Source organism: Diospyros lotus, chromosome 6 (genome assembly GCF_014633365.1).
Source record: "Diospyros lotus cultivar Yz01 chromosome 6, ASM1463336v1, whole genome shotgun sequence".
In the NCBI taxonomy this organism is placed as follows: Eukaryota; Viridiplantae; Streptophyta; class Magnoliopsida; order Ericales; family Ebenaceae; genus Diospyros; species Diospyros lotus.
This window is the reverse complement of record NC_068343.1, coordinates 15,693,276-15,765,364: the sequence shown is the minus strand read 5'-3', so window position 1 is coordinate 15,765,364 and position 72,089 is coordinate 15,693,276. Positions and strand designations below refer to the sequence as shown.

Here is a 72,089-nt window from a genome sequence, read left to right as displayed (position 1 = left end):
GTAGAACGAATTCCACTAAAAAATTCCAACTCCCCCCCCCCCCCCCCCCCCCCAAAGACAAGGGAAAAGCCAAATGTGTCTACGAGAGTTGCATTAAAAAAATTTATTTTTCCTTATCCACTATTCTCTACTTGTTTAGAATAACAAATTTAAATAATTTATATTCCCAATTATATTTTTTTTCTTTATCATTCATACAAAACGTAATATTTTATGTATTTTATAATTATTTCATGTATAAATAATTATGTATATTTTATGTTATTATTTATTTTTATTGATTGAATTAAAAGGTCAAAAATTAGATGTAAAGTTGTACAAAATCTTAATATTATATTTTTCAAAAATCAAAAATCATATTTAAAGTTAAATAAAATCATAATATCATATTTCGGATTTATGTAAGTAATATAAATAGATAATAAAATAAATAATATATAAGTAATATATAATATATTTATATATATGTTGGTTTAACAGAGATTAGAGAAAGAGAGAGAAGTTGGAATGATAGAGACAGACAACGGACTACAGAGAAAAGTGACAAAAGATCTAGAGAGAGAGAAAGATGAGATTGAGGCATCGGCAGTCGTGTTGATGGTGACGGATGTCGGAGGAGGAGACTGCGTCTATGACAACGGCGACGAGAAATAAGTAGAGAGAGACGGAGGAGAAAGAAAGATAAGGAAATGACGTTGTCGGTGGGGTTTTAATGGCTACGGACGATGACAATGACCAAAGAGAGATAAGAGATCAAAAAGGAGAGAAAGAGAAAAAAAAAAAAAATGAGGAACGACAGTAATGAAGTTTTCAAAGAGAGACTGAACGAGAGACCGAAAAGTTAAAAGGATGAAATTGTCATTTACACCAAAAGTTAAATATGTAATTTCCTTAAAGTTGTCCACTAATTTGTCCATCTAGTATTATCCCAGAGGCTATCTTTTTCTTCCCTTTCTTTTTGACTTTATTATAGCAGAGCAATTTCCCCCTCAAATTTTGCATAATCCATCCATGGCTACCGACGATAGGAAGCTTCACGTAGTGGTGTTTCCATGGCTGGCCTTTGGCCACATGATTCCCTTCCTAGAGCTCTCCAAGTCCATTGCCCGAAAGGGTCACAGAGTCTCCTTCGTTTCCACCACAAGGAACATCGATCGCCTCCCAAAGCTCCCTCCAACCTTGTCTCCTCTCATCGACCTCGTCAAGCTTACGCTACCCCGCGTCGACGGCCTGCCGGAGAACGCCGAGGCCACGACCGACCTCGGATTCGACGAGTCCCACTACCTGAAAGCCGCCTTCGACCTGCTCGAGCCTCAGTTCACTCGCTTCATTGAGTCCTCTCCGCCGGATTGGGTCATTCACGATTACGCCCATTTCTGGGTGCCCCCCGCGGCTCACAAATTCGGAAGCTCATGCGCCTTCTTCCTGATCATGTCTGGCTGGTTCCCGGCCCTCGCCGGACCGCCCTCGGCGATGCTCGATCCCGCCGGCCCGCCTCCGCCGCCGCCGGGGGGCCCCAACGCCCAACCTAAGTGGATCCCCTTCCCCACCGACGTGGCTCTTCGCCCTTTCCAAATGAAGCGGATGATGGCCCTCGCTGGATCGGCGAACGCGTCGGGGATCTCCGACCTGTACCGGCACGGGGCCTCCGTCGTCGGCTCCGACGTCTTCGCTCTTCGCTACTGCCGAGAGTTCGAAGGCCAGTGGCTGGCCGTCCTCGAAAACCTTAACCAGAAACCTGTGATTCCGGTGGGCTTAATGCCGGCGTCGGTGCCGGAAGATTCCCCATCGGAGTGGGTAACTATCAAAGAGTGGCTCGACAAGCGCCCCGCCGAGACTGTGGTCTACGTGGCTCTGGGGAGCGAGGTGTCGCTGACTCAAGAAGAACTCTCCGAGTTGGCTCACGGGTTGGAGCTCTCCGGCGTCCCCTTCTTCTGGGCACTGAAGAAGCCGAAATCGGTGAAATTACCGGATGGATTCGAAGATCGAATCGGAGATCGCGGCATCGTATGGAGCAACTGGGCACCCCAGGTTCGGATACTGGCACACTCATCTGTGGGTGGCTTCTTGACTCACTGTGGATGGAGCTCAACCATCGAAGGAATCCAATTCGGGCGGCCATTGATTATGCTTCCATTCCTGGTGGACCAAGGCCCCAACGCCATTCTACTTCGAGGGCGGAAGCTTGGATTGGAGGTGCCGAGAAATGAAACAGACGGGTCGTACAAGAGAAACGACGTCGCGGAGACGATCAGGCTGGTTATGAGCAGCGCGGACGGAAGGATTTACAGGGAGAAAGTGAGGGAGATGAGCGCCGTATTTGGAGATAGAGAACTTCACGATGGGTACATGAACAATTTCATTGGGTATCTGGAAGAACATAGAAAGAAGCAAGAGTAGAGCTCCAAGTAGTGCGTTTATCTCTCTTTATTTCTTGCAATAAGAAGAGATTGCCAGATTGGGAGCCTGATGGTGTATTGGTGGGAATTCTGGAATCTGGGTTTTGTTTGTGGTGTTAGTCTGAAGAATTTGGTGATCTCAAATCAATTAAGATGTTTTGGATTTGGATTTACCAAAGTATTATTACGTTAGTTTATGTAAAAGGAGTGTAGTGGCTGCTGGACTTGGATAATTCTATCTTGTATTCCGATAATAAAATATATGATTTGGATTGTTTTGTAGTGTGTAGGGATGGAGGAATATTAAATGCTTGTGGTATTAATTGTTGAGAGGCATTCTTGTCTGTTCATACCTAAATGATGATGCGGGTTAGGTTTGTCTGGTAATCTGTGACGGCCGGCCGACGGGAAAGTTGTGCGCAATAAGGAGAGAAGGACAGGGACAGAGAGCATGCTTGTCGCAGTGGAGTTGTCGTCCACAATGGGAGGTGATGATAATTGATAACGAGGAATGCTATTCATCTATAAGAGCATCTTTAAGGGGGGTTCTTTCTCACTGTATGTTTCAATGAGTGCCATTTTGTTCACCCCCTTTAAAACGTGGGTGAACGTAACCCGTCAGTGGGGTTAAAAAAATTAATTATGCAGAAAGCTTTATTGAAAAAAATTAAATTTTATTTTAATTTTTTTATCCTATCCTTTTTTAAAATCCCACCAATACCTTTTCACTCCCTCTCTCTCTCTTTCACTATTTCTCCCACTTTTTCTCTGAATCCCACCTCCGCCACTTGCACCGTCTGCCATCACCCCTATCACCACCTGTCGTCGCCCCCACTTGGTCGCCCACACCACTGCCGGTCTTGTTGCCTTCGCCCTTCCCCACCACTTCTCTCACCGTCGTCGCGCCCCCCCTCCCTCCCCCCGCCGGCGCTCGCCTTGCACAGCCATTGCTCCCCTTCCCCCCTACTGCCGCTCACCCCGCACCCATTGCCGTTGCAGGTTTGAGGGGTTTAACAAAGAACTTGCCAAGTGTGACGTTCTCGTCGAAGAAGCTGATAGGAATGGGGATTCAAGTTCAAGTACAACTTGGAGGACATGTTCAAAGGAGCCATTGACACATGCAGGGAGAAGAGATTACTTCCCTACTTCTTTGAAACCCCCGCCGATGACCATTCCTCCCAAAGCCTGCCATTGGCACCTAGATTTTGAATCATTCACCAAATAAAAAAGCTAGCCTAAGAAATTATCCTCTTTTTTTTCTCTCTTTTTTTGTTTTTGACGATTGGCTTTAAGTAATTGTCTTCTTAAATGGGCTCTTTTGTTCTCTTTTCAACAGAATAATTAAGTGGATGATGTGCTCCTGCTGTGATTAAAGGAAGAGTCCTGTTAATGTTTTCTGCATTCTATTCTTGAAAATACAAGTACCGGATCATCAACTTCTCAACTGAAATTGTTGAGAAAATGAATTCCATTTTGAGGGAAAATTCATGTTCTATCTGGGAAGGAGGGGGGAGCTAGCTCCAGATATAAAAAATGAGAAGTTATAATTGCTAGATTTACCCATAAAGGGAAGGAAATGGAACCAATTAACTTCAATTTGGAAATCTATGTTGCCCCTGTTGCAGAAATTATTAAGGTAATCAAGGAGCGACAATTGCAGTTGCAGTTGAATGCCCTATTGGAAAATCACCAAATTGGGTCCATAATCAATCACATGGAAAATCAAGGTTTTGTATTCCAGAGAAACTGCAATGCCATTCCCCTGTTCCTATCATTCTTACATCTACTGCTCTAGATAATGAATAATAATGGATGCATTGAGCATTTGTGGGAAAACATTCATATGAGTCAATCCTAAGTAATCTCCTATTCAAGATTGAATACATTATTCGGCCTCAAGAAGATCCGAATGTTGCAAATTTGTCATGACCAGTGACCAAATCCCACGGGACACAAACATGGTAATTCGGCTGTAAACGAAAACCATTCCCCTGTTGGTTTATATAATGCAACCTTAAGGAACAGTAGAAAAATCATCACTTCACCTAATACCATCTCATTTCCAGCCCCAAATTCTATCAATCTTTGTTCAGAATATTCCCACCTTCAAACTTTAGCTCTAGCCTTTAGCCATGGAAGTTTCTCCACCGCCAGCCACCGTATGCGTCACCGGAGCTTCCGGGTTCATCGGCTCGTGGCTCGTCATGAGGCTTCTTCAACGCGGCTACACTGTCCGCGCAACCGTTCGCGACCCAGGTACACAAACCAGTTTTTGTTCCAATCCATTAATGAGAAGAATTCAAGCAGGGTCAAAGGGAAGAAGAATTAGAATTAGAGAACAATTCTATGATGATTTTTCGTTTAATGTTAGGGAACATGAAGAAGGTGAAGCCGATGATAAGGACTGACACCTCTGCTGGTGAGGATCGACGATGGCAGGAGGTGGGCAACACGCCGGAAGTGGAGGGGACGCACATTGCAGGTGGAGGAGACATGGTGGAAAGAGAGAGAGATGGTGGAGAGAGAATGAAGTGCGATTTTGTTCACCCCTTTGACGGGGGTGAATATCACCCTCACACTTGTGTGAGGGTGAAAAAGCAACGGAACGACAATTATCCCACTGCATGTCGTTCCGTTGCTTTTCTCACCCTCACAAAAAGTGTGAGGGTGATGTTCACCCCCGTTAAAAGGGGTGAACAAAATCGCACTCGAGAGAATGGGCAGGAAAGGAAAGAGTGCAATTTTGTTCACCCCTTTAACAGGGGTGAACATCACCTTCACAATTTCTGTGAGGGTGAAAAAGCAACGAAAAGGTAATCAATATTTTAATGCCGTTCCGTTGCTTTTTTCACCCTCACAGTTTTGTGAGGGTGATGTTCAAAATCGCACTCGAAAGGAAAGGAGTTGGAAAGAAAGAGAGGGAGAGACACAATGGAGAGAGAAAAAGTGGGCGGGTATTTATAGGAAGGGAAATGTAAGTGGATTATTTTTTTAACTCCCTTACAGGGGTTACATTTACCCTCATTAAAAGAGATGAACAAAATCGCACTTTGTTTCAATAGCAAGTGTGAATATAGAGGTTTTATTTTAATATTTTTTATTTTAATAATTAATTTAAATTTTAATAATTAATTAAAATAAAAATATTTATTTTTATATATAATTAATAATTAATTAATTAAAATAAACACAATTATATATATAATTAATTATATATAAAGGAAGTTTCTACAAATCCATAAACTTCTTTCCCCTCGACGGCTCGTCTCCCCTGCCCTTGCGGCTTGTCTTCATTTGCAGCCTTGCCCTCGTCGGTCGCCACCTCGCCCCTTTTGCCCTCAACGACTCGCCCCTCTTTCCCCTTGACAGCTCTCAACTCTTCTCGCTCTGTTGCTCGTCGGCTCGCCTTTCCGGTCCTCCATCGCTCGCTACCTCTCTGTCTCTCTCTTGCTCCGTCGCACACCTCACTTGAAAACCCCAGCTTCAGGTAATCTATATTTATTTTATAGAAGTTGAAATAGAGCCGTTGGAAATGACAGTTGGAGATGACACCTCTTTTTTTTTTTTTTCCTTTCTCCAGAGGTTGAAAAAATGACACCCCAACAAGATGGTTGCCATTTTACAACTCGGGATGACACCTTCGTTGGAGATTCAAATTTTGAATTTGGGGTGCCATTTCGACAGTTATGAAGATGGCACTCCTCTTTAGAGATGCTCTAATATAGATGAACACGAGTGATATGACAATTCATGTAAATCGTATAGTTGTTTAGAGAAGATGAAAGAGCGCCCAACAAATCTTCTATTCTAAATAGATATATAATGTTAATTATATAATTTATATGAATTGTTACATCATCGTTGTGTTTATCTTTATTAGAGATGAATAACATTACTTGATGGTAATAACCTTAAACTTCCAACATTTAACATTTAGGTTAGCAAGGGTCGGGTTGCTTCTCCTTCACTTAGAGCAACTTTAAAGGGAGTTGCTATTTTAGGGTGCTAAATTACTTATTTCCAACTTTAAACAATATTATGGTATATTTGAATTATAAATTTGCTCCAATGATAGGTGCAAAAATAAGGGTATCATTTTAATATTTTTTATTAAAAAATATAATTAAACTTAACAATTATATTTTAACGAATATAGTTTTCATAATGATTGTAATTTAACGAATATATTTTTACAGTTAAAATTTCAAATTTCAAATTCAATTTCACAAATACTTTCATAACAATTAAACTTAATAATAGTTTTTCATGAATAATAGCAACATAATTGTTACGAGCATTTCTTGAACCGCCTTGGACTATTGATAGGACTACTTTGGACTGGGAGTGGTTCAATGATAAAGGTCAACCTCTTGGAGTACAACGAGCCCAAGAACAAAGATGATTCTGCGAGGTTGCATAATTGCTAAAGTGCAAGCTCCAATTACAATAACAAGCGAGCTCTCGACGATGGCTCTAGCTCACTGGTCAATCTGATTAGCTCGCAAAAAAAACCACGAAGCAAAATAACCGAATCTGATGTCTACCTGTTCTTATCCATGGAAAGTCAGACCCCACATGGTGCGGAACTTTTACTCCTTGTTTTAAGGAGATAAGAAAGGCACTTGGTCCCTCACGAGGTGGTTCCACCACATTTAACTTTGTGTAAATTGTCTATATCTCACACTATAAATAGGGGATCAAAAGCTATTGTACATGCATGATAAAAAAATACATACTATGACTCTGCTAAAATGATCAGAAAACAATCGTAAACTAGACACCATTCTAGCCATGTAAAAAACTCTTGCATATTGTCTGTTGATGTGTTATTGTTCTTTTCCCCTTGTATTCCTGATTACTGGATCAGTACGGGCCAACGAATCTCGATCAACCATTTCTGCACGTCGACAATAATAAATAATGACTAAAAAGTAGAACCATTTTTTTCATAATTTTTATCTTCGGGTTATTCCAATATGTTGCAGAAATTGGGTCCATGCTAGTAGTGTCACTTTCCATGATTTTCATTCATTATGTCTTTCTTCAACTTTTACTTGCCTTTTTTGAACTTCTAACTGCATTTCTTCAATTTCTAATTGTCTACGATGTTACTCCAATGCTATCTCATATTGAGAAAACATTTTTTCACGTCGCTCAACTTTTTATCGTTTCACTTCCATTCTTTAATTCTAGTGGTGATGATATATCTTCAGCTCCGATTTGCTTCTCTTCGTTTTTAAGTTATTTCTTCGAAGCCTTTTTGCCCAATATCTTATTGAGGTTGGGAATGGATAAGGGTTCAGTGTTATCCCCTAAATGCGAAGTTAAATAAGAAGATTAACATGATTTGATTTAACAAGACTACCAGTTGAATGGGTTTTTTCTCCCTTATTGCCAGTGAGATTATCAATCTATTTCCGCTCTATTTTCAATATATTCCAATAATGCTCATATTGAAATGGTCTTTCAATAATCTTAACAAACATTTTTTTGCTTCATCAATCCCCCAAAAATATAAAATCATTCAGTTAATAGTTTAAATATCAAATCATAGTAGTGTTTATCTAAAAAAATTCAATCATTACATTATTTTGCTCTGTGTGTCCACTTTGTAATAGTATTTCAATTTGACTATAAAAACTAACAAATGTGTCACATTTTGCATTTATATCAGTCTAACGGCTTTTAATAGAAGCTTGCGAACACTCTTCTTGATTGTCTCTATGAAGTTTTACGTATTTCAATATTCTATGCTAGAAAGCACCGCCTTATTGTTCATTCCCAGTAATTGTATATTTACTCGTGTTAAGCCATGCAGAAATAATTAATTTATCTTCTTTCTGAAAGAAATTTTTTGTCCTTTGTGATTTTCTTACTCTTGGAACGGTTTTGTTTTGTACTAGTGCCAATACTGCGGGATTAGTCTACATAGCATCGTCATATAAATCGGTGTCACTCATAAATAAATCAGTGAAAGAACTGTCAAATTGTGAAACTATCTAAAAATAAATAAATTATAATCAATTTAAATCGTGATCATAAAATAATCAATTAAAAAGTAAATAAAATCACCCTTAATTAAAAAATTAAAAATTAAATCAAATTAGAAAATTCAAATTAAATTACAAAAATTAATATATATATATATAGACAAAGCAAAGTACCAATTTAAATTCTAATAATTAACTAAAATAAAAATATTTATTTTAAATTAAAATCAATTATATATATATACCCCTGCCTTTTTTCCCTTCTATGCCTCATTTCCCTTTTTCTCTATCTGTGCCTCCTTCCCCTCGATGGCTCGCCCCTTCTTTCCCTCAGTTGGTCGTTGCTCGCCCTAGCCGACTCTTCTCTCGGTCGCTCGCCTCACTCTCACTTACTATCTCTCTCGACTCTCTCTCTCTATCACTCGCTAACGTCGCCCCCTCAGCCTCAGTCTCGCCCTCGTTGACTCGCCTTTCTGGCCTTCCGTCGCTCGCTGCCTCTCTGGCTTTCTCTCGCTCGCTTTGCCTAAAAACCTCTACTTCAAGTGTTCTATATATTTATAAAAGTTGAAATAGAGCCGTTGAATGTTTATGTTAAAAAAGTCTATCTCTCTTTTTCTTTTCTTTTTTTTTCTTTTGAGAATTTGAAAATTTAGTACCCAAGAAAATTATTGTCATTTTACAACCCAAGAAGAAAATTTTTCACCCGTTGGAGTAGAAAATTTTAATTTTAGGTACCATATTGACAAATTATGGGGTTGACACCCGGACGGCACTCCCCCTTTCGGACCGAGTTGTTCTTATTCTTCTTGTTGACCATTGATTGATATTGGAGCCGTTGTTTTCATTGGGGCTCGGTGCTCACTTGGGCTGTTGTTTTTCTTATCTTCAGGTCCCAGCGAGCGAGGAAAAAGTCCAAAAGTTATTGACGCGCTAGTTGGTGATATAGTTCTAATATCCTTTTTAGAATGCAAGTTGTTGAAGTTATCATTGTATTGTGTCCCATTATCTCCCATTATAATTTTAATAAAAAAATTTGATACTTCTTCTTCTCTTCTCCAGTCCAAGCAGTAGCACCACCCAACTGACCCAAACACGTAACACATCCATGGCTTCCAGCAAAACCAGATTTATTGAAATTAAAAATAATAACAAAAAACGATCAATCCAGCAAAATTGAAAATAAAAAACGAAAACCGATGGAGATGGGGATGGCAGCTGCTGCTACTCTGCCTTCTTCACCGCCTTCGCCTTGCTCTTTCTGTGATTTTCAAGAAACTCAAGAAATTCCTCCAAGTACCGATCGTGAAGGGCTTTGTCGCTGAATACGACGCTCTGCTCCTTTATTTTCTCCCTGTAGATCTTCCCGGTCACGACTGCCTTGATCGTCTCGGCCACGTCGTTTCTCGTGTACGACCCGTCTGTTTCGTCTCGCGGTATTTCCAGCCCAAGCTGCCGCCCGGCCAGCAGCAAGGCGTTGGGTCCTTGGTCCACCATGAAAGGCAGCATAATCAATGGCCGCCCGAATTGGATTCCTTCTATGGTCGAGCTCCATCCACAGTGAGTCAAGAAGCCGCCCACCGATGGGTGAGCTAATATCCGAACCTGAGGCGCCCAGCCGCTCCACACGATGCCACGATCTCCGATCCGTTCTTCGAATCCGTCCGGTAGCTGCACGGACTTGGACTTCTTCAGCGCCCAGAAGAAGGGCATGCCGGAGAGCTCCAACCCGTGAGCCAACTCAGTGAGTTCTTCCTGAGTCAACGACACCTCGCTTCCCAGAGCAACGTAGACTGCAGACTCGGGGCTTTGCTTCTCGAGCCAGTCTTTGATCGATACCCACTGTGGATTCGGCGGCTCCGTCGGGGAATCTTCCGGCACCACCGCCGGCATTATGCCGACGGGAATAGACGGTATCTCGTTGAGCTTTTCGAGGACGGGCAGCCACTGGCCCTCGAACTCTCTGCAGTACCGGAGCGCGAAGGCTTCGCTGCCGGTCACCGACGATCCGTGACGGTAGAAGTCGGTGACTCCGGACGCGTTGGCTGTCCCTGCGAGTTTCATCATCCGCCGGAGCTGGTACGGCCGGAAAGTCACGTCGGTAGGGAACGGGATGAAATCCGGCTGGCGCCCCTCCGGCGGCGGCGGCGGGGGCCCGGAAGGATCGAGCAACTTCTTGGGCGGTCCGGCGAGGGCCGTGAACCAGCCGGACATGATGGAGAAGAAGATACATAAGCTTCCGACCTTGCGAGCCGCCGGAGCCACCCACCAATGGGCGTAGTCGTGGATGATCCAATCGGGAGGAGACGACTCGATGAAACGAGTGAACTCGGGCTCCAGCTTGTCGAACGCCGCCTTGAGGAAGTGTACCTCATCGAATCCGACATCAGTGGTGGCCTCGGCGTTCGGCTGGAGTCCCTCAACGGGCGGCAGCGTGAGCTTGACGAGATCTATAAGGGATTCGAACTCCGGGGGCAGCTTGGGCAGTCGCTCGATGTTCCTAGTGGTGGAAACGAAGGAAACTTTGTGGCCCTTCTTGGCCATGAACTTGGCAAGCTCCATGAACGGAATCATGTGGCCGAAGGCCAGCCATGGGAACACCACTATGTGCATCTTTCGGTCGCCGCCGGCCATGGATCTTGTCGCTTAGAGTTGATTATTGTTGGGGTATGGGGGTGCGATTATTGCTCTCCTATATAAGGAAAAGGTGGATGGAGATATTGGATTGAAAATCGAACCACGTGAATCCACAAGCCATTAACAATATTGGGTTGCTTTACAGAGACGACGTCAATTCGATCTGTAGCTACACCCATGAAAATGGAGGGCAGTTTGTCGCCCTGTGGAAACCCCGAAACGTGGGCCTAAGCCCAATATTCGACTTCAGATTTCTGGTTTGGATTTCTCGACAGCCTCGCAGCCACCGTTCGCACGTGGGTGAACTCGTGGGTCTTCTAGAAAGTTTAAATTATCAAGATAATTTTTATGATAAATATAATTGTGGCGGTGAATTGTTGAAGATCAAACTTGTAAAAGACAGAAGAAACCGAAGCGGTGGAAGCGAAAGAGGTTAATTAACTATCAAAATGTTTCATTTACATTTTTTTGTAAAATTCTCCCTATAAATAGGCTTTCTATTTTAGACATATAGATCATCATCTAAAACAGAGCTTCCATATATACATCTTATTTCACACACACCCCCACACACAACATGGCTGAGTTTAGAAAAAGAAAAGAAAGAGGTTACATTCCAACAAAAGTAGAGTGATGTTGAAAGAAGGACCACCTAGGTTTCCTGTTGCTGGATCAATCGACGAACAAAAAGCATCGGAGATTGCTAGGTAGAGATTAACTGCTAGGCAAAGATTAACTGCTGGGCGTCAGATGTTGCTTGTTGGATATTGTAACACCCGAAATAAGTTGAGGATAAAAATGATATTTGATAAAGGGTATAATTGAAATTTTGGAAAAAAAAAAAGATTATAGAGCACATTAACACAGCTTTGGACGATTGAATTAGTCAGAGGGAGTACCTCGGACCCTAGATAATTAAGAAAAATGGTATAGTATCGACAAGTAAAATAAATTATGATTTTTGGTGATGAAGCAAATTGGACCGGGAACAATTTTCGGTACAGCAAAAAAAATGCAGCTGCCAATTAGGTCATAATACCGAATTGTTGCAAACGACGTCCAAAAGTCAACGGAGGGTATCAAGGACTAGTAATCGATGTATAGAATAACCCTTAAGTGGTTTCAGGTTGAATCGAGTGGATTTGAGGTCAAATAAATTAATCGGGCCTAAGTGTAATTTTCTAAAATTACCCGAGGGAGGTCAAAATGGTAATTTTTTAAAAGTTTCAAGGGAGAAATAAGAAGTACTAATCTTGAGGGTCTTAGTGAGGATGCTAGAAAGATCAAGGGCTTGAAGGCAAGGGCTAAAATGCAAAAGAAAATTTTAGGGGGCCAAGCTGTAATTTTTAGAAAATTTACACGCACATGGCAGATCTGGCCGAGATTTTGGCTGGAAAATCCAGCCATTTGGCAGCCTAGGATCGTCAGGGAGTGGCCTAGGGAGGTTTAGGAGGCGTGGGGAAGAAGTTTTGGCCGGAGATCGGCCACGTGGAGGGTCATTTTTGCCTATAAATACCGAGGGCTTTCGGTCGAGTTTGAAGCACAAATCGATCTCGATTTTGGATGATTTTCGAAGCTTGGATAGAGGGCTTTTGGTCTCTAGGAATCAAGGATCATTTTGGGATCATTTTGGGATCGTTTTGAGGCATTTTGGAGTGGGTTTGGTGGCCGATCGAGCTCGGCCGAAGGTTAGAGGAGGACCGCCTTCCGCCGCCTACAACTGGCCATTTGGGCCTTTTTCCAGTGGCCTTTCGGCCTTATTTTTGTGGCATCGTGATCGACTATTCGAGGGCTTTCGGACGGCACCGGTTTTGTGGCCATCGGAGCAACCGCCGGCGACCGGCTTGAGGTTGAAGACGGTGGCGCGTGATTGCCACGCACCAGCCCAAATTGTCCAGCCACTCGCTTGAGCGTGGGGGCGCGTGCCATGTAGGTAAATTCCATTTTTTTTCCAAATTTCTTGAATTATTTTATGAATTATTGTGTAAAAATATTTGAGAAAATAGTTGGGTAGATATTTATTTTGAATTATTAGAAAAGAAAAATAGGAGAAAATGAGGAGATATGAGAAAATTAAGGAGAAAATTATGTTTTGATAAATTATTGGGTGATTAGGGTACCTTGCGGCGTGAGGTGAAGCGACTCGTGTGAAGTACGAGGCAGGCACGCAAATTGAGGTGAACCGCGCTTGTCAATTGGAAATTTCGTCTAAATGTGAGTGGTTCTAGCCGAAAAGACTTTAAGTGACATGTGAATGGTTTACTGTGAGTGTTCATCCCTATGGCTTGGTTTATTGTGATGGATTGTCCAAACAGGTTATTTACACATGCATTAAATTTCGTACGGTAAATTGCATATATCGAAATGTTGATTTTAAGCTATGCATGTTATGATTTTCGACATTGGCTTGTTTTGTGTCGTCCATGTGGGACGTGGGTTGGTAACCTGTGACGTACCCCAGAGTGACAGTGGCTGCACTCCCACCCTGCAATTAAAACACAAAACAAAACACAATAAAAATTTTATATTTTTTTCTTTATTTAGGTGAGAGGTTTATATTCGTCAGTGTACGAGTGCAGTTGTAGTCCAAACTTAAATTTATATTTTCTGAATGAGTCCAGGTTATCCACTGAGAGATTTATTTATGGCAAAATAAAAAGAATGTCACACAAGCACACACGCATTTGGATAAATTGGTAACAAGGTTTTTTATGGTTTTTTAAACAACGGATACTAGGAAATAAATTAAGGCAGTAATTGAAATAAATACTTTAAGTGAGAATATAAAATTGGATAGTACTTGAGTTAAGACAATTTCAGTGCCAACCCATTGATTCCCAAATTTTAGCATAAAAGATTAGCAACATTAATTTAATTTCAGATATGAGGGTTTGTTATTAAATGCAATTAGAGATGATGATAGTTCTAGGTTAAAGCAATCCCCATACATGATATGCGGGATTCTAATTTAAGCAACCACCATAAATCCAATTGCAATTAATACACAAAATAACTAAATTAATCATCCGGGTTTGGGTATGATAGCGTTTCCAGTTCTAGTAACTCTCATACATGGCATGAAAGCTCTAAGTTAGGCTTACGCTCCAATCCAAACCTAGTGATTTCTCAATAATTAAGATACACTCATACTGAAATTTAAATTAATGTTACTTATTTAAAGCGCAGTTTTCTTTGGGAATCATTGGCGTTGGACACTGTCCTTGCCTTAACCCAAGATTAGATTTAGCTACTCATTTCCATTTAAAAGTTAATTGACATGAATTTAAACGACGTAATTTAAATAATAGAATTTAAATGACAAGAAATTTTAAAGGCATAAACTAACCGGCCATTTAGGCGGTGGATAATTAAATGACAAGAATTAAAATTGCAAAAATTTAAAGGCATAAACTAACCGTCCATTTAGGCGGTGAATAATTAAATGACAAGAATTAAAATTGCAGAAATTTAAAGGCACAAATTAACCGGCCATTTAGGCGGTGAATAATAAAGTAATAATAAATGACATAAGAATTTAAAAGAATAAAGGAAGGAAGTAAGATCACAAGAGAGAATACTAAAGAAAAGGGGAAAGAACAAGAACAATTCTCAAAGAGAGAATTATAAGAAAACAACTAAACTTTGATTCAAGAATAATAATCACACTTACAAATGCAATCAAGTGAGCTATTTATAGGCCACAAGATGCAATACAAACAATACAATTTCAATTATTCAATTAGACATAATTATATCTAATGGGCACTCACACACTTAAAGTTAAATGGATTTTAGCTATAATACACACCTAATATTAAATGGATTTTAGCTAAAATACATACCTAATAAAGCACTCATAAAGTTAAATGGATTTTAGCTATAATATCCACCTAATAGTTAAATGGATTTTAGCTAAAAAACACACCTAATAAAGTTCTCACATAAAAAATAAAAATATATTTCTATAAATTGGTTTTTTAATCTTCATTAGGATTAAAAATAATAATCCTTGGGCCTTCTCCAAATAATATCTTCCATGGATTGCTCAAATTGGGCCTTAATTCTTCATAGGCTTGAATTCTTCATGGGTTTGAATTCTTCATGGACTTTAATTTTTCATGGGCTTGATTTCTTCATGGGTTTGATTTCTTCATGGACTTGAATTCTTCATGGACTTGAATTATTCATGGACTTGAATTCTTCATGCCTAAAAATAATTTAATGTTATTAATAAATTATATATTATATATATGTATTACACATGGCACATATATATATTATATTATATTATATATATATATATATATTACATGCATGCATATAATGATGTATATGTATTATATATAATTTTATATTTTATTATTATTTACTTTAGAACTTCATTTCATTCATCTTTCAATTTAAAGTTGCATATAACCATAAAATATATATTAATATCTAATTTAAGCCATTTTTAAGATCAAAAGAAGGGTATAATTATAACAAAATTTTTACAAAATTAATCACTAATCAGACAGCACTCGGGATGCGTACCTAGGATTAATGCTAGGTGACCCACTTGGGACGGGGTTGAGACGGACTTCACCCTATGGGACCCAAGTGGCGGGGCTGCGAGTGGACACTACCCCAGGTTCCTTTGAGCAATAGCAGTAATACTGAGGTGACGTCGATTCCGAGGACAGTGCTGATGTGACACTCTTGGGGCTAGGGTTGCGTTGGGTTTTGGAATGCTTTTGAGTTGGAGCATAAAGCCTAACAATGATAATGGGGTGATTTCCGAGTTCATATGTCGAGGTTGTCCCTCTTAAGCAGGATTGTTTTGCCAATGGCCCGAAGTGGTCGTGTCGCCTTTAGAGAGATTGCATTTTTCCCGGTTAGGTTTAAGTGCTATGTGGGATTCTCTTAGGCTGGTGCATGTCAAGATTTATCGACTTTATATATGATTTTGCATATCTGCATGAAAATGTTTTTGAACTCTCACTTAGATGATTCAGCATCTAATTTGGACTATGTCCCTGGAATATTCAAACGTTCCAGGTGAAAGCAGTGGCGCCAAGGGAAAGAATGTCATCGAGATGTAGCTGCTATGTTTAGTTTTCATAGGTTTTGTCTATGATTACGATGTTCAGAGGTTATGTAATATTTTGATATTTTCATGTGAAACATCGATTTGGTTATTGTAAAGGAATTGTCGGTTATATATCATTGAGGTTTCGATCTTGCTTCCGCTGATGTGATTGTTAATATCTGTCTTAGTTTATTTATTATTAAATTTTGATATGCTAAGAAGGTACGATCAGGATTGATGGGAAGTGATTATGATGAAGGTATATGTATCAAGAGACTTATGTTGTGTGTTTAATGTTGAAAAAAAAAAAAAATCCCGAAATCTCGAGGTAATGCACGTTATGGGAAAACGGGGTGTTACAGATATAGTGATAGTGATTGGGGTTGAAGTCAAGATAATTGAAAAAACACTATAAGCTATGTATTCTACCATGAGAACAATGTTTTCACATGGTTCTTTAAAGGCAATATGTCTATTTGTGAAGTTGAGTACATTGTAGCCGCATCATATATGTGCCATGTAATATGGTTAAGAAGATTGCTTCAGGAGTTGCAATTGGAACATAATAATCCAACTAATATCTATGTTGAAAACAAGTTAACTATTGCTCTAGCCAAAAATCCAGTTCATCGTGAGAGGTCGAAGCATCTTGATATAGATTTTATTTTATTTGAGAGCAGATCAAGGCTAATAAGATTGGGCTAGTGAATGTGAGGACAATTGAACAAGTTGCCGATATATTTATCAAGTCTCTAAAGATTGTAGTTTTCAGGCATCTTCTTGACAACCTTGGAATAGTGGAAGGTACAAGTTTAAGGGGGGATAATGCTGAAGATTAAACCTATAAAAGACAAAAGAAATTGAAATGGTGGAAGTGGATGAGGCTAATTAACTATCAAAATGCTTTTTTTATGTTTTATTTGTAAAATTTTGTTGATAAATAGGCTATGTATTTTAGTTTGATAGATCATTGTCCAATAATATAGTTTCTGTTAGTGATGTGTCTTAATGTAAGATTTAAATGACGTCTAGCAGACGTGTAAATACAGTTGATATATCTTTATATATATTAATAAAAGCAAGTTTTTCATCATTCATTACTTTCCAGTTTGTTGGATGGATGAATATCTAGATTTCTTATTTGAAATTCTTATTCTTAAATTATTAAGAATATGTGACTAGATTATCTGATAACGAAATTTCTTAAATGTTCCTAGTCCTTAGATTATTTAGAGATGGGACTCTAATTAATCAATTATGGACTAGCACATAGTTTACTATCTTGATTAATATGAGATACTAACTGTTATGGGTGGCGAGTCACATACCACGTAACATAACATGCTTATAGTAAATTCGTGAATGGTTGTTGGAGAACAACGCACTGAATGTGACATCGATGACTGATCACTTAGCATGGTGGATAATGATTTTGCCATCAAGTTGCAATTATATAATTGATCATTTTACTTGAAGCAACAGTTGCCTTATGTATTGGTATGCGAGATTCACCGATGCACTTAACCATCAAATTGCGAGGTAGGGACAATCATTTATGTGATCTCATATTGCTAGTAAATGATGGAAGGTTCTCATGGATAGGATTCGTCACCCTCATTAAATAGAGGCGAATGTCCTATGTGGTTTACTATTAGTGTGACAATAAAGTCCTCGACCAAGGTAATATGATTAATCAAAACTTTATTGCCTCTTATATTGTTCTTAGCCATTGCTAGGCCCTACCCAAGACCTTCAACACATCTCGCGGAGATGGAAAGATTCTTGAGATAGGTTAAAGTTTTCAACCAGCATCAAAAAGGTTTTGACGTTATTTGATTACTATTAGGCAATTGTTGTAACACCCCGCATAGCTAGGTGTGTCACTATAAGGGAATTCTCGGGAATCTTTTTTTTTTTTTTAAATTCATCATGCACGGTGCATCAGGAATAATCTTCACATGCATTAATATGTCCGACACATACAATGATTCAAAGAACAATCTTCACGTGCTCACACAGACCGAACCCACAGTGATTCCAAGAACAAATTCACATGCTCACAAGATCCTGAAAACTCCAATCTTGTCCGTTTAACTAACAAGATCAATAGTCTTAAACTAAACGAGTCATAATATTACACAGCGAAAAGTAATAATATAACAATACCGTGGACTACCATAATCGTTCATACATATGTCAAAATAAGTATTACAATCCCAAAATGATACAATAGTTATCACGCTAAACATCGCCAGCCCTTAACTGGCCACATCTTCGCCTTCGCAGATGTCCTTGACTAGAACGTTGAATGTTCTAGGGGTATAATCTAGATTAGATGATGAAACATCTAAGTGATGGCATGATACATTTTACTGAATGCATGAATGATTACGAGCATGACATATACAAACAATGACAACACGCAACACGTCTAACTTGAGAAATCTCCCTGACATCCACAATCTCTTAGGGAAACTCCATTTCCCATCGTACGAATACATTCCACATCGTATGACTCGAATTAACCTTATCACAACATACTTAATCCCCGGGTGCCCATCTACGTCACCCGATCACCGGGATTAACCTTGCCCCATTCTCAAAAAGACCCAATCTCGTCCCCACAGACATAACAACGACATGAATTCAACACAACAATGATATGAAAATCACACGCCATGCACCGACTCTTTTATAAGCAAAACCAGTTGATACAATACACCACATGATCGATATGCATACGATGCCAATATCCTTAAGTAAAATGCCTACAAGAAACATCCCAAGTTCTGGAGGGTATATCCGCTTGCTGGAACTGGTCTAAACACGTGCAACCTAAGATCGGGAAGGTAGAACCGCTCCCCTGAACCCACTACACTCACACAAAACAACTTATGAGACAAATGGTAAGACTGGAATTGAACCACTCACCTTATTCGAAAAGTTGACTTGCGCCTCATAATGTATGCTAAGTCTCGATAGTCGTGAAATATTTTCTTCTAACGTTCAACTCGTCTCTTGTTCACTGTTGTGTCCATATAAATCAATATTTATATTTTTCCCATAATTTTCTCAAATTTTCTTATTTTTCTCTATTTTCCATAACCTTTATTTCCTTCGAAAATTTATAATAAATACCTAACACTAGTTTCTCCAAATATTTTTGCACAAATATTCCTAATATTTTTTCAAAAATTATAAAATTAATTTCAGAGTCAAACAATACATCACACGCCACACACATGCACTGGCTTGTGAAGCCCACGCGCATCATCTTTTCCGGCTCCAGCGGTCTGCAATGGTCTTCAATGGTCGTTTTTCCTCCCTCAATTGTAGTACTCCTCAAGTCGCATCCATGGGTACCTATAGGTGGCCGAAATACTCGCCGGAAGGCCCTCAAAAGTCTGGTTGCAGGTCACGGTTCTAACAGCCCCAATTTTTTAGCCCATTTATTAAAACCCCATGAAACCTGCACCATTATCTCCCAAATTCTCCAAAATTGCTTCCCACGACTCAAAGAACAAAAGTTATCTTATCTTATTGCTTGATTCAAGCTAAAACGCCTTGAATTTCTCCCGATTTATTTTGAAACCCTCGGCTTTGGTTGCGTTGTTTATAGGTGAAATCCCTTCGCAAACTGCCAAAACTCGAGCTTGCTTAACCCCTCCCCCCCAAGGCCTAGATCTAGCCATCAAGTGGCTCGAATAGCCCTAAATCCTCCACAAATCCCTTGAAACTTTCGGCCAAATCGCCGATCACATCCGCCATTAAATCCAGTCACATCTCAACCAATGACCTTCACCCAACGCCTCATCATGGTCTGGAAGCTATCCTCGAGCCTCCAAACTACTTTCCCGACGGCCAAAGGCTACTAGCCGGTGGCCACAGTGCAGTCGATCGGTTTCATACCTCAATTTCTATTTTTTGCACTTTCACCCCCAATTAAATTTTCAACTACATTTCGCCCATTTCCTTGATACCCCTAAACTTTCAATCAATTCCACTATGGCCTAAAAGTTCCAAACTCTTCATTTCCCCCCCAGAGTTTTTGGAAAAATCGTCGTTTCGACCTTCCTCGAGTAGTTTATGAGTCTTACACTTTGGCTCGGATGATTGATTTGACCCTAAGTCCTTTCGTTTCAACCCAAAATCACCTAAGGGTTGTTCTATATATAAAATCTAGGTCCTCAAAACACCCCGTTGACTTTTTGGAAGTCTCCTACGTCAATTCGATTTTTCTTCTGGATCCTCAGCTATGTCGAAAATTGTTCCCGAGCCAATTTCTTTTGACACCTAAAATCATGCCTTGAACCACTCGTCAATACTATATCATTTTTCTTAAACATTAGGGCCCGAGACACTTCCTGTGGTTGATTCGGTCACTCAAGACTATAATGGTGTACTTTATAGCCCTAATCTTTCAAAAATTCCACTTGCACCCTACGTAGAATTTCATTTATAACCTCAAAAATTTCCTGAGTATTACAATTGTTGTTGGCAAAAATGATACAATTAAATTTTATGATGTGGGATCAACTATTGTAGGCACTTAAGCTTGATGTCTAGTGAAATAAGGTTGCCATAAGAAAAGTTGTGGCAAGGATGTTCGCCTCAAGGATTTTCATTGCAAGGATGTTCGTCTCAAGGATTTTTGCCACAAGAATGTTCGCCTCAAGGATTTTCGCCACAAGGATATTCGCCTCAAGGATTTTCTCCATAAGGATATTTTCCTCAAGGATGTTTGCCGCAATGGTATTCGCCTCAAGGATATTCGTCGCAATGATCTTGCCTCAAGGATGTTCGCCGTAAGGATATTTGCCTTAAGGGTCTCCCTACAATGATATTGCCCTGTTGATACTCAAAAATGGATTAGAAGGCTCATGAGAATCCTCATCTGTGATGACCTTTCGATGCCTAAGTTAGTACTGCATTGAGATAATTGTTCACGAAAATAGTAAAAATGTAGTCAATGTGTTGACATTTTACCGAATTTCCAAGTCCCTTTCATTATCTTATAGCTGAGTATTTATAGGGCATGATTCTCAATAATGCTTGATGCTGACATGTGTCGTTTGTTGCATGGGAATATTGGTCTTGCTGGGAGGAGAATCTTGCTGCAAGGTCCATAGCGCTACAAAGACAATTGGTCTAGGTAAGTCTTTTGCCGCTAGGACCACCATGCGCGATGTGCTTGGGCCTTAAGCTCAAATTGCGACAGGCTCATTGCCGGAAGCCCTCCTGTCCCAAGCTATGTTGCCGCGAGGACTCTTGTCACAAGGCCTATTGTCGCGAGACCTCTTGCCATATTGTCCTTGCTGCGCGCTAGGTAGTCGCGAGCCACGATATTGCCAGGCCCCTCATCACAAGATCCTTGCCACAAGCCCTCTTGTTGTAAGCCGTTCGTTGTCGCGAGCCACTTTGCGGCCACAAGTCCTTTTGTTGTGAGGCCTTCTCTTTGTGTGGCTTAGAGCATACGGTCGGAAGCTTTAATCCCATTTTTGCTTTAAAAAAATTCTCATTTTTCTCCATCCCAATCCTTATGGTACAATAGTAGTAAACCTAGAAAGTCATACGCCGTACAATGTGGCATCCGAAAATCAGAACTGTGCACATATTGTATTCTTGAGATCATTAATAGTTAATTATGGGTTGAAATATTCCATTAATAGTTAATTATGAGTTAAAATATTTCATTAAGAGTTAATGATGAAGTTCATTAAATGTTAATGAACCAGTTGTAGCTATATTTGGGACCATGCAAGTTACAGGTTAAAACTGTTAACTACTTATGTAAACAATCGACTGGTTTTCCCTGTTGTTGGGAGAAATGGCTGACAGTTTAAGAAGATAGTCGACCATTTTTTCAAAGAGTTGGAAAATGGTCGATAGCTTGAGTGAAATGGTTGATCTTTTTTGTAGCATCTTCTCAGTTTAGTGGCTTACACATGTTATTCTTATGGTTGGTTAGAGAGGACACGTGGAGGTTTCTCTTGGACCCTAGAAATGAGGCAGCAATTGGGAAAGAAATGTGAGAGATAGAGGCTTGGCTTCTTCCTCTTTGCTACTATGTTTTTCTTTTCTGCTTTTGCTCTTCGTCTACTTCTTGTTGTAACTATTGAGCCGAAAATTTTGAATAATCTAGGAGAATCTAATGAGTGTAAGTGACTCAGCATCCTCTGGCTAGCACAAGACGAGAACTATGAGTTGATACCAAAAGACTTACTAAGTGTGGACATACTAGATTCTCTACGACTTGAGAATGATATGGTCTTAGTGTAGAAATAATTTCTACACTTACCTGACATCAAGCTTTCAGGTACGTATTTATTATATTATGTGTGATGTAATACCACGTTACTTAAATTTCCAAACTACATATGCTTTGTGTGGAATACTAGTTTTGTGTGGAATGCCGTTTCCACTGTATATCTTTAATATAGGAAATTTTTTTAAAAATTCACACTGTTAGTCATATGACTATTCTAACAATTTTATATATACATCTCAGGCAGGGGCGGAGCCAGAAATTTTAGAATGGGTGGACAAAAATTAAATAGTATAAAAAATTTAAAATAATATAATATTAAAAAAATATATCAATAAATTACACAATCGACCTATTTTCATATTTTAATAATGTCGCATAATAACATCATTATCTATTTTATTAAATATCTATTTTTCAATATATACAACTAAATTGTCATTCAATCATTAATTTTCAATTCAATTGCGCAGTCGAGTCTTAATAAGATTCATGACAGATTGTCGTTCAATTATTGATCTCCAATTTAATTGGATAATCGAGTCTTGACAAGTTTCATGATAGAAAATATAGTTTCTGTCATAGTTTTAAATATGTAATTGACAAATTTGTAACATAAAATAAAAAAAATTAATCCCTTTAATTAAAACGTAGTTAAACAAACGGTTAAGGGAGGTTACCATACACACAAAAAAAGTGGAATAGATTTTCATATATCCTATTTTTAATTTTCGGCCAATATTGAAAAATGCACTGGTAGTCACGACAAGCCATCGTGGTCAGTGATTTTCGACGATCGAAGGCAATCACTCGACACGACACCTTTATTTCCATCGACCAACATACCCAAAATTTAATAAAATCTAAACTTAAATTTTTGGTCAAACTCAACACGCGTAAATGCACTGGCAGTCGTTATCGGCCACCATGATCGATGTTTCTAGCAATTAGAGACAACCACCTGATACCCTTATCCCTATCGGTCAATATACACAAAATCCAATTTTTTAAAAAAAAATCAGGTGGGCATTCAAAAAAAATTAAAAAATTAAATTATTATATGTAATAGAATTTTTTTAAAAATTTAGGGTGGGCAATGGCTGTACGGAGCCACTTCTATTCTTTTAGACACACACCACACACAATGTAACACCCCACCTTTTCAAGGCGTGTTATATCTTAGGAAATTTGGGACAATAATTTTTTTTTTCTTTCAAACTAATTCTAAATCACATCATTCCTCAAATCCGTCCCAAAATTTTCAATCATTTTCTCGAAAGAAAATCATTATACACATCAAATGCGGAAGCAAGGATCGAACCTGATATCTTAACATTAATTATATCTTACATCATCATTCCTCAAAACATTCAGATTTCAAGTAGCAGAACTGAAATACATGGGCTATATAACGTACATTTCATTCCTTGTGCACTCTATTAAGTGTCATTTCATACTTCATTCGTCCTTGTATCTGTTACAATTTTCATCTAGAACGTTTGAATATTCCAGGGGCAAAGCTCAAGTTAGATGATGAATCATCTACGTAAGGGTATAAAAAACATATTTCGTGCATGAATGCAATGTCTTACTCATCATAAGAGTCAACTGCACTCTTCATGCTACTCACCATTTTTGCAGCCACCTCTTTCGAAGTCGAGGTGTATGGGTGCACCCTTGATAAAGCAGCGGTGCCAGTTCGTACTCCTTACGGCCACAATGCGTGTGATCAATGATATCAACGTGTACATATGCATTTCATAGCATGTCATGTATGCAGTCTACGTGATGGATACATATTAGAGCATGTCAATATGATGAAAACATTCCCAAGGATCGGGGTTTGAAACATAAATCACCTACAACCAACCATTTTTCATAAAACTAAATCGAGTTGAGAAGTACCACTTACTTTCTGAAGCTTATCGGCCTACCTTGATATTCGCACATTATCTCGATTTGCGTGCCAACCTCAAAATTTGCACAAGTCACTTCAATTTAAGCCTCAAAGCATCCTAATCACCATATTTGATTAAATAAGTATTAAAACCTATTTTTCATAATTTCTTGCATTTTCTTTATTTTTCTCTCTATTTTTCCTCAATAAATCCAAACTAAATATTTCTCAAATATTTCACTACGAAAATTCATAAAATAATATTCTTGAATTTCTGAAATTTTTTAAGAAATTTTACTTACCTTAACTTAGCTTCTCAGGCTTCCTCGGTTTGCGTGTCATATCCTCGAAATGCGTGCTCAGGACCGTTTTTCTTGCCCAAATCTCCGGGATATTACCGAAATATAATTTTTTATTTTTTGGGATTTTTCAAGATTTTTCTCTATTTTTTCTCCATTTCTTTTTTTTCTCCTTTTTCCTTTCTTTTCCTTTCTTCTCATTTTTCTTCTTCCTCCTCCTCATTCTTCTTCATCCCGCCTCCCCTGTTCTTGCAACTCCTTCTTTTTTATTTCTTCTTCTTCTTCATCTTCTTCCTCCTTCATTCCTTCCTCTGCTTCGCGACTGCCATGCCCGAGCACCAGTGCCGCCGCGCCCCGTCGCCACTTGGGCCTCCTTCCGCCGCCGCCGGCCTTGCCAACCACAGCTTTAGCCATCCTGACCTCTCCCGCGCCCTACCCAGCTCCACTGAGCTTACTGCCTGCGGCCATAGCCACACCTACTTTGCAACCAGCAACTCCGCTTCACGTTAGCCATGGCTGACCGGTGCTGCTGCTCGCCTCAGCCATCGTTGGATGCCGAACCGCACCACCGCGCACTCAGCAACCGCAGCCCGCACACCGTTGTAGCTTGCTGCTGCTGCCCTGCTTCGCTCGAGTTTGCGAGAGCTTCTTCACGAGCTGCCATGGCTGACTTCGGCCTAAGCTCTCTCTCTCAATCTCTTTATCTCTCTTGAGCTCTCTCTGCTTCTCTCTCGGCCAATTGCTTCCATTTCTTCATGTCTCTCAAACTCTTCCTCTCTATATATAGGCAATACTTTGCTTTCCTTATTGTCTAGCCATTTTCTATTGCGTGTAAACCTCTCTAAATCTTGCAGGGGATGGTTATGAAGTATGGAGTTGCAGAGGCATGGGACGAATTGTAAAGGTATAGCTTTGGGTTGCAGAGGTTTGGCAACCTGTAGAGGCGCCCACGCAGGCATAGATATAAATATATATATTATATATTATATATTACATTAATAAAAATTACGCATTAACCCCAATTTTCTCATAATATCACTTAAACAATTCCCTAATAACAATTGCATCATTAAGCACCAAATTAAGTAGCATTATAATACCGAAAATACAAAATTAATAACTTTAAAATTACTCGATAATGACGATTTCGCCTCAACGTCCTCACCGGGCTGTCGATTCATCCCGAAACTACTGAAGGGTTGCTCATTACGAAAAATTGGAGCCCCCTCAAGCTTCCGTTGATTTCCCGGAAGTCCCCTACGATGATTTGATTTTGCAGCCTAAATAGCAGCTGTATTTTAGTTGTACCAAAAATCGATTCTGATTCGATTTCTTTCGATACCATAAATCTTATCTCAGAACGCTTATCAAGACCATATCATTTTCCTTAGATAATTTCACTCCGAGACACTCCTTGCAGTCCATTCGGTACTTATAATTACTATTAAACTAATTTTTCAATATTCTAAACTTATCGAAATTACGTGACAACTTCATACAAACATAGGGTATTAAATACAAGGTGCTTGAATTTAGGAAGAGAAGGGGGTTTATCTTCCAACATGAATATCACGTTAATGTGCGTCAAGAAAAAGTATCTTATAACTAAACGAGGTAGAGAGAACACAATTGCGAGATTAATGCACACTACAACAAAAATGATTTGTTGAGGCATTTTTTTTAGGGTATTTTTTAGAAAGTGTCCTCTAAAATACCATTTTAAGACATAATCTAAAAAAGTGTCCCAATACAATAACTTTAATGAGGCACAACAATTAAGTGCCCTATAAAATATCATTTTAAGGCACAATTTAAAGAAGTGCCACAATAAAACAACTCTAATGAGGCACGATAATAAAATGCCTTAATAGACAAATATAAGTGTCTTAATAAATAAATCTAATAGGGTAGAATTTTTGAAATGCCCCTATTAAAATAATTTTAACAAGACACTCTAATAAAGTGCCCTAATAGACAAATCTTAAGTGACCCAATAGAATAATTCTAGTGAAACTTAGATATACTATAAAATAAACATAGGCACATATATTAATAAGATAATGTGTAGATTAGGTGGTCATGCGTGTGGAAGAAGAAGGAAAGGTTCAGGGTTCGAGCTGAGGGAGAAGTAAGTTAGAGTTAAAAGATGACCTTGTGGAGGATATGAAAAATAAATTTATAGTGATTTTTGAGGCATTTTTAAGTGTCGCAACAAACTTAAATTTATAGTCATTTTTGAGGCATTTGTAAGTGTCTCAATACGTTTTTGGGGCACAGTTACATGAGGCATTATTATCAATGCCCTAATAGTTAAAATGCCTTAATAAACTATCTATTATGGCATTTTTAAATGCCTCTTAATTCAAAATTTATTATAGTGACATGAACGTTGTAGTGCAACTGACTTCATGCAAGATGCAATCCCATCCCCAACCAAGTCACGCGTGCCTTGTTTGACATGTATATAAAGGTTATTGGTGCATTTTAAATAAATTTTAAAAATTATTTATGAAATTTTATTTAAAATCTTAACTAAAGATTACTATTGGGATTAATGGGCCAAAAAATGTCTCTTCTTTTAATTTTGACCACCCCCTCTTATCAATTAAACTCTAAACAATTTCTTGACACACCCACTGGTAATGGACTAATGGTCCTAAGCTTGCTCCAAGTATGATGTGTCATGCCCCAATACTTAAAACTATAGGAACACAGTGTAATGTCTCTGACACTCATAGTACTTAGTCAAGAAGATCCCCTGGCTTCCTTCTTAATTTATTTTAGCGCACTAGAGAAGATTGCTTTGACACATTCTATTTACCATTTATGAATGAGTAGGAATCGCATGATTTTTGAAGGCCTAAGGCCATGTATTTCGAGCATCATCTTCAAGATTAAAACTCATATATACAGAGTTATTTACATTTTGTATCCTTGAGTTTTAGTCTATTGGGATTCTTTTACCTTGGGCCATTAGTCTTGTCCCTCTTTATATGTTTTTTCTACATATGCTCAGAGTACTTTGTACATTCTCTCTTGATCTATCTAATTTTTTTATCGTTCGATCAAAAAAATAAAAAAGGTTGGACTCCATGGTGATGCGCCTGTAGGCAGGCTGATGTGCGGCAAGGCTCGTGCGCATGGGCGCGTCATGGCACAGCCGAGTGTGAACTGGACATCGGAGAAATGCGGGTGCCACGGGGATGTTGCAAGGGCCAGAATGTGCGGTACATGGGTCAAGCGAGTTAGTAGCCGTCTGGGCTTAACGAAGTCAAGGGCTGATGTCAAGGGGCAGTCAGTAGGCGGGTGACGATTTCTATAGCCACGCGGGCGCAACCCGCCTCTTCCCGCGAAATGCGGATCACATCCGCACGAGGCGCACCCACGATGACCTTTGCATACGCGCAGCCAAGGTAGTTCGGACAAGTGGCGCCCAAGCAAGCCCTGCGACCCATAGATACGTTTCTCTGCATGCTACGGGCAACCTTTGAGTCTGTTGAGATGGTTGAGGGGAATAAACGCTTGCAAACTTGAAGCCTATATATGCGTGGCTAAGATGGGCATTTTTGCAAGTTAAAGAGTCATTAACCCAAACTATTGTCCATTGTATTCTCATATTGAATATAAGGTTGAAATTTTCTTATATTTTTTTTTTGTGTGTGTCATGCTTAACCTCATTGGGTATTAAGATTGATTTAAGTGAACGAACTTAGGGCTATCACAAACTTACGGGCCATGTCGTGAAGGCTAATCTTGCAAGACATAGCATGATCGCATGTTAAAAAGAAATATGTAAAATTAATTAATTTCTTGGGATAATGTACAAAAAGAATTATTATGTCAATTATCCCACCCTTACCTATTTAGTAACATAAGCGAGTGTATTTATTTAGTAGCATAAGCCAATTAATTGGTTCCAACCATTATTCTTCATTCATGGTTGAAAAATCATCAACAACGGCTTTACGGTGCAGCAACATGCTGGCATGAAGTAAGCATGACAATTAGGGAATAGCCCTATTACCTTCCTCCTATGCACGGGCTAGAACTGGGGAGGGTGCAGGCCAGATCTATCTATGGCTTTGAAGATAGGCTACAAATTTTTCTATGTACTGCTCATGTCGCCGGTCGTCGCCAAACACAGCCATCATCTCTGTAGCTTTATCCCTGTATACTTTTCCCTTCTGTTCGTCCATGACCAAACTCACCGACTCGGCCACCGAGTTCCGAGTCAGCACCCCATCTCGTTCACCTCTGGGTATCTCTATCCCCACCTCCTTTTTCTCAAATATCCTGGCGTTCAATCCTTGCTCCACCATGAACGGCAGCATTATCAACGGACGCCCGAACTGGAGCCCCTCAATTATCGAACTCCACCCGCAGTGAGTCAAGAATGCGCCCACTGAGTCATGCCCCAGTATCCTGAGTTGCGGCGCCCAACTCGTCCACACAATCCCCCTCCCTTCGGCTTCCATCCGATCCTCAAACCCGTCGGGCAGCTCCACCGAGTCGGAATCGCCCGACCCAGGCCGCTTCCTTAGCGCCCAAAAGAAGGGCAACCCGGACGATTCCAACCCGAGAGCCAACTCGGTCAGCGTTTCTTGACCCAGTGCCAACTCACTCCCGAGTCCCACGTAGACCACAGAGCCCTTGCTATGTTTGTCCAACCAGCCACTTATTGTAGTCCACGTGTTGTTTGACTCTTTAGTTCCACCGTGCACCGAGGGCGGCATTAAGCCCACGGGGACCACTGGCCGTTTGTTAAGCTCCTGGACGAGCCCCAGCCAATGGGATTCGAACTCAAGACAATCGCGCGTGGCCAGCACGTCACAGCCGATAATCGCCGACCCGAGACGATACGTGTCCAGAACATCGGCCGTGATGTCCTGCGCCGCCTCTGCGATCCACTTGATCTCGTAGTAACGGTGGGCCAAATTCGAATCAGATGCGATCCACTTTGGTGGGACCGTGAAATCCTCGAGCTCCTTCCGCGGATCAGAGCCGTCGATCATGGCCGACGACGGCCCCAAGAAGGCCAAGAACCACGCGTTGACGGCGTTAAAGAAGGCGCGTGAGATGCCCAGCTTGGCCGCGATTGGGGGAAGCCAGTGCGGGGCAAAATCGTAAATAATCCAGTCGGGCCCCGAAGTCTGTAAGAGCAGAGTCAACTCGGTCCGGAGCCCGTCGTAGGCCTTCTTGAGGCAATGGACCTTGTCGGTAGGGACGTCAATGGTGGCCTCGGCGTTTTCCGGCAGGCCGTCGACGACGGGCAGATTAAGGCTGACGAAATCAACGAGAGGAACCAAATCAGGAGGCAGCTGCGGCAAGCGAGCGATGTTTCTAGGGGTGGAGATGAAGGAGACTCTCTGGCCATTCTGAGCTAAGCGCTTGGCCAGCTCGAGAAATGGTATCATGTGGCCGAAAGCTAGCCATGGGAATACCACTATATGTAATTTATCGGTTCTGGGCATTGTTGGGACTGGGTCTGCTAACCGTCTAAACCAGTGGAGGCTTTGTCTTTGGATGGATTTCAATGCAGTGGTGGAGAAAATGGACATAATTGCAGAGGTTATTTAGAGGGGAAGAATTCTTCTGTTACATTATATTTTTCGCTTTGGCGATCGATCATGAAGACGGCTTATGTTATGTTTAATTGTATCTTTAAAGTTGAACGCATTATTAATTAGCCCTTAAATAACCGCAGTGCTATACATTAATATTATTCTAACTCACTCAAATAGAGAAAAGGCAAACTAATTGCATATGCATATATATATATATATGTATATGTCTAGATAGAGGAAACGGTAAATAATAATTTTAAAAAAACGATATATTTATTATTAATATACCGAAGCATTTACGCTACGCATCACTGATGACTGATCCTTGTGGAAACGCCTATGCTTTTGAAAGTACTCCACCAAATTGTCTATGTAGCGGCCATGGAGGTCTTGGTCTGGGAATATGGCAGTCATCTCCTTCGCTTTCTCTCTGTAAATCGCTCCCTCGTCGCCAACCACAAACTGCCTCAGTGACTCGGCCACCGAGTTCCTTGCCAGCGACCCGTCCTCTTCATCTCTCGGTATCTCTATGCCCACCTTCTTCTCTGCCAGAACTCTCGCAATCAAACCTTGGTCACCCAAGAATGGCAGCATCAGAAGCGGTCGCCCGAATTGGAGTCCTTCTATGGCCGAACTCCACCCACAGTGAGTCACAAAACCTCCCACCGAGTCATGACTCAGTATCCTCACTTGAGGTGCCCATCTCGTCCAAACAACCCCTTGCCCTTTCGTCCGCTGCTCGAACCCGTCTGGCAACTCGGCCGAGTCATGGCTCTTCCTCAGAGCCCAAAAGAACGCTAACCCGGAGTGCTCAAACCCGAGAGCCAGCTCAGTGAGTTCGTCCTGACTCGGATTCACCTCGCTTCCGAGTGCTACGTAAACCACAGACCCTTTGTTTTGCTTGTCCAGCCACTCACTGATTGTTGGCCACGCGTGGTCGTCATCCTGCTCGTCGCTATCCTGCGCCGTGGAGGGTAGTAGGCCCACCGGCACAATCGGCTTCTGGTGAAGCTCTTGCATCAGATCCAACCAATCAGATTCGATCTCCCTGCAGCTCCTCACGAGGAACGCGTCGCACCCTATCGCCGCCGCGCCGAACCGGAACCAATCCGAGACGCCGGAGATCTTCTCGTCCACGGTATTGTGCATCCTCTTGATCTCGTGGAGCCGGTATGCCACGGTGGACGGAAACGGGACCCACTTCGGCGGGACAATGAAATCCTCCGGCGTTCTCCGATAATCGCCGCCATTGACTATAGTGATCGACGATCCGAAGAAACTTCCAGACGACGCGTTGAATATGCTGAAATAAGCGAGCGAAATTCCCAGTTTGGCTGCAATGGGAGGAAGCCAGTAAGGAGCGAAGTCGTAGATTACCCAATCTGGAGATGAAGCTTCGAGGAACCGAGTCAACTCTATCTGGAGGCCATCGAAGGCCTTCTTGAGGTGCTGGACCTTGTCGTAGGGGACGTCAATGGTGGCCTCCGCATCTCCGATAACGTCGTTGTCTGTTCTGGGTAGAGTGAGCCTGATTAGGCTTAGCAGAGTGGCAAGGTTTGGAGGGACTTTTGTCGGGAGGCGATCTATGTTCCTTGAGGTGGAGACGAATGAAACTCTGAGACCCCTTAGAGCTATGAGCTTGGAGAGCTCGAAGTATGGGATGATGTGACCGAAGGCCAGCCATGGGAAGACAACTACGTGAATTAGCTTGCTGGATTGATCAGCCATGGATCCTGTTTGCTGGGTTTGTGGATGCATATATGGATATGAAGCCAGTCATTTTCGGCATCCAATTGTTAATGTACAATCAATATGTGGATTTAATAATTACGCCATGCATGCATCCGCAAATGGAGGCATTGTTTAATGGTTGTCTGTGTCTGATGAAAGATGTTTGTGGGAATATACCACCATTTAGTTTGAATTTTCTATTTTCTGATTTTTGCATTAATTAAAAATAAAAATCGTGTCATCTTTCACCCGTTTTCTGTGTGTCGACAACAAAAAATGAGTTAGAATTCCGTCCTTAACTCAGTTGATATAATTTATATACGAGATCTGGATCACAAATCAGTTAAGACTTGAGATATATACCTGCATATATAGGTTGCAAATCAATTCGATGTCTACGACTAAGTTTGAGTTTATCATTATGAATTACCTCAAGTGAGGGTTTTATATATCTACTTCGCTTGGAACTGTAATTTGAATGCTTTGTAGATTGATTACCTTCAGGCTTCTCACAGTTACAGTGTACTTCAGTTGGTGTTTCCTACTTTATATATGTTCGTCTCCATGCCTTTCATCGATCGCCTTGGCTTCCTTAGCTAGGGATGTCTCTAAACTACCAAATTTCTTATCCTGTTTGGAGTCTATTTTGACTTGTGTCTTTCAATAAGAAATTAAATTTTATCTCAATAAAAGTCAAATTCCTAAACGAGCCAACTTGCCATTGACTAATGATGTGGTCTGATGACTCGATTTGATTTGCTACGAACCCAGAAAAATGGCAACTCGGACTGCTCAAGCCCGAGTGCTAACTCCGTGAGTTCGGCCTGACTCAGCGTTGCCTCGCTCCCGAACGCCACGTATACCACTGAACCTTTGTTCTGCTTGACTGTCGAGCCATTTTTTCATCGCCTTCCATTCCTCGTTGTTCTCTCGAAGAAGTTGAAGCTATTCGGGTTCAAACTCATTAGCGCTTCTCACCGCTACAATGTCGCAGCCTTGAACGACGGCACCCATTCGATAGGTCGCCGTAACAGTATCGTAGTCGTTTCCCACTACGACGTCGTCGAAGATGCGGTTGATCTCGAAAAGTCGAAGATGCGATAGCTTGGATCGGAAGGGGATCCATTTGAATATACAACATATATTATATATTGTGCATTATTTTTTACTTTAACTATTATATTAATATTTATTATTATAAATTACAATAATATATGTCGCATTAATTTTTGTTAATAAAATTTGACAACAAAAAAAAGAATTGAGTAAATTTTAACTTACATTAAAATTTAATAATAATGGTAACAAAAATTAAAGTATAAATTAATTTGTTATAAAATATAAAATTCAAAAACTAACAATATGATTTACTCAAAGAAAAATATATGGCTTTTAAATGAAAAACTATAAATAAAAAAAAATCCTTCTTATGCAAAAAAAATTATGGTTTTTAATTCATAGTATAAAATTATTATTTTTTTTTAATTTCTACATGATAGATACGATTATTCAATATAAAATTGAAATTGAAAAACAAAAATATTCCCTACGACTAAACAAAGATCCTATTTTCTCTCGCCCTCCCCTTACAAGAAGTCACATCCTATTCATTATATGTCCATCAATGCATTTATTCTCTACTCCACTCTGCATGCGTGTCTCTGCTTCTCTCAATGAAAAAGACGAACCCACCATCCATGGTGATGACGGCCATGAGTAACGAAGCAAGGTATCTTTAGGGAAGGTAAAGTTGATTCCTTTTGTGAAAGGCATAATTGATAAGCAAAGGAATGGGATTGCTTCCAATCTTTGTACTACCTCTTGATTCCTTTCGGGTGCTTTATGGTTTTCTCCAGGTTTAATCTTGATTTCATTTGGGAAAGGCATCGAAGGAAAGTCAAGTCCCATGCATAGTTGATAAGTTGCAAACTTGCAAGTTTGTAAAGAATACAACAATGTAATAACTAAATATTTAATTAATAAGTTATTAAAGAATATTGGATTTTTAATTTAACAATGGACATTTTATTTTCTAATAGTGCACACAATTATTTTTTTTTTTATGAAACAATTTCGTTAGTGTCTTCCTTTAGAATGCTAATGTGGCACTTCAAAAAAAAAAAAAAATAGATTTGACAAAGAGGAGGAAATGAGGGGTTTGAATAATTCTGCATCGGGTGACCACCACTTGTGACCAAAAATGAAGCCTAACAATGCTAGGTTAACCTTTTAGAGAGAGAGAGAGAGAGCGCGCTAGCTAGTTGAGGAAAAGCCTAAAATCAAAGAATGCTAGTTGTTAGGTTTCTTTGATTCAAAGAATATTAGTCATTTGGCATGGTGGCAATGCTTATTCACAACGGTGATGATAACGGTGCTTTCTCATCTTGACACCCAACCTCTAACAATAACTACATCAACAACAATTGTGGCACAGCTCCCTAGAAGAGTCATCTCAAAGTAGCCAGTGCATATCTGTCGTCTTGGAGGAATTGAAATCCTTCAATGAAGGACCTTTTCGGTGTCAGAGCATATCTCTCCTAAGAAAGCCCTTTATATTCTATCATTCACCCATAACTAGTTTCCCGAACTTGCATAATTTCTCCTGGTCGAGCTTTGCTTCTAAGAGGAAGTTAGGGAGATATGTCCCTCACTTGCATTATCGGGACAATGCGACTCGCATGTTCCAAGCCCACTTCCTTATAAGGGTCCTTCTCTACCCATAAGGGGGAGTTCTTCTGAAGGCCTTTTTATGATTAACCTCAGGACAACATTGTAGGCAAGAAAAACACATTACCTCTTCTTGAGAAAGAGCACCACACCCTTGCAGGTGTGTGTCATGTGTCCCTATTCCTATGTTGACTATAAATACCCCAAAACTCCCTAGTTTGGGACAATAAAAAAATAGACAATGAGTCAAATGAGTGGCAAGCTAAAAAACCCAAGCCATACCTAGACAATACTACTCATCCTCTTCATACCTCTTCCCCTTTCATGACATTTCTGCACTTTATTTCTACATCTTGTGTTGCTTGAAAACCTCTTTTAACTTAAGTATTTGAGGGCCCGAATGGGAGAAATCCCTGGATAACCACAGCTCTCCTTGCCAACGAATCGAGCCTTTTTTGGGCTAGTGGATCGAGTCAACCTTGGACGTCCACCTTTTCTCTTAGGTCTTGCAAACCAGGTGGGAAGCCCAATGGGTTCCTTGTGTTCTTCTGGCTACTCGCTAAGTTTTCTCACAACAAACAAAATTTTAATTATTGTATCTCAATGATAACAATTTGGCATCGTCTGTGGGAAACATACAAAAAGTCGAAGACGAGGTCCCTTTAAAACTTCTCAAAAGCCTCATTGCCCATGCGTTAGAGCCATACAAGAAAGCCTTAATAGCTAGAGTCAACTCCTTTAGGATGACCCCTACCTTTGGTGTCCAATATCATGTGGGGTCTGCAGAGACATTTCTGATGAGGTTACACTCTCAAGCCACCCGGATAAGCATTCGAGGAGAAGAAGACAATCATGCATACGTTCTACAAAGGACCCTCTAGTTTTCAGATGAAGAAGACTACCCACAACTCCTCTTGAAATGCCTTTCTCTCATGTTTCAATCACCAACCCAAGGGCCACTAGAGAATACATCATGGAACATTTGTAATATCCTGAATTTTCTAAAGAGGTCAAGAGTAATTTTAACTTGGGTCATAGGTGAAATTATCAAAAGATTAAAGACTTAAGTATAATTTCTTACAGTTATCAGTACTGAATCAACTGCAGAAAATGCCCTGAAATGTAAACGTCTAAGGAAAATGATATGGTACTGACAAACATTTCGAGATGCAATTTATGAAACTGAAAGCGGTTAGAACGGAAATAGTTTTTAGTACAGTTATATTTCAAGCTAAAAAATCAAATTGTCGTAGGGGACTTCCAAAAAATAAACGGAATCCAGAGAGGGCTTTGGTTTCGTATAAGGATCAACCATGAAGTAATTTCGGGATGAAACAATATCTCGGTGAGAACACTGAAGTAAAATCATCCTCATCGAATAAGTCTTGACTTATTAATTTTGCATTTTAAGTATTGTAATGCAAATTAATTTGATGTTTGAAAATGTAATTAGAGAATTTCCCAAGTGAAATTAAGAAGAAATTTGGAATTAAAGTGTGTAAATTTCTATATTTTATTGGTATAATATATATATATAAGTTATATATATGTGTGTGTGTGAACTGGGATGGAAAGCTTAATGGTTAAGTTTTGTGCAAATAGATGGCTATATATAGATGGAGAAATGAGAAGGGAAGCAAGCAAATGGCAATGGCCAAATAAAGGCAGTAAGTGAAGATGACTGAGAGTTTGGAATTAGGAAATAAATTATTTGGGCACACACATCAAGAAAACTTTAAAAGCTAAGGTAAGTTGTGGAATTTTTTTATATTCTTAGAAAAATATTTTAGGAATTTTGGTATAAAGATATTTGGGAAAAGATTTGAATAGATATTTATTTTAGAATATTAGTGAGGAAGAATGGGAAAAAATAAAGAAAATGTGAGGAAATTAAGAAAAAATTAGATTTATGAAATTTATTTGGGTAATATGATGATTAGGGTGTTTTGAGACTTAAGGTGTTGCGACTTGTGCAAATTTTGAGGTTGACACGAAAATTCGAGATTGTGCACGCATGCTGAGGAAGCCTGAGAGGCTAAGTTAAGGTAAGTAAAATTTCCTAAAAATTTCAGAAAATCAAGAATGTTATTTCATGAATTGTTATAGATAAATATTTGAGAAAATATTGGAGAAATATTTAGTTTGGATTTATCAAGAAAAAATAAGAGGAAATAGAGGGAAATTATGAGAAAATTAGGAAAAAGTAGAATACTGATATTCTTGAATAAATATAATGGTCAAGGGTATGTTGTGGTTTCGAATTGAGTATGTTTGAGGTCTGGCACAAGAATCAAGATATTCTGAAATACGTTTGAGGTAAGTGGTTCGACCCCAAAAAATTCGATTTTACGTAAATGATTTTATCATGTTGTCATGCCTTGATGTGAATATGTCATATAGATTGCATTTACATGTGTTGATGATAAAATATGCATATGTACACGATGATATTATTGATCATGAATTCGTATAAGGGTTTGAGAGTATGGGTCGGGATCGCTGTTTTTCTAATGGTGCACCCATACACCTCGGAGTGAAAAAGAGGCTGTAAAAATTGGGAGTAATAATAAAGTACTGTTGGCTCAAATCGAAATGAAATGAAAATGACATTTTGCATCCATGCACGAATATATGTTTTAGTACCCTTATTTAGATGATTCATCATCTAACTTGGGCTTTGCCTCTGCAATATTCAAACGTTCCAGATGAAGATTGTAGCAGATACGAGTATGGATGAGGCATGAAATAGCACTTAGCAAAATGCATGATGAATTGAATGTATGTTATATAACTCATGTATTTAAGTTCTACTACTTTGAATTCTAAACATTTTAAAAAATGATGATGTAAGAACTGATTTATAATTAATGTTAAGATGTTAGGTTTGATTCTAGTTTCCACATTTAATGTTTATGATGATTCTCTTTCGAGATAAATGTATGAAAATTTTGGGATGAATAAGAACAATTATATGGTTTAGTCGTAGTTTTAAATAAAAAAAAAATTATTATTCCAGAATTGTCTTAAGTTATAACATGCCCGAGAAATGGAGGTGTTACAATATCAGGATCTCCCCAAGTAGGAGAAAAAGCACAAAGATGGCTATGCTATGCTCGATGAAGTTTTTGACCCTCTTTCCTACAGTTAGCTTTTTCCGTCACAAAGGCACTTGGCTATGGTTATCAAGCTTCGTGCTTCACCATTATCCTCCCCTGAGACTATCCTTGCAGATCACAAGCATAAGGAGGGAGAAGATGATGGAAAAGGCTGAGAAGACACTCGACACCCCTCAAATTGCTAGGAATGGGGCAACCATTCTGTAGAAGTACCTATTCCTTGTGGTCTCTCGTAGCCATCCTTATTCATATCCAAAGTTGTGATAGAGATGGTGCACTAGCATCCCACAAAGCCTGTGTACCTACCCAAAGAGAAAGATATGTACCACGATGAAAGCACATCCAACATTCTATCTGCTTTATCAATTGGTTGGTAGATTACAAGTGGAAAACACTCAACAGGCATAACTTCTCAAGCGAGCATAACTTTCCAACTGTTAAGATTAGTATCGTGTGCAACCCAATAATTCACCTATAATGAAGGATGTACCATTTTTTATAGTACCATATCACTATAACAATAACAATATGCATATAAAGAAACATTTGTGGTCATAGCAATAAACAATCTCAACAAGTGATGCTAATGATGGAGATCATGATTGGAAATGACATAAAAAAAAAAAAGAAAGGGGATAGCTTTTCTCTGGGTTGTGATTATCCATCAAATAGAGAAGGGTGGTTTTGTCCAACATGGTCTTCTTATGATGCCATTTTGTCTTTTCATTCCGTATGCTAATCTTAGAAGAGGGGATGGATAAAATTGTCCCATGCTTGAGGGATTAAGTGGAGATCTAAGATTATTTAGTCTTAAGTTTCTAAACTTGCTAGACAAGGGTGGGACAAGGATGTATAACTATTCCTAGGACAAAATTATCTAATCTTACGAACTCAATAGGCTATATATGCATAAAGGTGGGACAATGTTATGGGGTTGTGCTAATAAATTCCATCCCTAGGGCTAGTCGAACCAATGGTTGGGCTCAACTTGTTTAAAATTTGTTCAACTCTAGTTCAACTCGAACTAAGCTTGCAAACCGTTCAACTTGACTGGTTAGGCTCAAATAATATTCAAATAAGTCAAAATTTAAATTTAAATAAAAGAAAGAAGTAGGAATGAGGTATTTTGGGCATTTATAAAAAATTGAAGACAATTTTGAGATGACAAGAGAACAATTGCCACGAGATAATAAAAGTCAAAGAAATATGATGTTATTTTCAAAACATAAAAATGAACAGCATCTTCTTATCAAATCTAAAAAATGATAATTAAAATTTATTAAAAAAGTTACTCTTCCAAAATATTACTCTTTTTCATGGATAGGGTTTTTCTTTTTCCCATAAATTTTCATTGGTAGAGTTTGCCTTAAGAATATGTAAAAAGTTAATTGCTTCTCCAGATAATTTTGGAATTATTAATAATATTTTATTAGTTTGCTTGGTATGGTGCCTCTAACATAAGGGGGGTGTTTAGCTATGGGCTTCTGTCACTGACTTTATATTTATATTTTCTATTTTTAGTAAAAAAAATGAATTTACTATTTGTATACAGAGACTTACCCACAGCTCCGTACACACAATTAATGACGAAAATACCTTTTTCCTTACTCTAGCGACCAACCCTCTTGTTGTCGACTCGTCTCTTGCAAGTTAACTATTGCTGCATTCTTTCTCTCTATTGCGGAGAGAGAAGATACAATGACGATCGATGTGTAAGAGGTGAGGCAATGAGAGGCAATTGTTAGAGATGACTAAGAGAATGGGAGAAAGAGAATAGAGAAGATGGCCAAAGATAAAAAATATAATTTTACAATTAAATGATAAGTATTTTTGTCATTTGAATTTGAGTTTGTGTATATGAACTTGTAGGTAACCACGTACGTACATGTAGCAAAATTGAAAAAGAAACTCGGTAGTTATGGGTGTGCATTAGGTTAAAATTGAACCGAACCACCCCATTTTAGCTAATCGAACCGAATTGCCCTTATGGATATAACTGAATCGAACCAACTTGATATAATAATAGAAATAACCGAAACCGAATTAACCGATTTGAATTTTGAACTAATCGAATCGAAAATCGAACTAGAAAAATAGCCCAAAAATCGAACCAAATTAACCGATTTAGACTTTAAACTAATCGAACAAAAAATTGAACTGGAAGAACAGCCCAAAAATTGAATCAAATATAAACAAAAATCGATTTAATCGACTACCCAAATTTTATAACCAAATTGCATCTAGAAATGAGTATATAATTCTGCTAAAGCTAATTACACATCTACCAAAAAGAAACAATTAATCCATCACCACCCTTTGGTCCATTTCCAATTCCAAACTCAAAACCAAACTAACAACACTTGTGTTGTCAAAGTTCACATATAACTGGATCCATTGAGATAAGGAGAAACAATAAAAGATTAACGGAAATTAGGTACTTTTTTCCATTTTAATTGACAATAAGGAATGTCTAACAAAACTGCACTTGATCGTTGCTATCAATGAAAGAGGTTGAAGCACACAAATGACCCAAATATAAGAGAGAACATGATCCAAGAATATATATGGAATAGAGTTCTACACAAGTTCTGGACGACAAGTTCTATAAAGAAACAAAACCATTTCAAATGAGTAGACAATAATATTGACAGATAGGTAGGAGATCAAGAAAACTGACAACAAAACAACCTTCAAAGAGCATAATCTAGTGACTCTTGCCTTATTCTATGAAATTAACTAAGAAATATCTTAGGTGGCAAAAGTTTATTCTGCAAATTTAACAGTATAACTAGGTAAGTTGTTGGTCCGCAATTTAAACGAAAAGAACAAACCATTTCTATTTTAAATGAGTAGTCGTCAATAGCACATTTCTTATCTATTTATACTTGTTGGCACTTTTTATAAATTAGAGATGATTAATCCTATATCAATTTTATCTCTTGGTCTGTTGTTGATTAATCCTATACCATTTCAACTATTTAAAAAGATAAGAGAACAAATAGATACATGGAATGTTCAAGCCTTTATGATACTATGAACCAAATCATAAAACAGAAACAACGAATTCGCAAAGACAATCAAAATCACACGACGATTAAGTTGCCGAAATTGAATCGTATTGCCTTCTCAAATTGTTGATGGTGAAACTTGCAAGATCATTCATGATTAAGTTGTCGAAACCAACTAGATCGTTGATGGTGGGGTAAGGTGAGGAGGGTGAAATGGCTTAGGGTTTGTTGTCGGGTTTGATGGGGGTGGGGGTGGGCTGGGTCTTGGGCTATCAGGTGCGAGGGGGGTTGGGTTTTGGTTCTTGGGTGGGGGAGAAGCTGGCGGTGAAAGCGTTTGGGTTTGACGACGACGACGAGGTGAGGGTAAGTCGGTGACCTAAGACTAGGGTCAATGCTTCGAAAAGGGTGAGGAGGGAGCTGGGTCTCGGGCTATTGGGTGTAGGGGGTTGGGTGGGGTAGAAGCCAATGACGAAAGTGTTCAGCTTCGACGACAACGACGAAGTGAGGGTTAGCCAATGACAGGTGACGTAAGGTTCGAATCGTTCGATGCTTCAATTCAACAGGTGTAGGAGGTGACTCTCGGGTGCAGGGGGGACTGGGTGTTGGGTGGGGGAGAAGTCGACAATGGCGACGAAGCGGTGAAAGTTGACGATGGGTGGGGGGGGTGAAGCGGTCTTGGCTTAGGCTATTAGGTTTGGGTGTGCTGTTTGGGTGTGCTGCGTGAGAAGAATTGAAGTGAAGAAGAAATCATTGAATGGAGAAGTCACAAAACAACAGACTTGGAGTCTTGGACTTGTGCGGGGCTGTCAGTTCGATTAATCGATTATTTTTGCCCAAATACTTAAATCGAATTGACTACCCAAAATATTTACAAAATGCTAATCGAACTCGAATCGCCCCACAATGAATAATTGAATCGGATCGACCAGTTCGATTGATTCGATCTATCAAATAAGTTCAATCAAATTTATGCACACCCTTACCGGTACTAGGTGCGTATGATCGGGGCCCCCAAATACACAACGCGCGGGAGCGTGAGAAGTGGATGATGAATGCGGCAGGGAGGACAGTCGCCACTGCGTCTGCGCGCTTTAGGCTTTAGCAAAAGGCCCGGCTGGCTTGCGTCTGTGCGCTTTAGGTTTTCCCAAGACTGCGTCTGCGCACTTTAGGCTTTAGGTCTTAGCATTCTCTGTCCCACTCCACCACCACCACCACGACGTAGAAGCCAGACAAGGAAGTGAAGCACCAGGCCACAACTAATATAATATTATCTGTAGAGAGAGAAAGTGAGGAGCAAACGAGTCAACCGAAATGCAAGACCCGGTCAACGGCCGTCATCGCCACCACCGCGATCCCACTAAGCGCCACCGCCCCAAACCGCCGGAGCCGCGGCCCATCGTCCTCGGCCCCAGACAAGTTCTGTTCCGCCTCCTTTGCCCCGTCAACGCCGTGGGCGGCGTTATTGGGAATTCCGGCTCCATCATCAAGAACCTAGAGCGCGATACTGGCGCCAAGATTCAGGTCGACCCTACCGTCCCGGGTTGCGTCGAGCGAGTCATCAACATCGTTGGCGACGCCGCTGTGGAGAGGAAGATCGTGTTGGCCGGAGACACTGGATCGGCGGAGGAGTGTGAGGTTTCGCAGGCTCAAGAAGCTCTGTTTAGGGTTTTTGAGAAGGTTTTGGAGGTTGAAGGGATTAATAGTGGTGTTATTCGATGTAGATTGCTATTGGATAAGGGTCAGGCTGGCGTTGTTATAGGAAGAGGGGGCAGTGTCGTGGACACGATTCGGAAGAGTACAGGGTGCAGGATTCGGGTTTTGCCGGCGGACCAGCTTCCATCTTGTTCGTCGCCGTCCGACGAGTTGATTCAGGTAATTAGCTTGTGTTTCATATTAGGCAAGGGCTATATTTTTGTTTATTGGGAAAATATGCACAGGCATTACTTAAGCAGGGGGAAGAGAGCTAATGCGGAATTACTTCTTTAAGCGGTCAATATCTTACTTGCTTTATTTGTTATCTTCAAAGCAATTCATGTCATTTGGTTTGGTTAAAGATACTCAAGGCACAACTTTAATTTAGAAATTTACACTGACGAAAATGGCACAAAATTTGGAAGGGGTAATAGATATTGTTAGCATGATTCTCGGTTAATTAGCTTGATTTCCTAGTTGGGTTATGTAAGTTAGCATATTTTCAGGATTGACTGGCATTCCTAAATCAAGTTTTTTTAAAAAGGGGAGAGGTCAATGGTTGGACTAGGGTTTATCAAATCAATAAATATATTATATAGTTAAAATTAGATCTAAAAAATGAAGTATAATACCACAATAAACTTCAAAATTCATCAAGTAACATTCTCCAACAATTAGAAAGAGTCCATACAACAATGTTATCACAAGTTTAGGATGAAAATAAAATAAAACTCAAAGTGAAATATTCGAATTAGAAATCAACAATTACAAAAAATTGTCCATGCATCAACAATATCGAAATTACCAATCATTATAAATTTTTCAGTAGTTGCCCTTCTCCTTCATGTCCAATACGACTCAGACCAGCAAAATGATATATGATATTCAAAAGTCAACATCAATCCCTTTCAGATCCCTCAAATTATTGTGATTCTGTCCAACATCTAAATATATAACAGAAAAAAATGTATATGATATTAAGAATATAAGATAATGAGTATATGAATAACATTTTAATCTTTTAAAAAGATATAAAATGTATATACTTTGACTAAAACCAAGTTTCATATCCTCATTACCTATTTAGAATGTCTTCTCCTTATAGATTACGTTCTCAAGTTTTTCATAATCAATATCTACTAGTGGTTCTTCTTCTTCAATCTAAAAGTCCATGCTATCAATGTAGTCATAGTCAATGGGGTCATATGATCTTTTATTGTAATAAGTCCTAAAGAATAAAAAAAGGGTATTCGTAGTGCATGAGGCTCCTTGTTTTGCAAGGGTCAGGGGAGAGTCATTCTTGCTTGCTGAAAGTACAAAGAATTCTCATGCAATTGTTGTTCTTTCTTACAATCTGTAAGCAAATTCACACAGATGTCATGGTAAGATGGTTCTTTATATCTAGGACTAATGGATGAAGTAGCATCTATTGCTTGCTGAAAGTACAAAGAATTCTGAACATTAAGTTGTATGAAAACATCATAAAGCCCCTGACCCATATCCTTTGAGCTTTCCAAACTGCTTCTTTACTAGCTAAGGCACTCCTTATTGTAGGTTGAGACCCTGGAGCTGTCCTATGGGCAAAAACTTTCCAATTCAACAGTTGATTTTCTCACCCTTTTATCTTACATCCCTCCATTTTTCTTGATAAATGTATTTATTATGTTTCCTTCCCTCTTCCACTTCCTCCATCAAAATTATTGTTAAAAGCATTTGCCTTAGATTAGTCTTGAGGCTCGAGAGAGAAAAGAAACATAAAAGGATACGGGTATCAGAGGGGTTTCTAGAAGATCGTTAGACCACCAGTTACATATTGTAACGATAATCGCCACATGTATAAGGCGGCTACTGGTTCTATCCTTGTAAGTTTTGCCTTCTATGGTTTATACATAGAGGGTTGGGGGTCTCATTCGATACATTGATTTTCATTCTATCTTGAGAGAAAGAGTATGTGCTGTGTATGTGAGAGGAAAGAGTGTATAGCTTTATAATCTCCAAGGTTAGACAGCTTGTGTATAGGGTTGTGTGTGAGAGTGCAGTACATGTAATTTGTTTTTGTGTTTGTCAAGATAGTGAAGAGAAAGATCCACATTAGTCTAGATGTAGGTTCTCCAAAAAGGGAGATCCTAACTAGGATAAATCTCTTTTATCTCGTGTGTGTGTTGAATTCTATGTTGTTTCTTGTTTCCTAAATTATGTCTTTTTTTTTTTTTGTGTGTGTGTGTGAGTGAGCATGCAGTTCTTGAGGGATATCCTAGAGTGTGTAAGTGCGGGAATTGTTTCAACAATCTGGTATCAGAGCAACTGTTTTTCGGAATAGTCTTATATTGGCTCTAAGGAAATCGCTCACAAGGATGATGAGGTCCTAAGATTGGAGGAAGTGAGTGTTAAGGTGAATTTTGCTACAGTGATTGAGAAATTAGAAGAAGAAAAAATACCTAAAGATGTGCCGATTGAAAGGTTACAGGAGGAAAATGAGAGAGTATTTGATGAAGTGACAGAGGAAGCCGAGGCCAACATGTTATCCCCGGTGACTAGTCCATGGACTGAAGGATGGGCTAGTGCCCAAGATTAGATTCTTGTGAGGAATGGAATTGATATTGAAGTTCTTAAGAATATTGTTCCATTGCCTTTGATTTCGGTGAAGGCTGAGGATTCCTTAGCTTTGTTTAAAATAGGCAATGAAAAAGTGAAGACAACACTAGTTGAAGGATATCTTACTGTCGACATGAAAGATTCCAACCCTGAAGAGTGTGACAATATTGCTGTCATTTCAGAAGATGCAAGCTAGATTTCAGAAGGTGCAAACCAGCTTTTGATGTTGGTTTTAACAAAGGTAACATAAGCAGTTGTTTTAAGAGAGTAGGACATACTCACTGAAAAGAGAGATGTTGATTTCTCTTTCAATCATAAGATGGAGACTAGAAGAGAGATGTACACCATGTGTGTTCCGCATGATAGGATTTTGAATATAAGAACTTTGATTGCTCAACCTCCAGAATTACAATTAATCAAGGCATGTCCTAGTGTGCGGTCCTTATTGATGACTAATATAGGTCGAAGCAGAAGCTACAATCAGTGTAGCAGCCTTGGGAAGTCTCCTAAGAGTTATGATCCTAACAGGAATTCCCTTAGTAAAAAGTAGATTCAAAGTTGTAAGGAATGTCGGAGACAGTTGGTTGCTGGAGGAAAGCTAAGGAAGATAGTTGAAGAAGTTAAAAGTTTTGCTGTGGAGAACAAAGTTTCTGCTGTTTTGTTTGTTCTTACTCTAGCTGGCCAAATAGGATTTCTATCTGCTGTCTAGAGGGATGGATTGATGACTGGAATTAGTGTTGCAACAACTCCTAGTTTTGATGCTCTCATACGGCTTTTGTCTGGGTGTTTGAAGCGAGTCTACATTTCTCAATTGCGGTATCTAAAGGTTATTACAGATTTTTTTGCAATAGAAAATGACAGTTGGCTTATTTGGAATCCATTAATTGCAGCTAAGGATGTGTGTCCCTAGTTTCACTAGATGGTGATGAAATATTCAAGGAAGTCCTTGTCACAGTTAGTCAATCCTCTAGACTCAAACCAGCCCACATCGAAGGAGTTGTGATGGGGAAAGTTGGGGAGAATAGCAATTTGCAGGTTTCAGCTACTCACCATGACCAACGGAGAGTGATTGATTCCGGTTGTGTTCCAATCGAGGTGTACATGAGAGCTACTACAAATTTGTTATATAGAGATTTTTCAAAATTTCTCCATCCAAGCTGTGGAAGAGAAGGAAAAAGTATATTGGAAGCCATGGAGGTTTGACATTTCTTGGGGACGAGAAATGTTTTAAGGCAGGGGGAAATGTCGAGACCTAAGGATTTTATTAGGGCTAAAACAGTAATTAGCCTATTTTACTTGTGTTTTTCTCTAGTTGTATTTTTTGTTAGTTTGTTATTTTTTGTAGAGTAGTTATATGAAGCTATTGAAGATTGTTTGTAGCATATGTTTGAATGTTAATTTATTTCTAGATTTCTATCTCATTAATTCTCTCTCAATTCCCCCTTCTGATTCTCTGTTTTCTCTCCCAATCCCTCTGATTTCTCTTTCTCTGTTCCTATTTACATTTCTCCCTATATTCTTGCTGTATTTCCCTATCTTTAGTCTATTTCCCCCTTAGTTCCTTCCAAATTCCTATTCAAACCCTAGGTACTTGACAAGTTTTTGGCTGCATTGCCTACCTCCACATTCACAAGACAAACTGATCCAAGTTCAACCCTCGAGCAAAAAAATGTGTCTTCATTGGCTACTCTTCCAACCAAAAGGGGTACAAGTGCTATGTGTCATGTTCCTAGGTGCAGGGCAGTAATTGTGTGTTTTTTTTTTTTCTCTTATGCTTGTTGATTATACTTAGTTGTTTTAGTGGTTGTGCTTTATTGGATTGTACATTCCAGAGAGATGTATTGCTAGGCTATAAATAAGCCATAGCTAGAGGAGGGAAGGCATGTTGAGAAATGAATTGAACCCTTTTCTGTTATCTCTCTCTCTCTTGGACTTTGTCCCTATTTCTTGCTATTTCCCTCCCTTTCGGTCTAAATTCTCCCTCCAAATTCCCTCTAATTCCCAATTCTTCCTAAATAACCCCCTTGTTAGATCTGAAGATTTGACAATTGGGTTCAGAGCAAGGCGATTCCAGCCTTGTCGATAGAGATCATGACACTGGGGTGAAGCAATTCTGGGCGATCAGACTTATCACGATCGCTATAAGGTTTTGGCGTGTTTGGTGATTGGAGATTCAAGTAGCAGTTTGGAGACTAGATTCGATCCTTGGCAATTGGGTTGATCAAGGCTAATCGATAGATTAAGAGGATGGCTAAGGGAACTAGAATGAAACAGTTGGAAACCTAGTTGGATGTGATGGAGATTGGATTTCGTTAGAATCAAGAGTAGTTGGAGGATCGATTGGAGTTAGGCCTTCACCAGACTCGGGAGGAGGTGAGTCGTGGCAGGGCAAAAAATTTGGCCACTCAAGAGGTGATGCTATTGTTGAAGAAGAGTGTCCAAGCGGAGGTTATTGGTATTCGAGAAGATGTAGCAAGCCTCAAAGAAGAATTCGCCAGAATTGGCTAGCAATTGAGCATTGTCTTGAGTATGTTTTCCTGGCTGCCTAATGCGAGCTTACCAATGGACTTCCCTCCAAGGTCCGCCACGGCTCCGATCCTAGCGGGACCAAGATTTCGATAGTGCGCACTTGATCCTCTGGAAAGAAAGAAGCCTTCTGAATTTGTACTGGAGACTTCCGCTAGAGGAGTGCATACGAATTAGTCTCATACTCCAATGCCAAGGATGGAGATTTCAACATTCGAGGGTGACAAAATCGTGATGGTGGATTTGACATTATGAGCGGCTCTTCCAGCATTATCGAGTGGGAAAGACCAAAGGGTGAGTCTGGCCACTGCTTACCTTAATGATGTAGCGGATGCTTAGTTTCATGGCTAAAGTAGAAGGATAATTGAGTTGAATTGGCATGAGTTCATGGAGGATTTTTGTGCTTGTTTCAGCGAAATAACCATGACAGACATAATAGAGGAATTTAACAAACTTAAGTAGGAAGGATTAGTTAAGAATTGCCAAACCAGGGTGAATCTGGTCGCCTCTTACCTTAATGATGTAGTGGATGTTTGGTTTCAAGGTTGGAGTAGAAGGAGAATTGAGTTGAATTGGCATGAGTTTGTGGAGGATTTTTTGCTTGTTTCGGAGAAAGGACCATGACAGACATAGTAGAGGAATTCAACAAACTTAAGCAAGAAGGATCAGTCGAGAACTACCAAACCAGGTTTGAGGAGTTGAGATCCCTACCAATCCTTTCTCACCTGACTTTGGATGAACTATACTTTGTGTCTAGTTTCATCAATGGGTTGAATGATGAACTTAGACCCACTGTTAAGATGTTACAGACAACCATCATTAAACAGGTTGCTGAGAAGGCCAGGCTCCAAGAGGCAAGAGCTCACATTGGAAGCAATTGCCAAGAAGTACACACTGTTCACAGAAGCTCAGCCTTGGTTTAGTTAACAATTGGAAGGAAATTAAGGGAATTCTAAAGATTATCCTAACCCTAATGCAACTAAATCTTCTACTATGGAGTAGAGAAGAAAGTTATGGTTATGCTTTAAATGTGGAGATAAATTCAGTCTTGGCCACCAATGTTGAAGACTCTTACTGCACATTTCGAATTAGAAGAAGAAAAGGAAAAAGACGATGAAAAGGTTGTTCTCCAAGAAGAAACCAGTGAGTGCAAGGGGGATCGTTGGTAAAACATGGTAGAAATTATTACAAAAAGAGGTTCTAGAGTCTCAGCTACGCTCTATACAGGCTATCAGGTTTGAAGATAGAATTGAGGTGGAGAAAGAACATTCAACGGTTGCGAACATTGTTACAACTTCAACTCCTTCATGAGGAAACACAAAGGAGAAAGAAATAAATAAGGATAAACTAGCCAGTAAAGGCCGGAATTGGTTGATCCGTTGATCTGTAGCCAGCTTTTAACATTTCTTGTGGACAAGAAATGTTTCAAGGGAAGGGATATTTGTCACGTTCCTAGGGGCAGGACAGTAATTGTGTGTGTGTTTTTTTTCCTCTTATGCTTGTTGATTGTACATAGTTGTTATAGTGGTTGTGCTTTACCGAATTGTACATTCCAGATGGATGCATTGCCAGGTTATAAATAAGCCATAGCTAGAGGAGGGAAGGCATGTTGAGAAATGAATTGAATATTTCTCTTGCTCTCTCTCTCTCTCGAACTTTCTCCCTTTTTGTTTAAATTATCCCTCCAAATTCCCTCTAGCTCCCAATTCTTCCTAAACAACCCCTTTGTTAGATCCAAAGATTTGACAATGATGACCACATGTGTTAGCGAGATTTTAGTGTTGGAGAGATGCAAGAATCCATGGGCTAGGATTGGAGTGGCATATGATTTTAAATTTTGATTAAGAGTAATTTTATTCAAAAATAACTTTAATTTCTGTTTCTGTTTCTACTTCTTCTTCAAAGCAAAATGTCATGGCTTGCCAATTTTGTTTGCATGTAACATAGAGAAATGAAGGCTTGGAGGTTTCTTGGAAGCTTCTACAATTCTTTATACCTTTGTAGAGTGTTCTAGACTTATCTTGGATGACTCTAGAAGGTTGTGGATGCCCTAGACTTGTTCTGGATAACTATAGAAGGTTTTAGGGGTTCTAGAGCATTTTGGTGCCTCCTAGGTTTTGGAACATTATCATGTAAACATCTTTGACTAATTGATAGCAATGTTGTCAAAAGCGAGTGCTTGCCTTGCCTAGGCATGTGGGCGATGCAAGGCACCAAGGTAGTGCCTCACCTATTGCTAGGCGAGGTTCCTTCACTTAGGCGCTACCTAGGCTAGTGCCTCTAGTGAGGCGTTGTCATGAGGCTATTATGTAAATAAAGAGAATTCTAAGGTAGAAGGGTAAGGGGTATTGCTGTAATAAGGAATATAGGGGCAGTTATAGCACATGGCTATTTTTAATTCAAATGTAACCAAATAGTGGCGCCAAGGCTGGAAGTATATAACCAACCTTCGCCACTAGGAGAATTATCTTTTGGCAATACAATTGAATCATTATTTCCCTCCACTTTCTCGAATTCTCTCTCTTCCTCTCTCGTTCTCTCCCTCTTATTCTTTCTATTCTTCTAACCTACCAATTCCCACTCAATTCTATTGGAATCGCGAGGGAACTCTTCCTGTCAGGACTGCATTCTGACAATTTGGTATCAGAGCACCATCTTGGGCAATCGAAGTAGGGGATGGCTGACGGAACTAGAATGAAGCAAATGGAGTCGCAACTCCATCAGGTTTCAACAACGATTAGTGAGATCTAGAGTAGGATGGAATCGTTGGAGAATTCTATGGACCAACGAATTGAAGGCGCGGTAAATGTGTGGTGTGAAGAGAGCAGATCATAGGCGGCGAGATTGGAAGAACAAATGAGGGAGCAAGGGAAGGCCCTTAGAGATTAGATGCAACAGTTTGTTCCGATGCTTGCTCGCCAGACTCAGGTACGTATTTCCCTTGAGTTTCCAACAAGAGACAGATCGGAGCCAATCCTGCGTGGCCCAGGAGATAATGGCCGATCGGAGGGATCAACAGAGTTGGAGGTGGAACCACAAGTGATGAAGGAGAATATAGAAGTTAGGAGGCAAGGCCATGGAATCGGATCACACCTAGCGATTTTCCTATGCCTAAGATGGAGATACCACTTTTTGATGGCCATAACCTGAGGTGATGGGCGAGGCGTTGTGCAAGGGTGTTCAACTTGCACAACGTGGCCGAAGCTCAACGAGTCACATTTGCGGCAGCCTACTTGAACGATGAGGGAGACGCGTGGTTCCAAGGCTGGAGTGGTGTAAGGGAGGACTGCTCGTGGGAAGAATTTGTGGAAGGATTGTGCGAATGGTTTGGGGAGAAGGGAATGTTGGATGTGGTTGAAGAATTCAACAAATTAAGACAATGAGGATTGGTGCAGGCCTATCAACAGAGATTTGAAGAGTTGAAGGCCCTGATGTTGCTCTCGAACCCTACCCTCACTGAGGGGTACTTCGTGTCAAGCTTCATAAGCGGTTTGAACGAAGAGGTTCGCCCCACAGTCAAAATGTTCTAACCCAAGACTATCCAGCAAGCTGCTGAGTGTGCCAAACTTCAACAGTTGATAGTGGAGGCATTGGTCAAGAAGCAGAGGGGTGTCAATAGAGGGTGGTAGGCGGCACCCATGCCAATAAGTAACAGAGGATGGGGAAGGAATGGAGGAACCATGGGTTCAGGAAGCAAGGGTTTGGCAGCCTTACCAGCACCTCCTCCACCAATACAAGGAAATTTGACGGAGCAGAGGCGATTGGTAGGCCTCTTTTTCAGGTGTGGAGACAAATACACATCTGGCCACCAATGTAAAAGGCAGTTGTTGCTACCAGAAGGGGCGGAAGAAGTGGGAGAAGAAGAGGATGGAGACATTCTAGAAGAAGAAGGAGAAGATATCCCTGCACGCTCTAAGGGGAGTAGTGACTAACAAAATTATTAAGGTAGAAGGGAAGGCTAGAGATAACTGTCTGATGATTCTTATTGATAGCGGAAGCACTCATAGCTTCCTGGATGAAGGGATAGCGAGGAGATTGAAGTGCAACCTCACGGGGACACAACCCTTGGCAGTGACAATAGCTAATGGCCAGAAAGTTCTATGCAAATCTGCTTGTGTGGGGTTTTGTTGGCAGATGCAGGGGGAAGACTTTGAGGCTGATTTGCACCTACTCAAATTGGGGGGTTGTGACATTGTCTAGGGGTTGATTGGATGAGGGAAGTCAACCCCATTTGCTTTGACTTTAACAAGATGGAGGTAAAATTCAAGAAAGGGGGTAGGAGGATGACTCTAATTGGCAATGCAGAAGCAGGGACATGTAAAATGATCTCGGGCAAAAAGTTACACAAATTACTCAAGAGCAAGTGGACGCAAGTAACCCAGCTCTTTTCGGTACATGCTATAGAAGGGAAGGAAGACACAGAAGACGAAGGAGGTAAGCTAAACTCGGTGGAAACCACAACGACTCCTTGGGAGGTAACTCAACTAGACTCTCTCAATTTACTCTTAGATGAATTTGAGGACTTGTTTGAGGAGCCAAAGTCTCTGCCACCCCCAAGACCCATAGAACACACTATCAACCTCAAAACCAACACAACCAGTCAATATCCGCTCATATAGATACCCCCCAAAACAGAAGGTTGAAATTAAACGCATGATCAAAGACATGCTCAGTACTTCTGTTATACAACCAAGCACCAACCCCTATGCCTCTCCCTTGTTATTGGTAAAAAAGAAAGATGACAGTTGGTGATTTTGTATTAATTACCGCCAACTCAATTCCCTCACCATCAAGAACAAATTCCCAATACTCATCATCGAAGACTTGTTAGATGAATTGCATGGAGCCAAGGTTTTCTCTAAACTTGACTTGAGATCCGCGTATCACCAAATTAAAATGCATCCCAATGATATCTACAAAACTGCCTTTAGAACCCACCAAGGGCATTATGAATTCTTGGTAATGCCCTTTGGATTGACTAACCCTCCAACAATCTTCCAAGCCCTTATGAATCAAGTATTTGAGTCTTACCTATGCCAATTTATTTTGGTATTCTTTGATGACATTCTAGTATACAACCCCACTTTTGCCACACACCTAGAACACTTAAGAGCAACTCTACAAGTCCTTCAATTTAATAAGTTGTACATTAAGAGGTCTAAATATGCATTTGCACAATCCCAAGTGGAGTATCTCGGCCATGTCATTTCTAGGGCAGGAGTTAGTACAGATCTGCAGAAGGTAGCAGCAATGACTGCTTGGCCTAGACCCCTTAATGTGAAAGCTCTACGGGGATTCTTGGGTCTCACTGGCTACTATCACAGATTTGTTAAAGACTATGGCACTCTTAGTAGACCACTAATAGAGCTGCTAAAAAAAGAAGGTTTCCATTGGAATGAGAGGGCGGAAGAGGCATTTGAACGTTTGAAAGTTGCTATGAGTAAGGTACCTACACTGAGCCTACTTGATTTTAATCTGCCCTTTGTATTAGAAACTGATGCCAATGATAACGTGGTGGGGGTAGTCCTGACGCAAGGTAGCAGGCCCTTGGCTTTCATTAGCCAAGCATTGGCCCCAAAGCATTTAGACCTCAGTGTGTATGATAAAGATTTACTAACGGTGCTAATAGCTATGGAGAAGTGGCGACACTACCTTGAATGAGGGAGGTTTATCATAAGGACCGACCACGAAAGCCTTAAGTTTCTGTTACAACAGAAACTTCACACCCACCTCTAGAGAAAGGGCATGTCAAGGTTGATGGGACTCGACTATGTTATTCAATACCGGAGAGGCTAGGAGAACAAAGTAGCTGATGCTTTATCTCGGTGTGTGGAAGAAGGAGCCTCAGCGGCTATCACTGCAATTACTTTGGATTGGTTCTAGGAAGTAACGACTAGCTACACTCTGGGCGACTGGATTAAAGAACTGATGGAACAAATGGTCCTAGACCCCGACAACAAACCAAGTTATTCCTTGCGACATGGAGTGTTAAGATATAAGGATAGAATCATAATTGGTGAGGATGAAACTCCAAGGCAAAAGATCTTAGAAGCATTACATGACTCTCTTGTGAGGGGCCACTCAGGAATACAAATCACTTACAGCAAGGTCAGACAACTATTCTTTTGGTCAGGATTGAGGAGAAAAGTAATGGAGTATGTGAAGGACTAAGACACGTGTAATAGATGTAAGCATGAAAACATTCACCCCCCAGGATTGCTGCAACCATTACTAGTGCCTGACCAAGCATGGACTCACATTAGTATGGATTTTATAGAAGGGTTGCCGAAATCTGAAGGAAAGGATTGTGTGTTAGTGGTGGTGGATCGCATGACCAAATACGCCCATTTTTTGGGTCTATCACACCCGTTTATGGCACAGGAGGTGGCCAGGGTCTTTTTGGATCAGGTGGGCAAGTTACATGAGCTGCCTTAGGTGATTGTTTCAGATAGAGATAAAGTCTTTACTAGCATTCTCTAGAAAGAGCTAATGAAATCCCTCGGAATATAGCTCCACATGTCCTTTTCCTATCATCCGGAGACGGATGGACAGACTGAAAGAACTAATCAGTGCCTTGAGACATGCTTAAGATGTGTGTGCCTAATGAATTCTACTGGGTGGCACAAATGGCTCTCATTGGCTCAATGGTGGTACAATACCACCCCACACTCCTCGCTAAAGATGATACTGTTTGAAGCTTTGTATGGATACAAACCCCCGCTCTTACCACTAGGAGGAAAACACAACCAAGTAGCTACGTTGAACGATTGTTTGACTTAGAGGCAGCAGATGTTACAGACCCTGAGAGAGGAGCTAGCCAATGCTCAAAACAGAATGAAACAATATACCGACCGGAAGAGGAGTGAAAGAATTTTCGCGGTAGGAGACAAGGTGTACTTGAAACTAAGGCAAGCCCAGTTGAAAACTCTTTCCCCCAGATCAGTCACTAAGTTGAGCCCCAAATTCTATGGGCCCTATGAAGTGTTAGCCAAGGTGGGACAGGTGGCATACAGGCTCAAACTGCCCGAGGGGTCTCTTATACATCCTGTGTTCCATGTATCACTCTTCAAACCTTCCCCCCGGCACAAACCCAGTCAGTTCTTCCCTACCATTTGTAATCTAGCCCGCACAACAAGAACTAGAGCCCATCGCTATAGTGGACAGGTGAATAATCTACAAGCACCATGCCCCCATCATGGAGGTCCTCGTGCGTTGGTCCAATCTCCACCCTGAAAACAACACTTGGGAATACCTTTCTTACTTCCTGAAACAGTTTCTGAGGGCAGCAGGATTTCTATGAATTACTTGGGGACAAGTAATGCTTCTAGCCGGGGGGGGGGGGGATCGAGGCCATTATGTAAATAAAGAGAATTCTAAGGTAGAAGGGTAATAAGTATTGCTATAATAAGGAATAGAGGGGCAGTTATAGCACATGGCTGTTTTTAATTCAAATGTAACCAAATAGTGGCGCCAAGGTTGGAAGTATATAACCAACCTTCGCCACTAGGAGAATTATCTTTTGGCAATACAATTGAATCATTCTTTCCCTCCACTGTCTCGAATTCTCTCTCTTCCTCTCTCGTTCTCTCCCTCTTATTCTTTTTGTTCTTCTAACCTACCAATTCCAATGCAATTCTATTGGAATCGCGAGGGAACTCTTCTTGTCAGAATTGCATTCTTACTGGCGTCAAGCGCCGCAAGCACTCGCCTGGTTTGTAATGAATCAAAATCAAAAGAAAAATTGAAGGAAAGTGAAGAGTCATCTACAGAAGGAATGTGAAAGGTCTTTCAGTGTAATAGGAAGAGTAAAATGAAAAAAACAAAGAAGAAAAGCATATGCACTTGAGTCCTTGTCTTGTATGTTGTTGATGTCGCTTTTTAGTCACTGTTGATTGTTTCTTAGATAGTGTTTTAAATTTTCAGAGCCTGCTAATTGTTGCTCGACAATCATTGTTTTGTTTTATGATATACATATTTTGTTCTAGACTTTTAGTCAATACTCAGTTAATATTTACAACAAAAGAGTTATATATGTTTGATACAACTATAAGTCTGTAATAGTTTAACTTATAACTTCATATATAATAGGGCCAATCATGAAAATATTCCAATCCTTTTCGCGAATTTGCAATTTTATCCAATCCTTTTAATTTTGACAATTAGGTCCAAATTGAATCAATTGGGTGCAATTATCCATGTAAAATCGATTTAGAGGGAGTGTGTTCTTACTAACTTGGTATGCTTGGTGTTATATAATAATAATATTTGTGAGACCCACATGTACACATAAATAACAAAAGAAAAAAATGTAACTTGTAAGAAGGAAAAAAGGGTACATAATTAGTTTACTTTTTTCTTTTTACAAGGTATATTCTTTCTTTTCTTTTTTTTTACTTATGTATACATGTAGGTCCCACAAATATTTTTATTATATACCTGGCATGCTAAGTTAGCATGAACACTCCCTCTAAATCGATTTTACATGTTGGATAAAATTGCCCTAAATTGAGCCAATTTAGACCAAATTGTCAAAATTGAAAGGATTGGATAAAATTACAAATTCGTGAAAAGGATTGGATTATTTTCACGGTTAGCCCTATATAATATTGTTTGTATGTTAATATTGTATATTATATAAATTCTATAATTTATATTTTTTGTGTGAATATTATATTATATTATATTGTATTGTATATTTGTTTGCTTTCCTATAAGTATTTAACATTGTTTATTTTTTATATAAACATGGAACATTTGTTGTATAAGTCATATTTTGTGTGTTAATGTTATGTATTACATTGTTTGATTATCTTTTTCATGTGCAACATTGATCTTTCTTTTAGGTAACATGGAAAAACATAAGTTCTCCAGCATATATATGCTAGAGAGTTGGTCTATGCTATGCACATGCAAGTAAACAAATATAGAAGATTTAAAGTGAAGCCTTACTTTCAAGGGGTGGCACATGGCGGTTGCAATTTAGTTTTTATCTTTTTAGGAAAATTTTAAATAAGGATGCGTTTTGGTATAGTGGTAAAGTTGTTCTCAAGTTATTGTAATTCAAAGGTCATGAGTTCAAGTCAAGAAACAACTTATTTTATTGTCGTATTTTTAAGTTTTCTTTAAGCGAAAAGGAAAGTTGACAGAGCTTTAAACACCAAAATGAGGTGTTTGCTTATAATATATATACATGCACACACAAGAGAGACATGGCACCAGCATTAGTATGGTGGGATTATCAATGCAATGCATTCTTTTCTTGGTTACACAAATCAAGGAGCATAAGCTAAAAACATTAATGCCTGTCACATTGTCTTGGTTTTTCACATTTGACATGTGATTCATTTGTGTGTAAATGGCAAGATGTATTGAACTACTGATTCTGCAATTGGTATGGAAGAAAGTGAAAGCCAATCTTTAATCAGTTATATATAATGAAACATCAGAGATGCATCTGGATTGGCTTATTGAGTTATAATAAAGTCAAATGGCCTCACTTTATGGGGAAAAAGAGTCAAAGTACCTCATTCTTCTTTTGCTTTGCTGAGTCTTTGTCAATGTTATGTCAGATAATGGGCGGTGATTTGGTGATTAAACATGGACTGCTTGCTGTTTCCCACCGGCTTCAACTGCACCCATCAATAGAGCGATCACCTACAGAGAGAGTATCAGTGGGCACATCTTCGTATGTATCGTTACCCAATCCCCATTTGGAGTTGGTTCCCCAAAATAGTCGTCCATTACCAATGCCTTTGCCCAGCAGTTCTGCTGATTATTCCACTGGAAATTCATTGTCCGCAGATGTTGACAGAACCCTTAGTCTGGTTGAAGAAACTGTGAAACATGAAGTTGTGTTTCGATTACTTTGTTCTACTAGTGTGGTGGGGGGTCTGATTGGCAAGGGTGGAACCATAGTCAGGACTTTAGAGAAAGAAACTGGTGCTTCTATAAAAATGGCAGTTCCTGTGGCTGGTTGCAATGAACGTGTTGCCACTGTTTCAGCAATGGAGGTTGTGATGCTGCCATTTAGATTTGTATACATCTGATATTGCATGGAGAGCTTTGTATCTTTGCTTCTAATCTATGATTTTCTTGTTCACATATCCATCCTGTAAGCTATCTTGGTTGTTGCTTGATTTTTGCAGAATCCTGAACCATTGTACTCCTCTGCCCAATCTGGTGTTGTTCGTGTTTTTGCTAGATCTGTAGAGGTTTCTGCTGAACGTGGGCTTATAGCTGGCTTGAGTAATAGGGAAGCAGTGACTGCCAGGCTTCTAGTTCCGTCAGACCAAGTTAGTTTCTTGCTTGATGAAGGAGGTAGAGTTGCTCCAGATATAAGTGGTCGTTCTGGTCTTGACATACAAATATTGGAAGGGAACTTGATTCCAACTTGCGCTGGAGAAAATGACAAAGTGATACAGGTCTGACCTCTTGCATGCATGTTATTTTAACTTGATTGCAACATTAGAATTTTGTTCTGGGTCATGATTATTTTTCATTACTATGAATTCAGAAGTCTTTTACAAGTTCTCCAGTAATTTTGACCTAATAATTTTTGTTCCATGGTCTTCAACAGTGTGGTGGTGTGATTGAAAGCCAAAACCCAAAAAATGCTTGGCTTTTTCTATAGGTGTGCATTTCGTAAAACCTTTGATTGTTGATTTACAATTAAGTTTGAAAAAAAGTAAAAATAAAGTTTCAAATTGATGTATATCTACAACGACATAATAAGCCTTAATCCCATTAAGTAGGGTTGGCTACACCAATTCTAGATTGGCAATCATTTATATCTATGGCCATATCTTCTATAAGGTCCTTATAACTCATATTATACCTAAGAGTTTCCCACCTAGTTTTCTTGCCTGTTCTCTACCTTTTTTTGCTAAAACTTGTTTCACTTTGTTCACTTTCTTCATAGGAGTCTCTGTTGGTTTTTTTCTTACATGATTAAACTATCTTAATTTTGTCACACTCTCCCGCTTCTTATCTTCAGTAGGAACCACTCCGACTTTATCATTTGCGACCTCTACCTGAAGTTCTACCATTTAGAAGTACCAAATAAATATGGTTTCTCAAGATTCCTGGAATTTGTGATGCTTTACTTTGCTGGTCCTTCTATGGCTTCTGTCCCCTGTTTACATAAATTCTCAAAGCTTATGTTATCTTAGGGGAATGACTAGTATCTTATGGCCTTCATCCATTTGGAGAACTTAATTTCCCCCTTATGTTGCAAATACATTCTGCAATCAATTTATACTTAAATGGACTTTGTCCATCTAAATTTACAGATTATTGGTGAGTATGAAAATGTAAAGAGTGCTCTCTTTCAAGTTGCTGGTCTACTGAGGAGTATTCCTTTTTCCAGTATGGAATTTAGTGGAGGGGCCAGGAGCCATTCATACTCTGCAGGCCCTGATATTACTCCCAGTGAAAGAGGGGCTGAGAGTATCTCCTCTGGATTGAACCGCTCATCAAACATAGCCTTATGCAATCCCAAAATGGCAGATACGCAGGGAATGGATCATAGTAGACTCATGCATACTTTAGATGGTCCTATTACCCCAAGACTGCAGTCTTCCCAGGTAAATGATCATCCAATTTGTTTCCAGTACCCCATTGCCTTCATTTTCCTTGCATGTATTGTAGATCAGGGTAGGATTTTACAGTGTACAGAATTGGTTATGATTGCAGAAAAAAAGCTTAAAGAATGAAGTAGACGTCAGATGTTATGGTAAAGGCTTAACAACTTTTGGAAATGAGTGGCAGCAAGGGAGGTAAGTATCATGCTAGGAAACCCTGTAAATTGTTTCTCTTCCTGTTATGAATTCTATGGAAATTAGTTACGAATAATTTTTCACATTTTGGAAAACAAGGAAGTAGGGGTGTTCATCTAGTCTAGACCATATCAGATCAGGACTGGGATTTTAAAGAATCCTGGACCGGAGACCAGGGTTAGGGCTTAGACCAGACCTAACCGGTTCAGGATTTGTTTTTTCTTTTTACCTATTTTCAGTTTTTGAATATAAAAATTAAAAAGTGCATATAAATTTGTATATATCATCCAAACAAAAATTTTCTTAAAAGAAAAACATGTAAACAATAATCAACAATTCAACATGATGCAACATTTTAAATTAACATAATAACATCTAACTCCCTAAATAAATTAAACAATCACCAAATTAAACATTTAATATCAAATTTCACAAAACAAAACAAAAATAAAATATAACATGCAACTTAATTTTTAACAAAACAATAACAAAATATAACATTTAATATTTGAGGGGACAGACTGGTTTTCAGTCTTGGACCGGTCCCATATCAGACCAGACCAAAGACCAGCCTACACATTTTCATGAACCGAGGACCAAGCGACCGGTCCTCGACCAGTCCGGAGCGGAATTTGGAAACCCTACAAGGAAACAAGATTGCAGATGCATGTTTTCTTGAAAAATATTTTTTTGTCAACAGCTTTCTTGGGAAGAACACCTCATTTCTAGAGGCTTTTGGACACAGTTGTCAAAGACACAAGGCGCACTAAGGCGCAAATTAGTGCTTGGGGCCTAGGTGTAAGGCACAAGGTGAAGCGCATAGATTATACAATGAAAACAATTATAGTAGAACACACTGTAAAAAATAATTACAAAAAAATAATTAGTTTCTTCTAATTTCTTTTACAATTAAAAGAAAAAAGAAGAAAAAAAAAATGAGCAGAACACATCACAAAAGTTATAGAAAAAGAATTAGTTTCTTTTAAATTGCAAAACAAATTAGAAGAGAAAAAAAAGTCAGTAGATTAAACAATGAAAACATTTATTTCTTAGCAATTAGTTTCCCCTAAATTGGAACACAAATTAGAAGAAAGGGGAAAAAAATAGAGAAGACACAATGAAAAACAATTACACCATAGAATTAGTTTCTTTTCAATTGCAAAAGAAATTAGTGTCACGACCCTAAAGGGCGAGCAAGGGAATGAATGTAATTAGTAGTTAGGGGGCAAGGCTATAATTAGCCTGGTATTGTAATAAGCCATAGCTGTACTAAATGGTTGCAACTCTAACAACTTGTACCCTTGCGATTACAACCATAAGGCTGCCTATAAAAGGATAAGAGGCGCCGAGGATGGGATTTATGCAATTGAATAGAACATAAATCTCTCTCTCCAAAATTCTCTCTCTCTTTTCCTCTCAATTCTCTCTCCTCCTTTCAAATTCTCTCTCTTCCCCCAATTTGAATTCTACGGCTACTTAATTTGGTATCAAAGCAGGACGTCCTCAAAGATTGAAGGCGAGATCAACTTGAGCAGAATCAATGGTGGAAGGCACACGTATGAAGCAATTGGAGACGCGCATGAAGGCACTGGAGTTTGGAATGAACCAAACTCATGAGGCGATCGCTCAGGGCAAGGAAGATCAAGTCGCTACCAGAGAAGTGATGCAGTGGGAGTTAAAGAAGCACCGGGAAACCATCGATCAGTATGTGTTAGAAATTAGGAGCACAATAGGATAGTTCTTGCCAATTCTCACACCCTCAACACACTCGAAATCAACCCAGAACAACAGAAAATTAAATGCAATCAAATCAGAACAGAAATTAGAAACAAGAAAGAGAAAAACAAACTACAGAAGCTAATTTTATCCTAGTTTGAACTGGTTTACACTAGTTCTACATCCAGCCTTCAAATCCCCACCGAGAGCAGTCTTTATTACAGAGAATCAATTAGAACAGCAACAAGAAACATCCTCTCCTATTTCCGAGTACACCCAGCACTTAGTTCTCTCCCAAGATTACAAAAGCTACCACAAGATCTAGCCTTTCCTCTCATAGAACATACAACACTCGTTACAATAGAAAGAGACAAAAATTAATTCTCTCGCACATCCCCTAGCCCTCTATTTATAGACAAGGGCTGGTATCCCAATGAAGATATTAAATATTTACAGTTTCACCCTATAACTTTTACTAATTACAGTTTTGAGTTACAACTTCTATTTAATTCTTCAAAGGTCCTCAAGAGCACTGCCTTCACTTACTGCCTTCACTAATCTTTCTAGGTCTTCTTATCCTATACTTGAGACAACCTTTTAACAGTATGGACAAAGAATTCATAGCATATTCAATATGCTCTCTACCCTTCCACAATTCAGGCTGTCGCCTAAATTCCCACCCCAATCGACAACGGATCCTAGTCATTTCGGCCACGGAATACTCCCATGACTTGATGGATTGGTTGAGCCAAGTGAGCCGTCAGAGGCAGACATCAAAGCACCAGTAAGAGGTCTAAATTCTCACACTAATATCTCCACCCCTGTGCCTCGTTTGGAGATTCCTTTCTTTGACGGATCCAAGCCGAGGTGGTGGATCCGTCGATGTGAGAGATTCTTTTAGTTGTATAATGTGCCCGAGGTGCAGAGGGTCACCATGGCAACGACGTATCTCAATGATACTGTTGACTCCTGGTATCAAGGGTGGATCAAGGCGAGGGAGGTGGAGGCTGGATGGAATGAGTTCGTAGAAGAGCTGTGTGTAAGGTTCGGGAAGAAGAACATGTCTGATGTGATTGAGGAGTTCAAGATGTTGAAACAAACGGGAATGATGATTGACTACCTAGACAAGTTCGAAGAATTGAGGCCTCTTATGTGGAATGCACAACCATACCCAACGGAGCAGTATTTTGTATCGAATTTTGTGAGTGGCCTTAGAGGAGAATTGTTGTCTATGGTCAAAATGATGTTGCTTACCATCGTGAGGCAGGCCAGACTTCAAGAATTGACGTTAGAGGCCATCTTTGGGAGGGGTAAGCTATGGCTTAGGAGTAATGTGAACCCTCCACTGCTTATGGGGGTGAACACAAAGGGGATGAGTGTTGGATTAGCACTGGGACCCCCTAAGACAAATCACAATGGCGTGAAGGGTACTACAATTGAGCAGAGAAGGCTGCTCGAGTTCTGTTACAAATGTGGTGATAAGTATGGACCAGGCCATCAGTGCGAACAACTACTCTTGAAGACGGAAGGCAAGGAAGAGGAGGATGATGAGGAAGAAAGGGAGGTCAATGAGGAAGACATGGAGTTGGTAGGGGAGACAGAGGTAGAAGATGAAGGAGGGGAGATATCTTTCCATGCATTGAAAGGAGAGCCGACGGAGAAGATAATAAAAGTCAAGAGGCAAGCCGAAAGGAGGAAGTTGATGGTTCTCATAGATAATGGCAATACACATAGCTTTCTCAGTGAAGCTACTGCCACTGATCTACAGGGTGAGTTGGTGGGCACCACACTGTTGTCTGTCATGGTGGCCAATGGTAACCATATGTTTAGCCACTACAAATGCGCGAATTTCAAGTGGCTCATGCAAGGGCAGGAGTTCTCGATAGACCTAAGGGTGCTAGAATTAGGGGGCTGTGATATAGTGTTGGGGGTGGACTGGATGAGGACCATTAGTCCTCTTGACGTTTGACTTCAATAAGCTAGAGGTGACACTTGAGGTGGATGGCAAGAAGCTAACATTGGTGGGACACCTAGAGATGGGAATGCAAAGTAATTACAGGGAAGAAATTACAAGAAGTTGCTTAAAAAGAGGAAGTTCCACATTTCCTAGCTATTCTCCATTCAAGTTGTGGAAATGGAGGAAGAAGGCTGCACAGGAACAAGGGGCAATGAGAAGCAGATAGTGGAACATTACACCATCTCAAGAAGAGGTAACCCCCTTGGGCACACTCAATGAACTTTTGATCGAGTTTAAGGAATTGTTTGCTGATCCTACCTCTCTCCCCCCTACCCAAGCCTTGGACCATACCATTCCCTTGAAGACTAATTCAGAACCAGTCAATATCAGGCCTTACCGTTACCCACCCATACATAAATTTGAAATCGAAAGACAAGTTAAACAAATGCTTTCCTCGTCAATTATACAACCCAGCCTGAGCCCATTTGCGTCACCTGTCCTATTAGTAAAAAATAAAGATGGTACCTGGCAGTTTTGTGTGGACTATCGCCAGCTCAACACCTTAACCATTAAAAATAAATTCCCTATTCCCATTATAGAAGATTTGATGGATGAATTACATGGGGCAACCATTTTTTCTAAGCTAGACTTGCGATCTGGGTATCATTAAATCAGAATGCACCTTACAGACATCCCAAAAACCGTCTTTCGAACCCACCAAGGCCTTTATGAATTCTTTGTTATGTCATTTGGGTTCACTAATGCCCCAACTACCTTTCAAGTCTTGATGAACCAATTATTTGCCCCTTACCTAAGAAAATTCATATCAGTATTCTTTGATAGCATACTACTATATAGCCCTAACCTAGAACTTCATCTTTCCTACCTAAGGACAACATTCCAAATCCTTAAACACAATCAATTGTTTGTTAAGATGTCCAAATCCTTGTTTGCACAAAAGGAGGTTGAATATTTGGGACATGTAATATTGGGGAAAGGAGTTAGTATTGATCCAAGGAAGATCTTTGCTATGACTGAATGGTTGTAGCATACAACTATGAAGGAATTGAGAGGGTTCTTGGGACTAACAGGGTACTACTGGAGATTTGTCCCACACTAAGGGATAATTAGTAATCCCTTGACCGAGTTGCTAAAGAAGGATAAGTTCTAGTGGAACCCCAAGGCTGAAATGGCATTCACAACCCTTAAGGAGGCATTGACAAGAGCCCCGATATTAGCTCTCCCTGACTTCTCAAGTAGAGACAGATGCTAGTGTTATGGGGGTGGGTGCAATCCTCATGCAAGAAGGCAGACCGCTGGCATACCTTAGTCAAGCCTTAGCCCCAAGGCACTTGGGATTAAGTGTAAACGACAAAGAGTTACTAGCAGTCCTAGTGGCAGTGGACAAGTGGAGGCACTATCTGGAAGGAGGCACCTTTATCATTAAGACTAATCATGACAGTTTGAGGCATTTGTTACAGCAAAGACTACACACCTAGCTCCAGGGGAAAGGGGTATCTAAACTGCTGGGCTTGGATTATACAATCCACTATAGGCAAGGGAGGGAAAATAAAGTGGCCGATGCACTTTCCAGAAGAGAAGAACAGGCCAACTGCAGTGCCACTGCAACTATTGTCCCTGATTGGGTAAAGGAGATCATAGAGTTATGAGCATATTGAGTGGCTTAAGGAATTGCAAGAATAGTTGGCAGTGGATCCTATGGGGAGCAGGGGGTATAAGATATCGCGGTAAGATAGTGGTGGGGGATGATCAGAGGCTCAAACGAAGGATTCTACAATCCTTGCATGACTCTCCATTGGGGGGCCATTCTGGAATTCGGGTTACCTACCATAAGGTAAGACAGATGTTCTTTTGGACAGGACTCAAAAAGGAAGTAGTGGAATTTGTGTTTTCTTGCCCTACCTGTCAGAGGTGCAAGCATGAGCATGTGGCCTTACTAGGACTCCTCCAACCATTAGCCATCCAAGAACAGGCTTGGGAAGAGGTGTCTATGAACTTCATTGAAGGATTACCCAGATCAGAGGGTAGGGATGTTATATTGGTAATTGTGGATAGATTAACTAAGTTCGCATACTTTGTAAGTCTCATCCACCCATTCATGGCCCCAAGAGGTGGCTAGGCAATTCCTTGACTCGGTGGTTAAGATTCATGGGGTACCAAGATCAATAGTGTCCGATAGAGATAAGATTTTTACAAGCCATTTTTGGGAGTTGTTTAAAGGCTTGGGAGTAGGGCTGCATATGTCCACGGCATACCATCTGGAAATGAATGGGCAAATGGAGAGAGTGAATTAATGCTTGGAGTCCTACCTACGGTGTATGTGTTTTGCCAAGCCTAAGAGTTGGAGCAGATGGCTATCTATGGCACAGTTGTGGTACAATTCAAGCTGCCACAGTGCCATCAAGAAGTCCCCATTTGAGGCATTATTTGGGTACCCAACCCCTCTCCTACCTGCCCTAATGAACGCCCCCACAATAGTGCTTGTCGTGGAAGAGCTTTTACAACAAAGATAGAGGGTGACACAACTACTGAAGAAGGAACTAACCACAACTCAGAACCGGATGAAGCAAGTGGCGAATAAAAGGAGGAGTGATCGGGAATTTAATGTGGGTGATGAGTATATTTGAAGGTCAAGAGGTTCCTTTAGCCCTCTTTCTCATCAACCCCTGCCTCTAAGTTGAGCCTCAAGTACTTTGGGCCATACACGGTGCTTGCTAAAGGAGGTAAGGTAGCTTACAAGCTGCAATTGCCTAAAGAAACAACCACTCATTCGGTGTTCCACGTGTCACTGTCGAAGAAAACAGTGGAGCTTACAGCCACAACTAGCCCCCATCTTCTCCCAATAGATGAAGACAAAAAGGTGCCCGTGGAACCCCAAGCTATTGTGGACTGGAGGATCACTTACAGGGATACTATTCCCCTAATTGAAGTGCTGGTCCAATGAAGCCACCTGCACCTAGATAATGCAACCTGGGAGAACCTGCCGGATTTGCGGAAGTAGTACCCTCGAGTAGCCCAACTACTATCCTTTCTTGGGGACAAGAAAGATCTCAAGGGGAGGGGAAATGTCATGACCCTAAAGGGTGGGCAAGGGCATGAATGTAATTAGTAGTTAGGGGGGTAAGGCTATAATTAGCTTGGTATTGTAATAAGCCATAGCTGTACTAAACGGTTGCAACTCTAACAACTTGTACCCTTACATTACAACCATAAGGCTGCCTATAAAAGGATAAGAGGCGCCGAGGATGGGATTTATGCAATTAAATAGAACATAAATCTTTCCCTCCAAAATTCTCTCTTTTCCTCTCAATTCTCCCTCCTCCTTTCAAGTTCTCTCTCTTCTCCCAATTTGAATTCTACAACTACTTAGGTGGTGTTCTCTTTGTGTTTCAGTTTGAGTTTTGAGTTTTGAGTTTTGAATTCATTTTGAGTTTTGTGTTTTGAGTGTTTGTTTTGAGATTTTTAAAAATGTGTTCTTTTTGTTATTCTGAAAAATTGTTTCTCAAAACAGAAAATTAAAAAACGCGTTTGCTTTGAAATTTTGTAAAATATTATTTTATGATAATTTTTTTAAAGAAATTTGATTCAAAATAAATTATAAATATTTATTAATAAATTATAAATTTAATTTAAAGAATTTCAAATATAATACAAGTTATATAATTTAATCATATATAATATATTAAAATTACAAAGTACATTCTAAGTCATTTTTAATTTCACTCAACTATTAATTTCATAATAAATTTATTTTTACCTATAAATTAAAATCTGATATCAATTTTGAGATTTAAATTATTCACAACATAAATATTTAAAAAATATATAAATCATAAAATAACAAAAACTATATTAATTGGGTGTGGAGGCGCGGAAGGAAGAAATGGCAGAGGGCGGTGGCGGGCGACTGGATTTGGGCATGGTAGGCGGTGGTGATGGCTTGGGTGTGGAGGGCAGTGGCGGTGGCGGATCTTGGTGTTGAAGGCAGTGGTCGACAGTGGCTGTGGCGGATCTGGGCTTGGAGGGCAGTGACATGCGAGGGTGATGGCGGTGGCGGATCTTGGCATGGAAGGCAGTGGCTGTGGCAGATCTGAGCTCGGAAGGCTATGGCGGGCGAGGGAGATGGCAGTGGCGGGCGGATTTAGGCGTGGCAGTAATGGTCATGGCAGGCGGTTGCAGTGATGGTAGTGGTGAGTGTGGATGGCAGTGATGGCGGTGGCATGGATGATGGTGGCGATTGAGCTTGAAGAGAAAAGAAGAGAGAGAAGAGAGATGGAAGAAAAGAGGTGAGTTCGATGGCTGTTTTCCGTGTTTTGGATGGAGGGCTGGTTTTGGCTAAAAACAGCCAAAACGTGTTTTTGGCATTTTGAGTTTTCAGTGTAAATTTTTTGTGTGTTTTGCAAAATGCATTTTCGAAAATGAGTAAGTAAACGCGTTTTGAGTGTTTTGAAAAACTAAAAATGGAAAACGGGCTCAAAACGCCAAAGAGAACAGCCCCTTAATTTTCCCAAGCTGCATAAGTCTCAAATTCAAGACTTATCAATTAGAAGTAAGAAACAAAAATGAAGTAGAACGCAGACATGAGTAGTTTTGTCGTGAACGAACATCACTGTCAAAGGATCCCTACAAATGGGAGATCCGACAGACCTCCAACTTACACTGCTAGGTTTGTTTCTCACCAATATACAAGAATATGCAATCAAATCAGGAAGAAATAAGATCTAAGATAACAAATGGACAAAAAATGGAGTTTTAACACATGTATATAAACAAGGAATGCGCCTCATATGCCATGCATGAGGCTTGTGCCTCATGCACCTAGGCAGCACCCCCAAGCATGGTGCTGCACTTCAGTGGTGATCTGCACAGGGCAGCACCTTTGTGTCCCTCATGCCTAGGCATGCCTCAAATGCGCCTTTGACAACTATGTTTGGAGTCTTTGGACATCACTTAGAAGTTAAATCCTTGTCTTGTGTGGTAAATAGGTGTTTGGTATGAGCTCATTTTTCTTACAACTTTTGAAAATTGACTCTAATTTGCTTTTTTGATACTTTATTTAGGATTAACGACACTCAGTACTCTTGAGGTATGGAAAAAAGCACACAACACCCATCCAGTTTTGGAAACTACAATGATGTTCTTGTTTCTTTATCTTTGTAATAGTTTACCCCTTATAGTTACGGAATTGTAAGTTAACATATATTAACTTAGTTACGAATTTTTATAATTTCTTAACACATCCCACATTGGTGAAGAGAATGAATATGGCAATTTATCTAAGCTTGCATGCTACCCAAACCATAGCTTAGTAGTTCGGGCAGTTTGAACTATAATAACTATCAACAACTAACAAGAAAAAGAGAAAAAAAGAATTAAAAAAACTTGGGAGTTGTGAATTAAACAAATCCACCCAAGTTACTAATGATATGGTTGAGGAGGAGGTTAGAAAGTTGATGGCATTTTAATTCTTTCAAATGCTTTGCTCCAAATCATTAAACCAAACATTATTAATTGTTACTATAGTTTTATGACTAAATAGAAAATTTAAACCATAAAAAACTTATTTTTATTTGGCTGGACGGTTTAGCAGTGCCAAAGCCCAAAACCAAACCAAACCAAACCAAACCACTTTAGGCGGTTTTTAAAATTGCCAACCCAATGGATGCTTTCTTCCAATTATGTGATACAATTTGAACCCTGGGTGTGATGCTGAAGAGATCTTTCTCTCAATTTGAGATTCTCAATTTTGTAACTCTTGACTTTTATACCTAATTTTAGCCCCCCAAAGTTCATATTTTCAGCTATATTTTTCCTCTAAATTGCCTACCAATCTGTTTACATACCTAACCCTAAATAAGTCCCCATTTAGTTGGTATTCTAACATGGCCAGATCTGTCCTACATCAATATTTTTTTTTTTTTTTGAAACGCGGAAATCAAGGAGTCCCCACTACCATACGGCCTTTGGCCAGAGTGTCTAACTCTCCCTATAAACCACCTTTGTAAGATTTTGATTTGTTTCAATTTTTTTGTGCAGTGCTGAACAGGTATTTACATCTAGTAGAACTGTGGAGGTTGCATTTCCAGAACATGCATTCTGCTCCATTTTCGGTGAGGATGGGAGTAATATGGCTCGATTAGAGCAGGTAAACTCACCTGATCCCAAGAAAATAAAAAAATAAAATAAAAAGCAGAAAGTGAATGTTAAATGACAGTTGATAATGACCTATCATGGGTTACCTGCATTATTTTGCTTGTCTTGCTAAGATTGTTATGCTGCTTCCATATTTCTCCAATTTGTATCTCATTCAGATTTATAACATTAATTATTCAAAAACCTCTGCTACTTTAGTTTAGCCAAAAAAAAGAGCAACAAAAACTGTATTACTTGTAGTAGTGAGAATTTCAAATTTTTTCGTTGGATCAGATTGTTATTGTCTGTGTGAACTAAGAGATATAGTCAGATTTCAAATGTGCAATGATTTCTTTTAATTTTTTTCCAAGTTTATAGTGGAAAGGACATGAAGTGCGAACCAAGATCTGTGATATGAAAACTCGGACAAGAGAACAAGACAGTACAAGAAATGGCTTAAGCGATCACTAAACTTGCCTCCTCATTTCGCATGGTTTTACTGTTTTGCTTCTAGATCTGAACATGTCCATGAAATTTGTAAATTAACTGAGAGATACATTAGAGGTGGATGATCAGAGGTGTTGTCTAATCATCATGATGATACTTATACTGCTTTTAGTAGATTCAGCCATAATATATGAATTATACATAGAAAGATGAGGAGATGAATGAAACTATTAAAAGCACATGCAACAGGAATTATTCCAAGAGAGAATAAAATAGAAAAAAAATTATTCAATGTACAGACACTAACTACTAAGCAAATTAGGAGAAAGGGATAAAGGTTTAAACCACCCTTTCTTTAAGTTTAAAATATGAGTTCTAATAGAATTGACTTGGAAAAGGTCACGATTCATGTTCTTGTTGCATGTGTCCACACTGTAACAAATTGTTGCTAGAACAGAATACAACTACTTCTTCCGGGCTTTGAATGTTTTCAGCATTTTGATACTACCAAAAATCTCTATTTGCACTTTGCTTATGATATCTTTAATGGCTGAGATGATACAAGAACTGGAACCATTTTACCAGCGTCCTAAATTTTTGTGTTAGAATCTGTTAGCTGCTCTTTGTGCAAAAACATTTTCTGGATTTCCCTTCATACCATTTCTATTTTTGGTTGCCAACAGCCCCATGCTTGATTGATTCTTAGCAAATCCAGTTGGTTTGTGACCTGGACATGTTTCTAATGTATGCTTTCATATGCAAGTGGATGTTATAAATATTATGAAAAAGTATCTTCAAATTTAGATTTAGGTACATTATTTTCATTTATCATTTTTATGATATGGAGCAGATTTCTTGTGCAAAAATCATTATTCAAGCTCCCTGTGATGGTGAAAGTGAGGGGAAGGTCGTCATATCTGGGACACCTGATCAAATTAAGGTAGCACAGAGCCTGCTTCAGGCCTTCATGCTAACTGTAAAGTGACAATTTGATAGTTGTTGTTTGTTGATATGGTTGTCAATCGATAAGGTTCTTGTTACTTGACTGTTTCTTGTTTCAACCCTCTTGTGGATGATAGCCAATACGGCTTTTCTCGAGCTGTTTTTGAGGTTCCACTTCAGAAAGTGCTAAGTTATTCAACCTCCAATCCTCTCACAGGAAAAATAAGAAATTGACCAAATATATGAGAAGAATATGAACCTAGCAATGTTTATTTGTGAAGAATATTTAAGATGATCCTGTGGCTATCTGATAGCTTCCTTCCCGACCTTGACTTGCTTTTATGCCTTAGTACTTTTCATTGACCTTACCCTCTCAAATATGGAGTCCACGAGTTGATTGGAAGCAGCTGAGAATCTGATTACATTTTGCAAGCACAAAATCGCATTTGATATAATCTTGTTACATCACCCATTTCCTAAAGTTTGATATGTTTTTCAATGAATACTAGACTAAATTGCTTTCAGGAGTGATCGGCATACTTTTTTAGAAGCCAGGTTTACTTGACTTTTGGCCGACTATTGGTCTCTGGTTACGAAGTGGGGGGCAATCTCAAAAGTTCCTCATCATTCCTACACTTATTGGATGGTTTAACAAACTATCCATAGTTGCAAGGAAATAATTCTCAGTGGAGAAACACTGGCAAAAGTGTGCAAAATTGTGCATTTCAACATGTAATCGTGGTGAAAAAAGGGCTTCTCCAGTGCGAGGTTCTCCATTTTTAGAGGGTCAGGGAGAGTTGTCTTTGTACGTAACTTGGCCGTTATTGCAAAGGGATTATTTTCACAACTCAGATTCATTTTCCAATCACAAAAAGAGCAAACTCTTTAGTGATTCTTACAAAGGTTAAGCTTTGCACAGGTTGTGAGCTCTACAGATTTGAGAGATAGCTTGGATGTTTAGTTTCATTATACCTACAGGAGCAAGGAGTATTTATATTCGTATATATTTTTTAGTGTTATGTTAGTAGGGTTTGTTAAGGTAAAGTATACTTGTAAAGTTTGTCTCATGTTTTGCAAAATTTCCTCACTAATGCTGCTATAGATATCTCATTCCTGATGGTTCTCTTTGCTTTGCTTTCCATTTCCTTAATATTTTTGGCAATCATGTTTCATGATTTTATTTAGTCTTATTGTTTGCGATTCATTGTGCCCATCCTAGTAGCTATTCTTTGGACCTTTTATTGAAGCAAGGTCTGTTTCTGATATACAACTGCAACCTAGAAAACGTTTGTCAACTTACTGCTATGCTAGACCCGAGGCCAAGAAGTTGGTGGCTCTCTGTGGTCACAACAGCCTCTTATTTTTGTTTTAACTACTTTCAAAAGGAATGATTGTTGAAGTGACAGTTGTATTCATTAAGGACCTTCTAGGTCTACTGTGACAGCCCTTATTTTACTTTCTGCCAGAGCAGTCCGAGCAAATGCTTAAAATGAAAAATTATTGTGTACAGACAAACAAAGGCATAGGTTGAAGTCTTAAGGTGTTTGAAAAAAAAAAAATAATAATGTTAGTAAAACCGATGGCATGGTAAATAGGATCTGACCTTGTTGAGAACCATATGCAAATGGTTAACTATTAGAACAAGTTGT

General features: G+C 39.6%; 5 protein-coding genes across 8 annotated transcripts; 2 read left to right on the top strand and 3 right to left on the bottom strand.

Annotated features, from left to right (window-relative positions):
- Positions 1-919: 919 nt before the first annotated feature.
- LOC127803556 (putative UDP-rhamnose:rhamnosyltransferase 1) lies at positions 920-2,675 on the top strand. Its single transcript, XM_052339862.1, has one exon. The coding sequence runs from the start codon at positions 1,012-1,014 to the stop codon at positions 2,398-2,400; it is 1,389 nt and encodes a 462-aa protein (XP_052195822.1). The 5' UTR covers positions 920-1,011; the 3' UTR covers positions 2,401-2,675.
- A 6,824-nt stretch (positions 2,676-9,499) lies between these two features.
- On the bottom strand, positions 9,500-11,232 carry LOC127803555 (putative UDP-rhamnose:rhamnosyltransferase 1). The gene has a single exon (XM_052339861.1). The coding sequence runs from the start codon at positions 11,018-11,020 to the stop codon at positions 9,611-9,613; it is 1,410 nt and encodes a 469-aa protein (XP_052195821.1). The 5' UTR covers positions 11,021-11,232; the 3' UTR covers positions 9,500-9,610.
- A 17,281-nt stretch (positions 11,233-28,513) lies between these two features.
- Positions 28,514-30,094, bottom strand: LOC127804590 (putative UDP-rhamnose:rhamnosyltransferase 1). Its single transcript, XM_052341462.1, has one exon. It carries the CDS (start codon positions 30,021-30,023, stop codon positions 28,623-28,625), a length of 1,401 nt encoding a protein of 466 aa, XP_052197422.1. The 5' UTR covers positions 30,024-30,094; the 3' UTR covers positions 28,514-28,622.
- A 301-nt stretch (positions 30,095-30,395) lies between these two features.
- LOC127804353 (putative UDP-rhamnose:rhamnosyltransferase 1) lies at positions 30,396-31,844 on the bottom strand. The gene has a single exon (XM_052341214.1). It carries the CDS (start codon positions 31,842-31,844, stop codon positions 30,396-30,398), a length of 1,449 nt encoding a protein of 482 aa, XP_052197174.1.
- Positions 31,845-41,759: 9,915 nt separating this feature from the next.
- Positions 41,760-71,557, top strand: LOC127803906 (KH domain-containing protein HEN4-like). 4 transcript variants are annotated; one of them, XM_052340525.1, is made up of 8 exons: positions 41,764-42,510; positions 57,021-57,461; positions 57,597-57,872; positions 58,740-59,033; positions 59,143-59,225; positions 68,956-69,064; positions 70,349-70,438; positions 70,966-71,557. In XM_052340525.1, the coding sequence occupies exons 1-8, from the start codon at positions 41,950-41,952 to the stop codon at positions 70,969-70,971; spliced, it is 1,860 nt and encodes a 619-aa protein (XP_052196485.1). In that variant the 5' UTR covers positions 41,764-41,949; the 3' UTR covers positions 70,972-71,557. The 4 variants fall into 4 exon arrangements, with proteins under 4 accessions (XP_052196487.1, XP_052196486.1, XP_052196485.1 ...); XM_052340526.1 differs by lacking the exons at positions 70,349-70,438; positions 70,966-71,557 and adding an exon at positions 69,430-70,302 and having other exon boundaries at positions 41,762-42,510; XM_052340524.1 differs by lacking the exon at positions 70,966-71,557 and having other exon boundaries at positions 41,765-42,510; positions 70,349-70,941.
- The last annotated feature ends 532 nt before the right edge of the window (positions 71,558-72,089 follow it).

Coding starts and splice junctions, on each gene's coding strand:
- LOC127803556 (XM_052339862.1), top strand. CDS start 1,012: ATGGCTACCGACGATAGGAAGCTTCACGTAGTGGTGTTTCCATGGCTG.
- LOC127803555 (XM_052339861.1), bottom strand. CDS start 11,020: ATGGCCGGCGGCGACCGAAAGATGCACATAGTGGTGTTCCCATGGCTG.
- LOC127804590 (XM_052341462.1), bottom strand. CDS start 30,023: ATGCCCAGAACCGATAAATTACATATAGTGGTATTCCCATGGCTAGCT.
- LOC127804353 (XM_052341214.1), bottom strand. CDS start 31,844: ATGGCTGATCAATCCAGCAAGCTAATTCACGTAGTTGTCTTCCCATGG.
- LOC127803906 (XM_052340524.1), top strand. CDS start 41,950: ATGCAAGACCCGGTCAACGGCCGTCATCGCCACCACCGCGATCCCACT. Junction 42,511..57,020: donor CGTCCGACGAGTTGATTCAG/GTAATTAGCTTG, acceptor ATGTTATGTCAG/ATAATGGGCGGTGATTTGGT. Junction 59,034..59,142: donor CAAGACTGCAGTCTTCCCAG/GTAAATGATCAT, acceptor TTATGATTGCAG/AAAAAAAGCTTAAAGAATGA.